At 43.2% G+C, this 50,815-nt stretch overlaps 1 protein-coding gene across 1 annotated transcript; it reads left to right on the forward strand.

The window, feature by feature from the left end:
* Nucleotides 1-3,808: 3,808 nt before the first annotated feature.
* On the forward strand, nucleotides 3,809-50,145 carry GUCY1B1 (guanylate cyclase 1 soluble subunit beta 1). The gene is made up of 14 exons (XM_031463701.2): nucleotides 3,809-3,923; nucleotides 4,394-4,467; nucleotides 19,711-19,811; nucleotides 21,283-21,401; nucleotides 33,448-33,645; nucleotides 36,507-36,737; nucleotides 38,495-38,611; nucleotides 40,339-40,472; nucleotides 43,010-43,207; nucleotides 45,518-45,755; nucleotides 46,771-46,911; nucleotides 47,395-47,549; nucleotides 47,883-48,009; nucleotides 48,987-50,145. The coding sequence occupies exons 1-14, from the start codon at nucleotides 3,921-3,923 to the stop codon at nucleotides 49,008-49,010; spliced, it is 1,860 nt and encodes a 619-aa protein (XP_031319561.1). The 5' UTR covers nucleotides 3,809-3,920; the 3' UTR covers nucleotides 49,011-50,145.
* Nucleotides 50,146-50,815: the final 670 nt, after the last annotated feature.

Below are 50,815 nucleotides of genomic sequence, written 5' to 3' on the forward strand. Positions count from 1 at the left end.
CAGTTTGACTCCAGAAGCATAGCATTAGAGCTGAGTCTGGTTTTCATAAGCTTTTTCTCAGCAATAAAACATATTTTTCCTTAATTGCATATATTCCAATATACATCTTCGTGATGAGTTGATTTATCTTAAAGCTTCTAATTATTATAACATGGCACTAAGTATCATTTTAAATTCTTTTTAATTTCTTTCAATTCACTTATAGAGTCCAAGCATTATACATATATATATGCTTGAACATATATATGTATGTGTATTTTTGGTTTGTTTATAAATTCTGATGGCAAGATAAACATTGAAAGGAATTTGGTACAGAAGAGTAACTTCAGAAAGTGCTTCTCCTAATATTCAGTAATACCTTCTGCATATATACATAGATGTATAGTTGATTTACAACGTTGTGTTAGTTTCTGATGTACAGCATAGGGATTCAGTTATACATACACATATATATTCTTTTTCATTATAGGTTACTACAAGGTATTGAATATAGTTCTCTGTGCTATAAAATAGGACTTTGTTGTTTCAGTAATACCTTTTCCCTGTGACGTAGGGTTAATTTGCAAATTAAAAGGAAATCTGAATGTCACCTCTTTAGGAATCTGAATTATTGAATCTCCTTTGCCATCGATCAGAACCACGTCACGTAACATGACACTTGGAACGTACTCTTCTCCTTGCTCACGGGCACTCGGAATTCTCTGCTGTTGTCAGGACGGAGGGACTGTAGCAGCGACAATCTCACAGGAGGTGTGACTGTCTGTGCTTATCCAGCACTGGCAACAGAAGCTTCACGAAGAAACAATAATCGGGCTCTGAGCCACGCAGATTAAAGAAGCGTATGACTATCGAGCAAAACATTGTATAAGGAACTGCTGAAATTAAAGGACACGATGCTCTGTGACGTGGTCCAAAAATAGAAGCCCTAATTCCGCGGTAGGAAGAATCTGGCAAAACACCAAAGCTTTGAAAAGCAACGTGCAGACCTGAGGACAGTCCCCGAATGTTTCCTCTTTAACCCAACCTTGGGTCTGTTATCTTCCCGTCGCTGGAAGAGCCTTGAAAACAATGCTTACTCTGCGCTTAATGTTTAACGTACCCAACAAATTTCCTCTTATTAGCTGAAAATGTGAGTCATTTCAGCTGGCATTTGGGAAAGCCACATAGTACCTTTCTACTTATTTATTTTTCACACAGTAGGCTGATCTTCAAATAGTTGGCGTTGACTCTGCGGCTGGCTAAGCCCTTCCCCAGGGGCTCTCTTTCCTCTAGCCCTGGTCCTCCTCCTCGGAGAGGCCACCATTATACGGTTTCCAGGAACACCACGTCATCTGCTCATGAACTGGCTGTCCTGCTGATAACAGGTAGGACTCTTGCAGAAGCAAAGAGACGCACTTTGGGGCCCTCAGGGCTGGTGGCATCCTCTCTCCCTAAACATCAAATCCCTTAAAGTATCTGTGGGCCAATGAATGTTGGCAAAGTTTCAGTGAACAGAACTTCCTTTAGATTCAGGGGACGGTCAGGTAATTAACAAACAAAACAGTGTAATATATTGACAAATGCAAACACTCTTGGACAAAATGGACTATGAGAGCAGAAGTTTGAATTTCAGAGAGAGAAACAAAGCTGGCAGGGAAGCCCACCATTTCTTTCCTTGTTTTATTGAAGTTAATTTACAGTGTTGTGTTAGGTCCTTGTGGACAGTGTAGTGATTCAGTCATACTTACACATATATATTCTTTTTCATTATAGGTTATGCAGCTGACAAAGGCTTAATTTCCAGAATATACAAACGGCTCATACAACTCAATAGCAAAAAACCCTGAACAACCCAGTGAAAAACAGGCACAAGACAGAAAATGGACGTTTCTCCAATGAGGAAAAGACATACAGTTGGCCGACGGGCACAGGAAAAGATGCTCAGCATCCTTCCTTTCCTTTCACATCCTTCTCCTGGTGGACTTCCCTCCATTTCCATCACCAGAGAGCAACATTCTCTCCCTTTACTTAGAGAATCTGAGTGTGGGGCACAGTGGCACACTCTGGACTGAGACATACCATGGGTCCTACTGCCGTTCAAAGGAAGACAGGTCGAGATACATCAAAAAGTCTTTTCACAAGTTTAAAAAAAATTACATCTGTGTAGAAAAAAATCAAAAAGTAAAAATGTTGGTTCCTCCAGCCACTTGTTCTAATGAGAGACAGTAGGCATCTCAGAACTCTCCTCTGCATCTTCCCAAAAGCTTACGTTTATAACAACGGGTGTGTTGTTATCCAATTAGCACCTTACTCTACACAAGCACTTTACAGACAAAACACTGGAGGTGATTACATACACATGCCACTTGTCCATTTAACGCTATCTTCCTCATCACTATGCGTCCAGCTTTTTCATGGCTGTTTAGAGTAATGGGCTGTTCTAACAAAATTAATTGTTAACGTTCGAGAATGGCTTAATATTTTAATAATTATACAAAGTGTTTCATTGTATGAAAGCCTCAAATTTATTTAAAAATTCCACCATTAGTAATAGAAATTGTTTTGTTTGTTTGCTATATAATATTTCTGTATCAATCATGTTTCAACAGAAGTGCCTGCGTACAGAAGCCTGTATGGTTTTATTTTACTTTTTTCCAAGTTGCTTATTTTACTCAGCAGTTTTCCCCCTCAACAGACTTGTGATAACCACATCTTTTAAATCTGTACATGTCATCAGAACAACCTAGAGTTTTATTGCTTTGACATTTGATCTGACCCGCCCATCGTGGAAGACCATCGTGGCTTCTCAGTTGCTCTGAGCCGGTGACCTAGAAGCGAAACTTGCCTTTCCGTCCTCACTGTTGACCTACAACAGTCCAGGTATCCACACACCCCAGGCACTGGAGTTTTAGTCAACAGACAGGCCCTGCTCTCCCATCGGGTCCCGGTGGTGGGGCTCAGGGCATTAACCATCCTAAGAGCCTGGTAGAAAGTAGACTGGCAGGTAGAGTAATTAAAGTCTGCTCGTTTTGTATAGGCCTTTTCCAGTTCAGCAGTTACCTCTGAAACACAGCAACAGAGGCCAAATTGTGGACAGTCGGAGATGCCATCCTGCAGCGAGTGGTGGCTCCCAGCCCGGGCGCAGGGTCGGGGTCCCCCCAGGATCAAGCCCAGAACCTCACTAGATCTTGCTGGGCAGGCTGGTCACGGGCAGAGCTGGTTTTGACAGGACCCACACCAAAACTCTACCACTGACAGCTCCAGCTGGCTCACCCACTGGGCTCAGTGACTAAGAGTGGAGCGTGTGGAGCGCTGTATTAATAGCTTTCAGTTTGCCTTAAACTGTGGAGGGACCAAGCCACAAAGGAAATGTTTATCTGCACCACGACTGTGAACATGAGGATGCTGACCACGAGGGAGGGCGGATTCCTTTTAAGGCTTGTGCGTTGCAAAAGACACACACACACACACACACACACACACACACACACACACACACACACACACTCCCCTCCCTGGTTTCGCTACCCAAGGGCACCCTCTGGATAAGAGCACATTGATGGGTCCCCGGCACTGCCTTCTCCTTGCCCCGGGCCGTGCGGGGAGCTCCGCGGTGGCTCCTCCGCGGTCCCTGTCGCGGCCTCCAGCACCAGCCGGGTGGGTCACCGGGGCGGGGGTGGGAAGGCCCGAGCGCGGGCCCCGCGCGCATCCGAATTCACTCCGCTGCGCCGATTGGTGGAAGCCCGGGGGGCGGCGGCCAGGCCTGCGGCTCGCCCGGCGGTTCGCTGCGCGTCGCTGGCAATCAGGGCGCGCGGGGCTGGGCGCCGGGGCCGCTCGACGCTGCGCCGCGGGCTCGTTGCGCGGTCGCCGCCGCAGCCGCCTCCTGGTCCCTCCGCCGAGCCTCGGCGCGGGGCGGCGTCCCCAGCCCGGGGGCGGACACCATGGTGAGTGCTCCCGGATGGGTTCGGAGACGCTCGCCGGGCCTTCCCGCCGTCGGCCTGCATCCGGAGTGGGGAGACGGGGACGTCGGGGGTCGCGGCGGGGGCGGCCGGTGCCTTTGCTTCCGGAGCTGGGGAGGGGACGTGCGGCCGAGGCGCGTGTCTCCCGGTTCAGGGCGGCCGAGCGGCCGGGGAGGCGTCGGGTTCGGTCCCCTCCGCCACGCTTTCCGGATGCCCGGCCGGCCTCCGCGCGGTGACAGGTGAGCGGGTCCTGGGGTGGGGCGGAAGAGACCGGGAGGGTCTGCCCCTGACTGGGGCAGGGGTGGCGCCCCTGGGCTGCCCGGCCTTACCACCGAGGACCCGTCCGCCCGCCGGAACGGAGCGCAAGCAGGGCGCGGGCCCCAGGGTCCAGCGCAGGGCCCCCGCCCCTTCCCACCCGCAGCTGGCCCCTGACACCCGGTTTCCTGCCCCCGCAGTACGGATTCGTGAATCACGCGCTGGAGCTGCTGGTGATCCGCAATTACGGCCCGGAGGTGTGGGAGGACATCAAGTAAGTGACCGGCTGCCCCGGCCTCGCCTGGCCCGCTACAGCCCCTGCGCCTCGCCGCATCCTCCGCTTCCTGCCGGGTGGCGGGCGCGCATCCTTGGCGCTGCTCCGCCCGCCACTCCCGCCGCAGCCGCGCTCCCACGCCCCGGAGCGGACCCGGAGGAGGGGCGGCGGGCGGGGCGGCGAGGGTGGGGGCGGGGGGGGGCCGGGGTCACCGCGGCCTCCAGACCCGGCCCGGGCGTGGGAACGCGCCGCCCGCCCGCCGCTCCCGGGCCTGGGGGCCGGCGGCTCCCACGCGGAGGGACCGGGGGACCAAGAGGCCTCGGCCGTGCTCGGGCTTCCAGAGGCCTTGGAAACCAGCTCGTTTGTCGTTTACACACCTTGCCCACATCAGCAAACACCGTGCGGCCCTTTGGGGATGCTGAAACCCACTTTGCCCGAGACTGTTGGTTGAGTGCATTTATTCATATGAATAAAATGCCCCCCCCTCCTTTTTTGTTTCTGTTGTGGTGAAGCCTGCCACTTGTGGGAGGGCGTCCTGGTTTCAGTCCAGAGCTGTGAGCCGCGTGCTCTGGGTGTGCGCAGAAAAGCCCACCCACCTGAGAGTCCGAACATGCTGCAGGGATGGGCCACTCTCCCTGCGAACACACTGAGCATCTCAATCTTGCAAAGTTAGAGGTTTAACAAAGTTGAAATCTCATAGTTTAAATCTCTTTCTTTCTCTCCCACTCTAGTGAAATTTGCGCGTTAACTTGTTTAGATGACCACAGCGAAGTAGCTACACCAAAACCCTGTACCGTGTGGATTTTCATATTGGGGCAGTGTAACTGCCACCTTCAAAGAGAGGCAGAGGGACTGGTTACCTGGCGGGCAGAGACCACATTGTTATTTACTCTGATTTCCTGTACTCACTGATTTCATTTTCTTATATCAAGTAGGTGATGATCTCATGCTGTTTTTCCTAAATAGACTACAATTATTAGCAGTCAATTCTAGCAGGCTTTATTATGCAGTTACATGACAGTGATTTCTTACACAAATCTGTTTCCATGGAAATGACCAGGGTTAAATATTAAGCAGTGGAATGCAGCTTTTCCTTTCTTTGGGTCTGTATTATTGAGCACTGTTTCTTGTTCCATAAGACGTTTACTTTACCCTCAGGGGCACATCTGCATATTCTAAAGAGAAGTGGAGATTGGGCATTTATGCAGTTCAGTGAAGTGAAAACCTAGGCACTAAAGCTTACTTTGGAATTGGAATTTTCTGTTTATTAGTTAACTTTATTAATTACAGTTTTTATTTTGCTTGGTAGACAGTGTCACAGAGAAAGCAGGCATCAAGAGCAAGATTTTAAACCACTTTTGTTTATCTTTTTTTATTGAAGTGTAGTCAGTTACAATGTCGGTTTCTGGTTACAGCATAATGTCTCAGTCATACATGTACATACATATATTCCTTTTCATAGTCTTTTTCATTACAGATTATATTGAATATAGTTCCCTGTGCTGTACAGAAGACACTTGTTTATCTGTTTTGTATACAGTAGTTAGTATATGCAAATCTCAAACTCCCAGGTTATCCCTTCGCACCGTCTTTCCCACTGGTAACTAAGATTGTTTACTATATCTGTGAGTCTGTTTCTGTTTTGTAGATGAGTTCGCTTTTAAACCACTTTCTTTGTGAATTTATGAAAGCATCATATATATCTCCCACATAATATTTTCTCATTGGTAAGATAGAAATTCCCAGATTTCCTGGTGGATAAGCGATGACAGTGAATATGAGTTTTGAGAGCACAATAAAAGATGGCTGTTATGATTAAACGGTCTTATATATATTACTCGGATTTAGAATGTGTCTTACCCATTATGAGTTTAGATCGTTGTCAGATACAGAGGTGAAAAGTGACATATCATAGAGAAATGTTTCAGAAATGTAAAAAATTAAATTATCAAATGATTTGTTTACATTGGCCAGCTATTCCACGCAGAAGATCAAAATATCTAAAAATTTTACAAATTCCTCTGAGGTGAGAACTTTACCAAACCACACTAAGGATACTGTTGCATTTTACTTTAAAATAATTTATTAATTTTTAATTAAATATCAACATCTTCTAATTCATGAATATATCTTTAAGTAGCCTCAGGCGATGTTCTTAATTCATTTAGGTGCTAATAATTTAAATCATACAACACACTTTTTCTTCCGGTAAAATGAAGCAAATCACATGAATCTTTTTCCTACAGAATTACCACGGGGATTATGTGCTCCTGCAAGGGAAATGCTATTAGTTATAGCAGGGTTTGCAGTCCAGGTGTTGGTCTGATTCGTTTTTGTCTAAGCATCTGTCTTGCTGGAGCCCATCTTGTCTCGGACCCAGTTTATCATCTGGAGGAGAGATGCTCAGCTTTCTGCACTGAGGGTGTTATAACAGCTCCTTGGTTTTCCCCGGTCAGCGTCCCAGAGGGATGCCTGTGTGTTCCCTGGAAGAGCATTTGCTTAGCGTGGCAGAGTCTCAGTGCCTGGGGGCAGGAGGGGAGAAGTTGGAAGGGTCTCATGTTAAAGTGTTCCTGGGGAGATCCTGACCCCTCCTCTGACCTCCCCATCTCCTCTGAGGTGGAGCACAGCGAACACTGCTCCAAGATACTCTCAGTTCTGCCTTTTTATGAAAACTGAATATATAAAAAACATTTTTTTTTGTCTCAGTACATACCAAACTCCTGTTATCTTCCTTTTTGCTCTGTGAGAAACTATCTGAATTGTTGCTGTTTATAAAACATCGTATACTACTGTTTTGGTTTGGGAGGAAACGGCCATCCATGGTTCATGAGAAAGGAAGCCACACATTAGTGACAAAGACAATCCTAAGTAACAGATTCCAGATGGAAGATTCTGACTGGTTAGAGCCAGAAATGCTTCACTGTAAACTCCGTACCCACGTTCCCTCCTACCAATAGTATAACCATTTCCCAAGAGCTTTAAATTCCTCTTTTTAAGAAAAAAAATTGTCAAGAGGGACAGTTTCCTTTAAAGGGTCAGTAAGTATTTTTGGTGCTGCAGGCCAGGATTCAGTATCGAGGATTGTACGCGTACCTGTACAGCAGTCAAATGTCAAAAATGCAGAAGCCATTCTTAGCTCCCAAATAGCAAAAAGAGGTGGTGGGTGGGATCTTCTGACGCCTGGGCTGTCCTCTGTCCCTCTGAACTGATTGTGGCCATAAACATGTATCAAAAAGCCAGAGAGCCGTCTGAATCGACTTCAGATCCTGCCTTGTTGGTTTCCTTTCTGTTTTCAGGTGGCCCTTTCTAGATGTCCTGGGTCCTAAGTGAGGATAAACAGCAACCATTTCAGGAAAAAAAAAATGAGGTCAGGACATACATATTCAGAAAGGTCCTAAATCCTTGGTTTAATCACCTCCTTACCCAGTGGCCCTGACTAAAGCAACTTCACATCAAATTACTGGGCTCAGGTTTAGATTTTCTAACTTCACTAGGACGTTAAGATGGATTCAAAAAATGAAAAAAATCTAAGATGATTAAAAATCTTATTGCAGATACTACCTATTATATATGAAATAGATAAACAGCGAGGTCCTGCTGTACAGCACAGGGAACTATATTCAGTATCTTGGGGTAAACCATATGGGAAAGAATGTGAAAAGGAATATATGTATGTATATATACATGTATAAATGAATCCCTATGCTGTACACCAGAAACTAACACAACATTGTAAGTTGACTATATTTCAGTTAAAAAGAGTCTATTAGAAACAAAAAACACCTTCCTGAAAACTCTCTTGCCTAGAGTTGAGCAGGACAAGGGATGAAATAAAAAGAAGAGTCTAGAGTCCAGAGTGCGACATGGTGTACGGGTTAGCTCTTCTCTGCTTTACAGAGAGAACTGAGAGAAAAATTTGGATCAAAATCTTGGTATGAGATTTGAAGATGAACTAATGACACTGTTAGTTGGTAAATACTGGAGTAAGTTCCTCTAGGAGGCTGTCCGTAATCTCCCCTGTGCAGAGAAGGCATAATTGTTCAGCATGGTTTTATCTGACTTCCTCTAGCAGGGCAGCAAGCTTTTTCACTCATTGACCTAAACATTCTTTCATTCTCTCATTAAGCTTGTTTTTAATGATCAGAGTCCGGTGTTCAGGCACAGAGGATAGGAAAGCATGTAATAACAATACTTGCTTTCAGATAAAGTCTAGAGATGTCGGGCTATTTCTACTCTCACTATGTCTGGGTTTTTCTGCCTGTAGCTTACACATGGGAACATTGGGCTGTTGGGCAGTATACTCTTATTTTCCAGTTTTGAAAGTAACGCATCTGGTTGAGTTTGTTTATCATGAATTAATCATTATATGCAGTACTCCAGAAATTGACACAATGTTGTAAACGGACTATACTTCAATTAAAAAAAGGAATTAATCATTACGGTTCCTATAACGAGGAACCTATAAAAGAGGTTCTTACTCCAGTATTCATCAAATGCTTGGCTGTAATATAAGCTAGATATGTGACCTCCCCAGGATTGTGAGATGGTGGATGATGTCTGTAAAGTGCTTCACACAGGTTGTGAAAGAGAACTGCCTCATAAATGGTAGCTGTTACTAGTTTTACTCCAGAACCAAAGTTTCTCAACTTTTCCTTTTGCCAGCTCCCCTGAAAGATAGGAAAGGCTCCTTTACATGATAGTCACTCTTGGAAGTCTGGGTGCTACACCCATCTAAGTGTGCCCTCATTGCATCCCCCCTTACCCATCCCCATTTGTTATTCGAACGTGCAGCATATGCTTTTTTTTAAAAAAAAATTCATTAGTTTGATTTTTTTCAGATCCCATATATATGTGATAACATACAGTATTTGTCTTTCTCTATCAGACATATTTCACTAAGCTTAATACCCTCCTGGCCATTCTATGTTGTGGCAAATGGCAGAATTTTATTCTTTTTCATGACTGAGTAGTATTCCATTGTGTGGAAAACACACACACACACACACACACACACACACACACACACACACATCACCTCTTCTTTATCTAGTCATATAGATGGACATTTAGGTTGCTCCCATATGCTCTTTTTTTTAAGTTCTTTTTTTGAGGGGTAGGTAATTAGGGTTTTATTTATTTTTTTAGTGGAGGTACTAGGGATTGAACCCAGGACCTCCTGCATGCTAGGCATGTACTCTGCCACTGAGCTATACCATCCCCCCTGCTCCCATATGCTCTTAATATTCATTTTATCAAAACAACTTAAAACCAAATTATGTTCCACATTTTGCCATGTTTTAATCAAATTTTCATATTTATATTCATGAAGCTATATTGTCACATATGTATCATATATATATATATCATTACATTTCTATGCCTTCCTGTATTCTTGCTCAAGTAGGTTTTAAAATATTAACAGCACTTTTTTATTTTAAAAGCTGTCTAAAATTTCCAAAGTCCCTTCCTCTCTGAAATTTCACGAGTGCCACAGCATCCACGTGCAACAGGACAGGCCTTTCCAGCTCATTTTGTCCCAACTTTGTTGAGTTAGAATTGGCACATAACATTGTGTGAGTTTAAGGTGTCTGATGTGTGGATGAGATACTTTTGTACATTGCAAACTGAGTACCATTACATTATCAGCTACCACCTCCGTCCCGTCACACTGTTACAATTTATGTGTGTGTGGTGAGAACACTGAAGACCTGCTCTCCTAGCCACTCTCCTAGTTTTAAGTATGTGGTCCCGTGTTCTCTATAATTGCCGTGCAGAACATTGGTCCCCAAACTTGTTAGTCTTGTAGCTGGTGATCTGTACCCTCCGAGCAACATACTCCCAGCCCCTGGTACCCGCCACTGTCCTGTGGTTCTGAGTTTTTCCTTTTCAGTTTTCATATATAAGGGAGCTCAATGCTTTTTTTTTTCTTTAATGATGAAATTGTGTTCCCGAGAGGCTAAAGGACTGTTCTAAGGAATTATATCAGGAAGTTGAATCAGACCTCCAATTCTGCTCTTTATTTTTTTTTTTTTAATTGAGGTGTAGTTGATTTACAGTGTTACATTGGTTTCAGGTGTACAGCCAAGTGATTCAGTTATACATATGTATTCTTTTTGTGATCCAACCCTGTTCTTCTGATGCCAGGGTTGCTGCTACTTTTGAGAAAGAAATAGGAGCCAATGTAGTTTACATACAAAAATGAAACCGTATTAATTTTCATTCCCAGAAACTTCCTCAGAAAACAAACAAATGAAGACACAGGTTAAAAAAGTCAGTAAATGAGATAATTGTGAGGATCAGGACCTTTTTCTCTAGGAAGACCTGCCAGTTAGCGTGAAGGACGGGAGGCACAGTGTGTGGGCTGACAAGCTCACTGAGGGTCGACGTTACCTGTGCAGGTGGGGCTTGGTGTCCAGGGCAGACCCCTTCCCATGACCCGCGGGGCGCTCTGTGTGCAGAACATAGGACACAGAACGCGGCCGTGTGATGAGCAGTGGCTGAGGTGGGGAGCCAGCTCGCAGCCTTGTCTCAGGGCTTGTTTTGATGATCGAAATATCACCCAGAAGCCAAGCGTGGTCTTTGTTTTAACTGAATTCTGTCATCTTTTGAAGTTAAAAAAAAAAGAGAAAGCTCACAGAAGCATATTATGTAATCAGGTGTCAAAGAAGCTTTGTAGGTTAAAATGGGCACCAGGGATGGAGGAGGAATCAGAAAATCCTCATTCTCCCTCCCTCACTCCCAGACCCCCTTAGGGCGAACGCCGACCGTTCTCTCGTCCTGCTCACAGCGGACAGTGTCCTTCTGACCCTGTCACTTCTCTCCAGGATGGGAAACTCAAGTGCATCCTTCTCTCCTGTGTGTTGGAAAGCCAGTTAGGAGTCGAGACCATGCAGACATCACTGGGAAAGCGCGTTAGGGAAATCTATAGCCCCGCCCGGCTGGGAGGCTGACAGCCAGGACCTGAGTGAGGACTTGCAGCTTTTCTATTCGCTGCTCTGCCTCTCGGCTCATTAACCAGGAAACAGTGGGGGGAACGTGTCTTTGTTTATGTCCAGCAAGTGGGGCATCTTTTCTATATCAAGAGCTATGAGGTTAGCGGTGTCTTCTCCAGGGGACACATAAACGTTCCCATGGATTTATCCTTCCTTTTCGTTACCGTGTCCTTGGTTGTACTGAACACTCTGACCGACTTGCCACTTAGTGTTGGATCGCAAAATAGTAAATTGTTCCTTTGTTGAAATTCTTTGTGGTCAGTCTTCATATCAGCCAGACACAGGAAGCTTTCGTCCACACCCCCACCGGTGCCCAGCACCCAGCCTCGCGGGCAGGTTTTCAGGTCCTGGGCCAGGCTGAGCTTCCCCGTGGGGGTGACACCTGTGCTCAGAAGGGCCTCTCCCCCATGCTCCCCACCCTTCCTCCAGTGGAAACAGTTCTCAGCTTTGAGCTGGCAGGACAGGTCTTACTTCTTAACGGAAGGCTTCTGTCGCCTCCAGAACTATGCTGTTTCCTCACAGTACATGCATGCGTTTATAACTATTTTATTGCGTGATTAATGCCTGTCTTGTCTCCCTTAACTGCAGCTTCTGCAACCAGCACAAAGCCCCCCTCTGCGTATTCATATATGTATAAGTGAATTATCTTTCACATTTTAGTTTCTGGAGAATAGAGCACAGATATATTCACCACACATATTTTTTTTTCTGTAGCCAGGATTTGTTATGTCAGAACGGTGACATCTTCAACTACTATGTAATAAACTAGAAACCCCATTGAAATGGGCATTTCTTACATGAACAAAGGCAGATGATATGGCAATAAGTTACAGCATCTCTTTTTGGAAGGGTCAGAGTGCATACGTAGTTGTAAGAAAAGGATTCAGAATGCTGCTGTCAGACCCCTGATCTCATACACTCAAAGACACTTACTGGATTGGATTCAGGAGAAGACTGGCTCCTTTAGCAGGTGTCTGCAAGGCAGCTATCTGTGGTGCTGTTTAAGGTCAGCGTCACAGACTGCAGATAAAGGTTTGTAAAATGCTGAACTTCAATTTGAAAACTAGATGAGAATGCTCACCTGGCCTCTCTGTTTTGAATGTAGCAGGTTGTAGAAATTGACACTTACCGTGTGGTCCCACAGTCACCAACTCCCCGAGTCCTCAAATCCACTGTAGAAAATAGATTTGTTCATTAAGTAAGGGAACTGAGGCTTCAAGATTTTATTCCACCTCTTTTTGTTTGTTTTGGGGAGGAGGTAATTAGATTTACTTATTTTTTAGTGGAGGTACTGGGGATTGAACCCAGGACCTCGTGCATTGCTGAACACATGCTCTGCCACTGAGCTATACCCTCCTTGGGGCTTCAAGACTTTAAATCCCTGCCTCAAACCACTCATTTATTAATCATCAGAGCAGAGGTTTGGACACGGATGTTATGTGATATCCCCACACGAGAAGGACTTATAACTGTCTCCTTTCCAAAGACAGCGTAGCCTGGAAGCGGGCTTCGTACAGGTGTGTTAGTACCGTGCTCTTTGCTTTGGTTTTCCGGTGCTTTTCAAGCTCTTGTCCAGGTGCTTGTGGCTGTTACGTCTTTAAAGGTGGCTTTATTCAGAAACAGAACGTCTACTAAAGAGAATCAGAGCCTCAGAAATTAAGAGCAGTGTGTTTATTTCTGGAGGCGCTGTGGCCGATGTGCTGGGGAGGCGAGTTAACAGAGGTGGACCCACACCCCAGGCAGAGGGACATCATTTGTCCGATGAAGAGACTGCAAAGGGCTCATTGGAGATGTTTGTGGTGGTTGTGTGTCCAGAACTGGGGCGATTTACTAATGAGACTGTCTCATTAGTAAGACAAGTTGGACACAGTCAGAAAAAAATGCAGTTATGTATCAAGAGTGATACTCTTCATAAATGCAGCTCGCTTGGGAGAGCATTCACTGTCACTGTGTACAGTGCTGGGACGAGTGACGACATGGACCCAGGAAGACGCACCTGAACCACCTGGAAGAGGCTCCTCCCCTCGACGGCTCCCTGCTTCCGGGTTCAGACTTCTGGGGAATCCTTGAGTTGGGATCTTGAAAACTGAGAGCCCATTAATGCTTCCCAACTACTCCAAAAAAAGCAATATACATTTTTAATCTTTAGATGTTACTTATAATTGTTACCTGTGTTCATACTATGTATATGTTCATACTATATACACATTATATATATAATATATATGTTTATATATATTGATACTATGTGTATATGTTACCTGTGTTTAGACTGCAGTTGGAGGTTTTAACTTTAATAGTGGTTGGACACACCCCACGACTGTGCCGTCCTGACCTCACTAAAACGAACCGTCCTAGGATTTATCGTCAAGGCGACATCTGCATCCTGTCTCTGAAACAGCCTGGGCTGTGAGCGCGGTTTTCGCAGGAGCAGCTGTCACTGGTCAGGGTGGTGGTTTGATTTGCGCTGACCTCGTCTGCCTGAGACCAGACATTATTCTGAGGCTCCATTTTCAGGATGCTTGTATTCAGACTCTCCCATCCTAGGATACCGGTTTTCCTACCTCCCCGGGAAGCTTCTTTACCTCACAGCCAGCGCCTTTGCCATGTACCAAGCTTACTTGAGGGGCGCACAGTAGCAGGAGCTCAGTGTCAGAACGTGAATTCAGTTTTTGTACGCTCACATTTTGCAGCTAAGGAAGATATCTCCCCAGTGTGGAGTTATAAAGAATGCTGCCTGGGTATTTCGGACAACTTGTATACCTACTTTAAAATCTAGGTGTAAGTTTAAAAATTCCTAAGTTTGAAAACAAACTATGTTTTTTTTTTTTTTGCCAGTGATGTTTGAGTGTTTGATTTTTAGTGAGGAAATACACTTAATTAATCCATTTATGTCTTTTAAAACTTGCACACATCCACTGAGTGCAGGCTCCATTCCGGGCACCCAGGTGAGGCACCAGTGATTAAAAACACAAATGGCGAAACCACAAAACCAGAAAATCCCACCCTGAGAAAAATGCCAACTGTCCTTTTGGGGAAAGGTAATTAGTGTAAAGAAATGATCAGTTTCAATTCCAGCAAGTAACCATTTCTAAGAGCAAGTGGGAGATGAATTGTCAGTGGGAAAATTGTCCACATCTGCCTCCTCAATTTTTAACACTTATTCTGGCTACAGATATATAGAATAGGATTATTTCTGGTTCTGTCTCCAGGTGAAGGTTTGGACTTTGTTTTTAAAGCTCCCAGGAGGGCTAGAAGTTGTTTGATTTTGGCTATCTGAATGAATCCTATCAGCGAATCCACAAATTGAGAGCAACTTTAGGTTAATTATTCTGATGCTAAGTGAAAGCCGCCAAGGCTGTGTTGTCCCCCTCCCCCTCTTCCTCCACTTGCTTCCTGGTCCTCCCCCCACACCTCCCCCTCGAATCACTGAGTGATGCGCCAAGTAGAAAACTCTAATGCTTAGCCTCCCCCCTGCCAAACCACAGTTATTAAGTATACAGGGGAAGATAACACAAACTACTGTATGTCATACTATCTGGAAATAGTGCAACACTATGTCTGTTTGGGGTTTTCCAAGGGATTTTTATAATAATAATGGGAAACAATGGAATGCAGTCACACCAGCCAAATATATGGTGATGGCTGTTCCATTGGTTACCATTTGGTAGATGAACAGTGTTGAATACACTGTGCTCCGTTTTGCCTATGGCTTGATACGGTATTTTTTGTCACCGAAAAAGTATTGGAAAGAAAACCAAACCTATGTCCAAAGTCGTTTTTTTCTTTTCAGGGAAATTTTAAACTATGTTTCTTGGAGAAGCCTGTGTTCTCCTCCTATGTAAATATAATTTAAATTACAGGAAATTACATAATTTCCTGGTGTAGTACAACAATTTAGACAAAATTGATGCTCAAAAATATGTTCTGAATAATGAATGAGTCTAGAAGACTTGGTTCATGTGCCTGACTGAAGTGGGATGGTCTAAGCACAAAAGGCATTCTACACATCAAGAAAATAAGTCAAGTATTGTTACAAGTGTTATATCTGTATGTTGGATTCATCCTTTACTTTGCTTTTAAGAAGAAAAAGTCCTTGAAAGTTATGGGTTGGGAAGGTGAGGGATGGAGAATTACGCGGTCAGAGTGCGTGAGCTGTGGACATTGTTTATGTAACCAGAATACCAGCTCCCTTCCCAACCTCTCTTACATGTGGTGGTCACCCTCTGTGACTTCAGGTCGCTGGTGAGAGACATTTTTAACACTAAGGAGAGAAGAAATTGTGTCACGTTGGAAGGAAGGCTGTAGAGCTTCCCTGAAAGGATGGAGGCAGATGTATGTTAAAAATATATCCGAGAGATTACTGTCATCACGTGTCCGTGCTCTCTGGAGGCTGAACCAGTGCAAAGTCTGAACAAACCTAAATTTTCCTGGAAGCTGGAAGAAAAGCTGTATTGAGAATCAAGAGACCCCAAGAAAGCGTTTATTAGCTCAAAATGTCTACTGGCATTAATCACAATAATACTGCCTGAAATTAATTTTTTGGCTATTACTTCTCTGCACTGTAAGTTCCCCTGCTCAGCTGAATGGAGTGAGCTGATCATCAATAAAGTGTAATATCTCCAATTAGCTTTCACTCTGAAAAGGGAAGAATTGGAGGAATGGGCTACAGAAAGAAGTGAAGTGGGTCCAGAGAGATTGGGTCATTTTGCCTCCTGGAGTCTTTGCTCAAACATTAACTCCTTCAGGAAGCCGCCGGCTGTCACTGCCTTTAACCTTGTGTCCCGCCTCCTCCTCCAACCCCTTCGTCTCACCGTGTATCCTCCCCTGCTGTCTTTTGTAGCATTTATCATCTTGGAGTAAATTATGCAATTTGCACGTATGTTATGTAAACATAATGATTCATAAATATAATTATATATATATATGCTGTCGCTTATTTCTGCCAGCTGAAGTGTAAGTTCTATGAAGGCAGAGATCTTTATTTTGTTCACTGATACAGTAAAAGTGCTTTGAAAAGTGCTTGGGGCATAATAGCTGTTCAAGTATTTGCGGCAAAACATCCCCCTCCCGCCAGGAGGAAAAGAAGGATAATTAAAAGGTGACTCAAAGTTTCCCAAGACAACTGTAAATAAGGAATTCTAAGTCTTTTGAATAATTCATTGGTTTTCAGTGTGAAATTTTTAAGAGAAGATGGTTATTTCCTTTCATGTAGTGCTGTTTAATTTCTGTTTCAGCCTCCCTCCAGGAGGTATGTTGGGCTGAACACTTCAGGAAGTAAAGCTTAAAAGATAAGGGAGCTTATTTTATTAAAGCAGGAGACAGAAGAGAGGGACGCACTGACTTATGGTTGGGGGGGAGTCCCTAGGGAGATGGCCATTTCTCTATTTCATGCAGAAGAACTGTGTATTCTGTTTGTAGCTCATTGGTGACTGTTTCTGAGAAACTGAGTCTGTTACACAAATTTATGTTGTTTGATTTACCCCAGTTGGAAGAAAAAGGATAGGACACAGTGAGAGCAATGAATTAATTTGTACTTCATTATATCTTTAATTAAGATTGGTTTATGTTTTATGAGAATGCCCTAAATCAGAGGCTTCGAAATCCCAATCTGTAGACCATTGCTGTTTCCTAATAAAATGTTAGTGACAAAAAGGAGAAAAAAATGAAGCCCTCCAAATCCTGCAACTCAACGATTCCATTTCTAGGAATGTATCCTATTTTTTACGTAGAAATATAAATATTAGTTACAGAGGTATTCATCACAACCTTTTGTTTGTGCTTGTGAAAAAGTAAGAGCAATTTAATACCTGTTGAAACTTCAATGTGTGTAACCGAGGCAATTCTATGTAGTCCAGGCATAGAAATCGATTTACTGACATTTACTTCCAATAGGAAGTCAAGAAAGGAGGTTTCATAGGAGTATGATCTGGTGTGTGTAACGTATCCAAGTATTTCAAGTATGAGCAACCTGAATATAACATTAGCAGTGGTCATCTCAGGACACTGGAGGGTTTTGTAAAGGTTTTCTTTTCCCACACTGTATATTTTTATACAGTTAGAAATTAGAACGTGTAAGATACACACTAGCATTTGTCTTAAGGCAAGTCAGTGTTTGTACATTCTGTCTTCATAATTTGGGGCTATTTCACTGACTTTTGGCTTTAAAAAGACTTGAAGTCTTAGAGATGTGTTCCTTTCGTTTAACAGCTGTGTCTGTTCAGCCAGAGCGAGAACCTCACACCTACATGCACCCTTTGCGTTTCTGAGTCTGTGAACATAAGTGCTGTGGGCTTTGGTAATACCCGTCGCGCTTAGAATGTGCTTCACCTCTTTACAGCTGTGGGAGCTGGATTATGCGATTGCTCCCATTTTAGAAAAGAGGGATTTTAACGCTCACAGGCTCTGTGTGACTTGCCCAAGTTCATCGGCTGGTACATTCTGGGCTCTGAAGGTCACATCTCCGTGCCCGCCAAAATCACGCTCCTCTTCCCCCAACGTGCACGCTGGCGCGTCCTGGCAGGCAGACAGGTGGCCTGTCCTGAAGGACACAGGCTGTCTGGGAGAAGTCTCCATCCCGCCTGCACCTAAGCTGTGCTGCCGCCTGGAGTTGTTCCCTCGAGCAGACGCCGGTGTCCCAGCCCCGGGTGTCCCAGCAGCTGTGACAGCAGCGCCTCCGAGGGGAGAAGGTGGTTGTGTCCGCCTGGGTGGCGGGTGGGGGCTGTTCCGTCACTTGTGTTTGTTCTCCTGGAGCCTCCGGGGGCTTGGATGGCTGGGTTTGGAGTCAGAGGTGGAGATGGATGCTCCTGAATTCGTGGGTCTCAAGCTGGACAAGCTCTCTGGGACCCTGCCCGTCAGTGCTCTTCCGAAGCAGACGGTACTTTGAACAACACAGACACTTGTTGGAGAAAAAGAATCCAGATCCCACCAAAGTAAACATACTCATGTAATCCTGGCAGCTACTGAAATGAGAACTGTGATTGCCCCTCTTTAATCCTGTGTGCGTTCTGAGCCTTTAATACGCTGAGGATGTGCTGCAAGATTTTACCAGTCCACTCGCGCCTCACACTTAGGACATGTAAACCACAGCTCTGGGGCTGACCCTCTTTGCCAGTTCAGCTCCCGGTGACAGCATCCTTCAGCTGCTCAGGCCAGAACTGCAGTGTCATCCTTGCGTCCTTCCCTCCTCCCACATCCTGTGTCCAGTTCATCAGCAAACCGTGCTGAACTTGCCTTCAGGAAACATCCGGACCCGGGCCACTCCCTCCCTCCAACTGCCTCCACCCGGAGTCCATCACCGACATTTCTCTCCTGGATGTCGCAGTAGCCTCCCCGCTGGTCTCCCTGCTCTGCCCTCGCTCTGTCCTCGCTCCGTCCCTGCTCCATCCTGTGCGCCTCTGGTCCATTCTCAGCGCAGCCGCAGGTCCGTCCTTCACTGAGGTCGGTTCATCTCACCGCTTGTATCACAAGTGTCAGGACCTTCATCTCTTCCAAGTACATGAAAGCATCACCCCGTTCGCACCAGGCCCTGGTTACCTCTGATCCTTCCTCTTGTGGCTCCTCTGCTTCCTCCTCCGTTCCTCCAACACCCGGGCTGACCTCCTGCACCTGCTCTTCCTCCGCCCGGAACACACCTGCCTGTCCTGCCCGTCCGGGTGGCTCGGGTCCCGCAGAGCGGCTTCAGACTTGACTCAACTGGCAACTTCTCAGTGATGCTTCCTGCTCCTGTACATGAGATCCCTCCCCCTCCCCAGCTTAATTTTTCTCCAGACCACCCACCCTTATATCTGTGTGTATATGACTTAGTTTCATGCCTCTTCAGCCTCCCCTCCTAGAATGCATTTGTTCCAAGAGGTCGGGCACTTAATCTTACTAAAGGCTGGAACCCTCATGCCTAGAAGAGGACCTGGCGCACATAGGGACTCAACAAATGTTTGCTGACTATTCATTTACCAAACGTTATTTCTTGATTACAGCTGTTATCAGGTATTGTGCTGGGCATTAGAGTACCACACACATGTTAGTCTTCCTAAGACATACTTAAATGTATCATTTTAGTTTGGGGACGGGGATGTGAAATAAGATGTTCTTAGTCACCAGACTTTTAGGTACATGTCATTGATGTGAACAAATGTGCCAAAAGCATATTCTGTTTCAGATATAAAACCATTTTTATGTGATCCTTGGAGCTGTAGTCCCTGCTCTTTTATCTCAACTCTTTCCCCTGTCTCTGCTGTTTTTGTTTTTCTAGAAAAGAGGCACAGTTAGACGAAGAAGGACAGTTTCTTGTCCGAATCATATATGATGATTCTAAAACTTATGATTTGGTTGCTGCTGCAAGCAAAGTCCTCAGTAAGTTGAACGTGACTTTCCTTCTCTGGCTGAGCTACAAGTAGGTGTCCAAGACAAAGGGTAATGTTGTATGGTTGTGCAGGCTATGCACTGCACAACCCTGGTTGTGGGGGATATTCACATATAATGTTAGGCCTAGGCTACCCTGAGTTCTATCTTTCCTCTTACAAACTCTTTGGAGAATAGAGGAGCTCTCTGCCCCTCCCTACAAAAAGCCATGTGTTGAGGAAGGAAAAAAATGTTGTTACTTAATGTAATGAGCTAATAATGTGGTAATAACTTAATATTGCAGTGTCAATGGCCTAGGAATTACAAGTGTAGTATACAGAAAATATTTTCTCCAAATCTTTTCTGTAATCACAAGTTTTCTTGGGTATTGGTAAGAAAAACAAGAACAGAGATCTATATCAGTCAAAACTCATGCAAAGAAGGCAAGTCGCCCACCCTGCAAAAAAAAAAAAAAAAGCTTTATGGAAAAAAGTTGTTCTTAAGGTAGTATCTCTTATTCTCATAGTGCTTCATTTATAACTGGGCTACAGTTTGGATAGAATAGAAAGCAGCTTTTCAGCTTTCTCAGATACACTTGGAAGAGCGAACACCACCTTTTGCAGACTAAACTACAAGAATTATGGAAGAGTATGGTAAATTGTTAATAATAAGAAAAACATCCAGCCTCATTAGTACTCAACATTGACACAAATGTAAAATAATTTTATATAAATTTGGCAATTAAAAAATGAAATAGTCAAGGGGAGAGTTAAAGGGGAAACTCACACTTTAAAATCTGATGGCAAAATAAGACAACTTTTTTGGAGAATAATTTTGCGTCATCAGTCAAAATCTTTTTTAAAAATGTTGAAATCCTTTAGAAATTTTTCCTAAAGAAATTATTAGATTTATGTGCATTAAGATGTATGAGTGTTTCCATTTCAGAGTAACTTACATTTTAAAGAATTGGAAAGAGCCTCTATTTTGAGTAAGCTGACATTTGTGAAATAAATTGTTGCATACCTGTGTTGAATAAGATAGTGATTAAAATTGATATTACAGAAAAAAAATTTTAATTTGGGGACATAATAATTGAATATTAAGGAAAAAGCAGGATCTTTGGGTGCTTACTGTATGCAACCAAGTTATTACATATGCATAAGGAAAAGCCATTCTGTACCAAAATAGCATGTGTGTTCTTGATGATTTTCAAGATCTTTATGTAATTTTCAGAAACAATAAGTTCTACCTTAAATATAAGTTTAAAAAAAAGCTCAAAATTTTGTCACAGGAGCTAAGAAACTGATTGCTTTGTTTATAAGTACAAACCTTCATTGGACGTTCTTGGCTAGATGGTCACTCTGCACAAAAACAGGGTATTTAACATTTTTAAATTATATACATACCTTCATTCCTCTCATTAACAATTTTCCACCTCTAATATGTTTTGTTTTTGTTGTTGTCTCTCAAATCTATAAAATAGATCTCAATGCTGGAGAAATCCTCCAAATGTTTGGGAAGATGTTTTTTGTCTTCTGTCAAGAATCTGGTTACGATACAATCCTGCGAGTCCTGGGATCCAATGTCAGAGAGTTTCTCCAGGTGAGCAATTTGAGGTCCTGTGGCTAAAAATTCTGAGTCTTGGATTCTTACCTGTAGATGGTGGAATACTTTTGCCCAGCCAGCTGCATGAGTGTCTTTCTGCTGAAATGGAATCACAGTGACATTTTTTTCTAATTCACATAAAATAATAATAGTTTTTGGATGGTCTTGAATACATTTTGGCATTGTTTCCTTTAATTTTTGGTTCCTGACTCTGAATACGCAAGTTGTCGTGTTCTCTGAAAAACTCGACCTGGCCTGTTGTGATCTGTTCAACTGCCTTTTTCTAAATGCTGCTTTCTGCTGGTCATTGGCTTTTATGTATATAATATGGGCGTACTTTCTATTTGTAAGTCATCTGAATTTGTGTTGTGTAATTAAATCGTGTAGCAGTGTCTGTGATGTCCTGCCCGAAGCTCGTTGTTTTGGCTAAAGCACCTAGAGTTCAGATTTGGAGATCATTGCTCCGAGTTCTGTATTAGTTCATCTACTCAGGAAAGGAAAACAGGAAATTCTCCAAAGTTAGTCTCAGGTGAAGTCAAAGATAAATAATGTTGCCAAAGGCCTTTGTCTTCTTGTCTTGTTAAAATTATCTTGCCTTTTTTTTTTTTTTAACTAGTAAATTGCACATTAGATGGGAGACTATTTTTGGATCGACTGTGCTATTTTAAGCACAGGCATTTGTTAGACCCTCTTCTGGAAACGTGTTCACATTGAACGTTATGTGAAGGGTATTTCTAAACTGGCCACTGAGAAGAACCAAATCTTGCTGGAAAATGATGTCGGAACAATACTAGCTGAACTGGGGCCCAGTTTGGATGGAATGTAAACTACTTTCAGTCCAGCTGCATTATTGATTTAACAGCCAAAATAAGAACTATGGTGTTTAATCAAAATGTCTGTTGTTTACATAGTGACATTTTTTCTTATAAACTTAAAATGGCATTAAATCAAGAGGGAAGCTGGTTTGCAGTCCCCGCTAGCAGTTGACCAAACTCCTGGTCTCCAAAAGAGCGGTCACTTCCAAAGGAAGTAACCCCCAGGAGATATTCAAATTAACCTTTAACTGGTTGCATTTAAATGAATTAAAAAAAAATTTACTGAAGTGTAGTTGATTTACAATGTTAGTTTCAGGTGTACAGCAAAGTGATTCAGTTACACATACACATACATATATACATTTTCTTTTCAGATTCTTTTTCATTATATGTTATTACAAGCTATTGAATATAGTTCCCTGTGCTGTACAGTAGGTCCTTGTTGTTTATCTATTTTATATACCGTAGTGTGTATCTGTTAATCCCAACTCCTAATTTACCCCTCCCTAACCCTTTCCCCTTTGGTAACCATAGCTTGTTTTCTATGTCTGAGTCTGTTTTTGGTTTGTGAATAACATTTATTATTTTTATTCCTTAGATTCCACATGTAAGTGATATCATAGGATATTTGCCTTTCTCTGACATTAGTTATTTTAAATGAATTAAGTTTGAGATTTAAAAGTATTTGGGGATTTGGTTTTTGATTACATGTTCTATTATTAAGTAGCTTTGTTGACTCTTGTCACCTTCTCAGCAACGTGTCAACCCACAGTTCCTCTCTTTTAATTTTAACGTTCTCTTGATGGTCACATCTATGTAACCAAAACAGTCAGTACAAATGCTTTAAAATGTTTTTAACCTTTACTCATTGTGATCATCGGCTAAGTTTGCAAAGACACAGAGGGGTGACCGAGCAGGCAGCCTCCTGGTGTGTGTGGCTCCAGGTTCTAGAGCCGGCTGCCCAGGGGGGTGGCCTCCACATAACAGCCCAACGTTTGAAAGGTGGTGCCGCGGGCATGAAATACACACCAGGTTTCAAACAGAATGCGGGGTTGTTCATGCAGATTCCGTATTGATCATGTGTTGAAAAGATATTATTTTGGAAATACGGAGTTATAGCAAATATATCATTAACAGTAATTTCAGCTGTTTGTTTTTCCTTTTTTAAAACATGACTGCTAGAAAGTTTAACAGTGTGTATGTGACTGACATTTGTGACTTGCTTTAATGCCAGCATTATCTTAAATAGTTCTTAAGTCTGTTTTCCTCAAGGTCAGCAGGCAGTTTTAGCTAATATGGCTTTAAATTATACACGATTTTATTTTATTTGTCTTTTCATGTGAGTGTGAACAATGAGGAAACTGTAAAGTTTTCATCAATACTGTATATTTTTAATCGAGTTTTTTTTTTCCTGGTTTTGAAATTGCATATATTAATGGCAAACTGAATGTATTAAAATACTGCTTTTCTTAAAAGTACATATTTATGTTAGGATTAGGCTAATTACAAATATATTAAATGGACTTTTATCCTGTATAAGTGAGTCTGACTTAAGCAACTGATCTTCATAAATTGTTTTAAGATCCTGGCTCACATTTTAAAATAGACATTTTTCATTCCATACATTAATCAAATACTCTTAATGGTGAACTTCAGCCTTTCATTAAAAAGTAGGATAAACTGGGCCTTATTGTAAAGATGTTTCACTTTTTTTCCTCTCACACCACCTGATTTTACCCAGTCATGAAATCCTTAGAGTCTGTTCCCTAAATACTGAATTTTCAGAATTCTACCATTTTTCTTCATTTTGCCTGCACTTCTGTGGGAGAGTCTTCCAGTATCTACAGAAAGGATGGGTTTCCCCACCTCTCTTCGAATCCCTCCAATGACTTCTTCATTCTAGAACTAGAGATTTTTCTGAAATGTAAATATATCTCATCATATCACTTGCCTAAACCCTTCAGTGATTCCCAATTGCTCACTGAAATTGTAAAAAGTATTTAAAATAATTGAAACTACTTATGTCTCCATCTTTCTCTCCTCCAGCCCAGCCGAACAGAACTGCTTTAGAATCTTTTTTTTTTTCCAGTCTTGCATGCTCTCTCTCTCTCTCCTCTGAGCTTCTGCACCTGCTCTTCCCTTTTTTGGAACACTGTTCCTGCTCCTTTTCATCTAGATCAGTCCTCGTCATCCTGCTGGTCAAATTTCTTCTTCCAGGAAGGCTCCACCCCTCTCTCTGTTCTCAGCCCCGTTTGAGTCTGGGGACTGATACGTCTCGTGTTTTCAGAGGACATCCTATTTCCCCAGACACAGTAGTTCTCACGCTGTGTTCATTGCTTGTTTGTTGGGCTGGGCTGTAAGTTTCAAGAGGGCAGAGATCACATGTCATTTCTTAATGATGCTATCGGCACAGATACAATGTGTGTCTGGAAATGAATGAACATTTTTCTTGTAAATGAAGATTTGCTGTTCATACAAAAATAGGAAGCAAATACTCCAGTAGCTCAAGATTAATCCTTTTATTAAGGCCAACAAAAATCCATTTGGAGTGAGATATATATTTAGAGCTGAGTTATAGGTTGAAATGTAGAATAGACACACACTGGACCAATTTCCTTTTCATGCAGACATGGCAAAGTACTGTTTATTGATTCGTATACAAGTGACAGTACTTGAAACTTTTAAAATGTTTACCCTAATGTTTCCACTTGAAGCTCTCAGGCAGCAACCACATAGCTGCTGAAATGGTGACACAGGAGCCGGAGCCTGGGCGCCTCCCACCGCTCGCCGTCCTTCCAGGGAGGACTTCCTGGGGGAGGGGACATGTGTCTCTCCCAGCCTCTCACTGGATACATGATCAAGAATGGCTCTCTGTTGAAAATACATTTTTCTGTTTTTACTTTTCTTGAAGTAATTTTTGAAAGTTTTTTAAGAACCAGGCGCGGCATGTAACAGGCAATCAATCAATAGTCTTTGAATGATAGAATTAGTTAATTCTGAGTTGTATGTATATATATTTGTTTTGGCCCAAGCTATTTTATCCAGATAATACTTGTGTTTCTTTGTAGACATTTTATATTAAAGAGATGCTGCATAGATCGTACCTGTAGTTTAGTTTCAGAAAAATACTTGTTTCTCAAGTGGATTTTTGTCATTTCCTTTGATTAGTGAATTTAAACAATTTAACAATTCAAACAGCTTAAAAAATGGACAATGTCCCTTTGAAAGGCTTTGCTGCCAGTATTAAATTTCTGGCTCTGAGTAGCCAATCGCTTTCATTTTTTCAAAAGTGGATTTAAAATTGTTTACATCATGCCTATTATTAATCTACCTCTAGACTCCCACAAAAAGTAGCCAAAAATCCTAAGTTGGTGAAGTAACAAAATATAAGAAACATTTTTAGAGGAAGCCTTTTAGAAATATTACTCTCTCTAGATAGTACACAGTTTGGAATTGATTTTTCTTAAATCTCCTGTAAAACCATCAACTTGTGGATTATTGATAAAAGTAGATAATCCTTGAAATTTATTATTATCCTTTAGCTGATTTAGTAAGCAGAAACGTGGTTTATCAAAAAGAGATTTACAAAAAGTAGGAAGACATTTTGATGTAGATTTTTGGATTTTATACATTTTATCTGTATTTATTGTCTTCAAGATAAGACCATATTTCAGTCATTTTCTTACTCTTAAATTAGGGATAAAATGTGGTACCATGCTGCTGCTGTAGCTAATTTCTGTCTGAAGCATCCAGTATAGTGATTAAAACAGAGCAGAGAATGTGTAGGATTTGAAAACTCATTAAAAGTACAGCTGGTGAGGAGCGTGTGGTCTGACGGGATGTCCTCCGTAGACGCCGCTCACCTCTGCTCTCCGGTGTCCTCTTGCGTCCCTGCAGGTGGGTTTTTCCTAGAGTCGCTGCACTTGCGTCCCCCATCTCAACCCTCTTCTGCAGTGTGAGTTTCCCTGTTCTCTGTCGAGGGCTGGAGTCCCCCCTGACCCTTGCATCTGGGATGGCTTTGCTGATTACTTGACCAACAGAGTGTGGCAGGAGTAACATTTTGATCCTTCCTAGGCTGGTTCCTAAGAGGTCTTGAGTTTTCCACCCGAGTATCTGGGAGCACTTACTCTTGGGACGGTCCCTCCAGGCACCCCGTCATGTGGACTGAGGAGCCCATGGTGCCCGGAGAGGTCATGTGCGGGCTCTCAGAAGACTTAGCTGGGCCGGCTGAGCTCTCTGCCGTTAGGGTGACCATCCTGGGAAGTCAGCCTGGGAAGTCAAAGAATGATGGTGACTCCATTCCCAGCTTCTGACTCCAACAGGAGAACCCCCTGCCTGAGTCCAGGCAGCCCCCAAAACCATGCGGAATAGCATTTTGTGTTTTTTTTTAAACATTTTTTGTTGATTTATAATCATTTTACAATGTTGTGTCAAATTCCAGTGTAGAGCACAATTTTTCAGTTATACATGAACATATATATATTCATTGTCACATTCCTTTCTCTGTGAGCTACCATAAGATCTTGTATATATTTCCCTGTGCTATACAGTGTAATCTTGTTTATCTATTCTACAATTTTGAAATCCCAGTCTGTCTCTTCCCACCCAACATTTTGTGTTAAGCCAGTAAGTTTGGGGCACCTTGTTATGCAGCAGTGGATCATGGGAACAGCACTTTGTGTACTGTTTTCCTGTTTTTTGATCTGCGTTAGTATGTGCACATGTGTTCACGTATTTATGGGTGAGTCGGGAGCTTTGAGGAGTCCGTGTTGCAAAGGGGAGATGATATATAACCTTTGCAAATGGAACCCAAATCAGTGCGCAGCAGGGTTCTGAGTTCATTTTCAGCGGTATATGTTATTCTTACACTATATATTTCTTACCTCCCCAGTAATTGTACAAAGGTGAAATAAAACCTGAACGAGCATGGGAGGTATTACTGAAAAATAAAGGAGTAATATGCAACCTTAGAGACCAGTCAGGATTTAATGAGGCACCTGCTTAAATACGCAGAGAAATGTCAGGGCAGTGATCAAACCTGATACTCTCTCAAGTTTGCTGGAAGCTCTGGCTTCTTCCACTGACTTTGGTTTGGTGGAATCTCACTCACCCTGTCAGTTCATGGACTGAGTCCTCTACTGGGGTCCCTGCTCAGCCTGCAATGAGACTTTCTTCAGTTCGTGTTGGCTCCCGGTTTTGGCAGCATTGTAGCTTGGCCAGCCCACCAGGAGCAATCTGGGATTGATGACTGAACTAAAATTCTTCAATGTTTGTGCAAAGTGTTATTTTGGGAAATAATGAGGATTTTCCTGAACAGCTGGGACATTCTAATACTTCTCTAAATTATTTATAATATTTCTTAGAAAAAAATGTACCATTCTTTTCGTGTTTAACTTTTAAATTTCAGAAGGAACTTTTCTCAACCTCTAAAACGCCAATTTCTATAACCTGTGTCTACTTGGGGAAAAAAAAAAACGCACAGCATCAGAGCTATGAGTTGGGTTTATTCAGGATCTTACTGAGGACTGTAGCCGGGGGGTGGGGGTGGGTACAGCCTCTCAGATGACCCTGAGGACTGTTCTGAGGAGGTCAGTTCAGTTGGGGGGGTCAGTGTATGTGTGACACTGACTAAGGGGGTGCGTGCACTCAAGGACACGGCTTGGTTGCTGTCAGCACGAGGAACAGACATCTTAGTTAATGGTTTTATTGCTTTTCTAAGTGTGGGAAGATGCAAGAATCCGGGTTCATGAAACATTTCTCCTGAAAATATCTAACTCCCTGAGGGCCAGCTGTAACAGTTTTCCCTCATTCCTGACCTTCACCCTGAATTCCTTCCTGGGTGTCCTGCAGGTCAAGGGCTCCAGTGGCCAAATGACTAACTTCTTGTAGAACCGGGTGGCAAGAAACGTCCCTTAGTTGGCACCTGCAATTTTAAAATTGACATGTGAGAACTTTTAAAGGAAGATAAGTATTTTAGAATTTAAGACTTTAAAAAAAAATAGCTCGTATATATTTTCACAATTTTTACAAAATATTGGTTGGCACATGTATATAAATGAGATTTTTTAAAACACAAATGTAAAAGCAGTATGACGAGTGAAACTCTTTACACAGGTATTCCTATGACTTTTTTTTAAAATTTCTCTTGAGAGGCTGGTAATAACTATAAGCAGTTTTAAAAATACCACCATTTAAATAATTTTAGTGACTCTTGTACACTTTCTTTTTAAATGAGGCCTTACAGTAGTTCTTTTAAAAGGGACACGCTGTATCTCTTCAGTTGGAAGGCTGTTCCCCAAGGAGCAGCTTGAAGAAGGAAAGGCTGGACAAGCACCGCTAAACACCAGCTCTTACTTCCTCTGAACCCCCAGCTCCTCACGCCCTGGCCCTGGCGTTTCTCGTTAGATGGGGCGGAGTTTTCCACTTTAGGTCTTACTTGTTTAAATTTTTTCATATTCAAATTCTACAGTGACTTCTTTCTTGTAAGACTTAAAAAGGGTTTTCAAATCACATGACTCCATCTGTGAATGCTAGTGTCGGTCTTGCTTTTCAGAAACCTGACCAATAAAAAGAAAGGAAATGTGGCGATTTGTCCTCTTTGCTTAAAAGAGAGAGGTTTACAATGACTGACTTAGGATGTTTTCCTGATCTGAACTTCAGTAACGTTCTCAAATAACACACACAGCTCCCTTCATGCCGTCCACTGCGAAAAGATTCTTGAAGACTGAAAAATCTCTCTCAAAACTTTCGATGCAAGATCTTACTTTTACCTATTTATATGGACCGTTTGGGAATTTTTAATTAGATGCTCTGGGAGCAGAGAAATGAGGTGGTTCATTCCTGGAAACTTTGCCTCTGTAATTTCGTTTAAGCCTTTTTTTGCTACACATCTTAAGAGAGATTCTGCATTTGTTTTGCAGTCTTTCAAGATCTTGAAAAACATGGAACTTCAGAGTATTTCTCACAGGATTAACAAATTCTCTTTTGTTTCCCAAATCTGTGTGTGCTAAATCTCGAACTTTAGTTTCCTGAGATGCCAGCGCTAGTGTTTCTTCTGTGAATGGTAACGCCTGGGGGAAGGGTGAACTGGGCTACAGACAGCAGAATTCCTGAGAAAAAGCACATTCATCTTGCTTGTAGACAAAGTGGTAAAATGACATCAGAACAATGAAAGGAATGAAATGAAAACCTCAGACTAACCTTTTGGCGTCTTGAGGCAAAATGGATGAGTGGACTTGCCTGTGTTCTAGTGTCCGTAAAGCCAAGAAGAATGAAGCGAAAGCATCTCTGAGCTTTGCTTGACTGTTAATTTACTGTTTCCCGGGAATCTACTTGTGTTTAAAAGTGTTCAATCTATATGTGTTTACATGTGTTCTGTTTCTCTGATGTTTGTCATCGTCCATTAGCTCTTCTCTCTGAGTACCAATCTCCAGGGGTCTATTTAGAAACAGAACAGAATACCAGCTTTAACATGAAACTCTTGTTCTCCAGAAGATATTGCTACAACCACGTGGATGAATAATTGATTTTGTATAGATGGTTTTATAAAATGCAGACAAGGTTTTCTCTTGGCTCTTTTGAGAATCTTTTTTGTGGCCTTTGAGGTTGCTGCAAACAGTTCTAGTTCATGAAGAAGGCACCTTTCGAGCAGTCTAAATGTACTCCAATGAAAATAATTTAATTTTCAATCATGAATTCCATGTCTCATGGTAGACAAGCTGTGGTGATCATTTTGATTTTGAGAGTATAAAACCAAGGAGAGAAAGCTGGAACTAAAGAAATCCCAAGAGTGGTTTTTATGGTTAGATACCATCTAAAGAAAATCAATATTACATTAAGTGGTGTTACATCTTTTCTGCTCCAGGAAAACACTTTACTTGTCCACTTAATTAATAGCAGACCCAATAAAACAGTCAGTCTCTGGGGAGCTGATGACCACTAAGACTTAAAGGATTAGCATCTGACTTCGTGTGTTTGGTTTCCCACTCGCCTTGACTTGGTGAATTCAGCAGCACTTTATTACTGTTATCAATACTTATGTACTGGCAATACTTTTATTTAAAGTGGCTCCACGTTTAGGGTGCAGGGCTGTCTCCAGGTGGTGTGTGATGTGGTGGTCTTCGGCATCCTGGCCCGTCTCGTCCTCGTCAGCGTCGGTGGTGCAGATCAGGGGGACGATGCTATTGTCACTGCCTCCCGCCGTCCGTTTAGCTGCTCGTGGAAATGCGCCGATGTAACACCACCCAGGATGGAAAAGACACGTGTGGAAATGACGTTGGCATGCTGACTTACGCCATCCTGCATTTGAACACGTTATAGAAGACAAATAGAAAAAAAAAAACTTTAAAATACATATTTCAAGTTATTGTTAAACTCAGGTTTACATTTTTTCTTGAAAATGAGCCACAACGCAGTACCTGGGTCTGAGCATGTTAGGAAATTTCCTAAATGCAGCACCGAGCTGAATTTTGGCTTCAGGGGAGATGGAGACACATGTGAATCTCTTTTAGTGATTTTTTTTTTCTCACCGGATTTTCTCTTACTCCTTTTGCAACATCAGCAGAAGTGTGAAGGGATCCAGGAGGGCTGGGGAGCCACCTTTGTTGTCTTCCTTTCCCGGGAAAGAGTTCCCGGGAGGAGAACTTGTCATAGGAGAGCCCTTGGCACCCCTTACCCTGGACACTTCTAGGCCTCTGGTTGTTTACAGATTTCTCCGGATGGTCCATTCTCAGTGTCCGCCATGTGGGAGTCCTTGTACCCGCTGACGGCGGCCTCTCGAGACTCTCAGGACCACTTGATATTTTAATAAAGAACTGGCCCGACTTGAGCATAAGAGGTGTAATTCGGGGAAAGAAAACAAAATTTCAGCACCAGGCACGAAGGCATCTCTCAAAGAAGCCACATTCACCTCGTTGAGGAAGCTGTCGAAACATTTATCTAAATCAGTGTCACCTCTTGTGGCCTCGCACAGATCCTGGCTGCACACTGACATCTCCGGACCTGTCTTCCTGTCCCTTTACGTGTCAGAAGCCACTCTGCACGTTCGTTTGTGATTTAAGCTGTGATCAGCTTACAGGCAGGGTCTGTGTCATCAGCCTGTGCCCTGCCCTGTCCCAGCCTGCACCGCACACCGCAGGACATGTCACCCTCCTGCAATGGCTTCACACAGTGTGTGGATGACTGGACGGTGGGACAGAGGATGAAACTGCTGGCTGCAGGGGCCCTAATGGAGCGGTTCCTGAATTTGGGACCCATGCTCCCTCCAGCTCCTTCCCGATGTCTTACTGGATCCTTCTGTTTCCCTAACTGGCCTCCCTGAGACGTTTGAACAAGAACTGTGGTTCCTTTGGGCCCACAGCGCCCCCTGTTAAGGCGGGTTCTTTGAGGCCCACAGCGCTCTGAGACCGGTTTGCCTTCCCCATTCTCTCTGGCAATCATCACCAGGTATCAGTATTGACAGATTACTATTTGATCAATGAATTTTTTTTATTGCTATGGGAACCAGTTACCACAAACATAGGGCTTAAAACAACACAGATTTATTATCCTACAGTTTTGTAGGTTGCAAGTCCATTTCTGGTCTCACTGGACCAGAACCAGCAGGGCTGAACCCCTTTCCTTTGGCTCTGGGGGTGGGTAACCAGACAGGTGTAGGCAGAATTCAGTTCCATGAGGCCATGGGGCTTTGGATCCTGTGTCCTTCCTGGCCGTCAGCTGGGGCTGGGTCATGCCCTAGAGACCTCTTTCCAGGTCCTTCTCATGCTCCTGTCCCTCCAGTCTTCTGTCACTGTACCCCCCTTCCCCTGTAACCAGGAAAGGTTCTTGGCTTTTAAGGACTCAGTCAGTCCTGTGATCAGGGGGTCCGCCACTCCTGCAGGGTAATCTTTCCAACTCGAGAACCATGACCTTAACCCCATCTGCGAATTCTCTTCTGCCATCTGGGCTAACCTAGTCAAAGGGACCGGGGCCTGGGAACCTGGGGGACACCACGATTCTGCTTCCTGCCCCTGAGGTGCTCAGTGCTTGATAGACAGCATTTCACTTATTTCCATCCTATCAGAAGAAATCAAGTCTTGGAAGAGTTGAGCGAATTGGCTACGTGATCATGAAATGACAGTGTCATCATTTATACTCAAGTCTACCTGGTGCTAAAGCCACCTTGTTCTTCATCCCATGGAGGACCCAGTGAAAGTAGAGCTTGCACCATGTCTTCTGGGAATCTTGAAACAAATCTGTTTTTTTCCTTTGTTTTTAATTAAAGTACTGTCAGTTACAATATGTCAGTTTCTGGTGTACAGCACAATATACACGCATACATTCATTTTCATTTTTTTTTAATATTAGTAATACAAGGTGGTGGGGAGTTTGGTATGTTCTAAATTAATAACCAGGCTATAAGAACAGAAAATACTTACTGGCATATTTATTGGTTTTCCAAGACTTCAGTTTCAGAAGTTTCCGTCTCACAGGTGAGTGTGAAGCTGTCCCTTGATGGGAGACTACGAATGATCATGAAGAAATGATGATTATTTAATTCCTGAAGTGATTTTAATTTCTAAAATATTACTTCACTAAAGAAAATGCTTATATTTTCATATGCTTATAGCTCTGATGGAGTCTTTTTTTTCATCAGGAACACACTTTGAGGGTTGCAGTGTAAACACAGGGTAACATGTGTGCACTTTGATCACTCCTCACTGTTTATCGTAACAAACACACAACTGCCCCCAAACTCCCGTAATGATGCACATCTCGGCTTTCCACTCATAACTGCGTGTCTCTTTCTATTTCAGGCAACCATTTTACATCCCACTTGCTCGTTTACCTTCCTTAAAATGTTTCAACTGTTTAAATAGTTACAGATGTTTCTCTTTTTACATTTTACTTTATTTCTATATTTTGGGGGGAGGGTAATTAGGTATTATTGGTTTATCGAATACGGGGGTACCGGGGATTGAACCCAGGACCTCGTGCATGCTGAGCACCACCCTACCACTGAGCTACACCCTCCCCCCAATGTTTTTCTTAATCACATCATTTTTGCTGCAATCTCCCCAAGGTTCTTGCCTTGCAGACGTCTGGGTGCAGCTGGGAAAGGGTGTGCGGTGGGAGTATTGGCCCGTCAGCCCCCGAAGCGCAGGCCGGAGGCTTGTTCCCTGAGCTTGGTCTCCCTAGGTCGGCCCACGTGGCTGCCTCATTCACTCGGCACCGTCTCCTCTTCACTGCAGAATCTCGACGCCCTGCATGACCACCTGGCCACCATCTACCCGGGGATGCGGGCGCCTTCCTTCAGGTGCACTGATGCAGAAAAGGGCAAAGGGCTTATTCTGCACTACTACTCAGAGAGAGAGGGGCTCCAGGACATCGTCATCGGGATCATCAAGACGGTCGCCCAGCAGATACACGGCACTGAAATAGACATGAAGGTAACGGTCCGTCTCGGGGACGCCTGAGCCCAGACCCCCTGCGGAGGGTTAAGGATGCTCGGCGAGTCTACTTCAGCTGTCAGTGCTGCTGCTGGACCTCAGCAGAGGTCCACGTAAGCCGTGACGGCAGCAACACCCTCAGGCTTCTATAGTTGGCCCTGGAATGCAACATACAAGATTTTTTTCCTGGTGGGAGCAGATTTTGCTTTCTAATTATACATTGCTCGAGGCACCGTGAAATTTGGTTTGCACTCCCTGTGAGCACACACTCGCTGGGAAGTGGTGGCCCTCAGAATACAGGAAAACCCGTGACACAGCACATGCTAAAATAATGTGAACCGAGGTATTATCTTACTGTTCATTGTTTCCTTGTGGGTTTTTTTTATTTCTGTCCGTCCCTGAGATGTAGATAGAATATCTCATTTTACGAGCTAAAAGTTTTTCTTTTTAAAAAAAAAAAAATTAGATTGCTTGGTAAAAGAAGCCAAGCCTCATACTTGAAAAAAATGTTAGTTTTGAGTGATGATTTCAAGATATTGATAGCACAGCTGTGCCATGGAGAACCCTCGTTTTTCTGTATTTCTGACCCCGATGGCTTCTCCCCTGAGCTGCTGTTTGTGTGCTCAGGGTATCAGCCCCCCAGAGCCGTTCTCAGTGGCCCTAAATTTAAAAAAAGTGGACAGAGGGATGCCCTATTTCAGTTTTCTTTCCTTATGAGAAAACTAGTGCAGTGCTTTTTTAGATGCCATAGTTACATTCTAACACATACAGGAAGCCCAAACTCGAAGTACAATTTTATAGAAATAAAAACTGTAACATTTAAATTGATTCTATTACAAAAGTATCCCATGTATTTAATCCAGTTGGTCCCATTGGATTTGACGTTTTTGTTTTCTTTCAGGAGTTGGTGTCCATTCTTCCTTGATCCCCAGGCTTATCCTTAGTTTTTCTGTGTAATATGACATTGTCAAATCCAGAGACATTTAAAAATTAAAAACTTGGGTAAAGGATTGAAATTCTTCCATGGTTAGGAGTCTGACTGAATTTCAGTTACAATGATCTGTGCTTTTCACTTCCAATTTTTTACCCTGACACCCAGCTGACACCACAAGTTTAGTGGGGAGCCTGTGTCCAGGGGTCTGTGCATCCTGGCTCGACTCCTGGCCTGCTTTTTACTTAGCCAAGCCGAGCAGGACGCAGGTACATAGAAACTTCGGGAAAGAAGCATAAATGAGGGCTCCCTTGGAAGCTGCAGTTGCCATGGTTACCAGAGCTTTGGTGTGGAAGGTTGACGGCAGTAGCATGGGCTGTGGAAAATTCAAGTTTTTACCTAATTGTGTAGTTCCCTTTATATAATTTGGGTTGTCTCGTGGACTTCACTTACCAGCTATGCCAGTACAGACTTCTGAAATACTTGCATTTGGCAATTATATTTTGTATTTTAATTTTTTTTCAAAGGCCCTATTTTAATTTCCTGAGGAATCCTTATGTTGAAGCCATAAGTTTAATAGGTCCAGAGCTACCAGACAATTTAACTGCGCAAGAACTATCAGACCATGTCAGGAAGTGATTTATGGAGAAGTTAAAAATATGATCAGAAAAGCTGTTCGTTCTGCTAATTTAACCAAAGCAGAAGAGCAGAATTGAGGAGTTAACTAGTAAATTTAGGCTGCATATAATTCTGTTCCTCTAGCTGAAATGGAAGCACAGCAGAATGTCAGACTTCCAGGATGGATTCTGGTTTGATTTGTTCATGAGACTTTAGGGGAAATCAGTCTTCATGAGGCACAATTTTCACATCATAAATAAGAATACTAATCTTTAACCAGTTTAGTAGATGAATGTGACAGTTTTAGTAGTAAGATTCTAATTTCACCATGAAACTGTATCTGGGAGAATACATACAACAGCGGTATTAATTGCAATTTGTTCTTAAGCGTCAGAGAACGCTGCAGTGAACTCCTGAAAAAAAAATGAAAAAGAGGAACATTTTGTCATTTAGCTGTAACTGAAGAAATGTTGTCCCCACTGTTTTGTATTTTGATCTGACTGCAGTTGAAATACAGGTTTTCCCTTTGTAAGAGGACGTGTTGGTTGCATTTCTTAAATTCAGAAGGAAAAAATCTTTTATACCTTAATAATGCATTTGCCTGTGAATATTATCTTAGAAACGTAGTTATTTCTTTCAGTTATAGAACTTCACTCACAATTATGATTACTTCCATGGAATGAATTCCCAGATTTGGAATTAAATCTAAGAATATAATTTGGAAGGGGCAGTTGTGCATTCTGTCACTCTGTCCTTCAGAAAGGTTCATCAGAATGAACCTTTCTGAAGTTAGTGGTAATGTGAAAGGACTCTTTCTGTGTCCTACCCAGTTTGGTGCTGTAATTTTATATACTTGCCAAGTGATGGGTAAAAAATGACATTGCGTATATTTTAAAATTTGCATTTCCCCCATTTCATTTCCCTCTGTCGGTACATGTCAGGTTTGATCATATTATAGAGCCCCACTTTGTACCACGTAGTTCACTTGATGAGTGTGCTGGGCTGGGGGCGCCGAGCCCACCGGGACAAGGGGGTGCTTTTCTCCAAAGTCCACCAAAGAGGCTGCACGGACGACTAGTGAACTCGGACCAGATTTGCAATTTTATTGCAATTTATTATTCGGTCTTTAAATTTCATAGATCAATGTCCAGAAATAGTTTTCCATTTTAGGCTTGTATAGTATTTGCACATATTAAAAATTTGAAGTTAACTTTCTAGAAATGCAACTCTCCTAACCAATTTCTTAGATATTTAAGTGTTTCAACTAAGTGGAAATACAGACATTTAACATCATTTCCCCCTTTGGCATCAGGTTATTCAGCAAAGAAATGAAGAATGTGATCACACTCAATTTTTAATTGAAGAAAAGGAGTCCAAGGAAGAGGATTTTTATGAAGATCTTGACAGATTTGAAGAAAATGGCACCCAGGAGTCACGTATCAGCCCATACACCTTCTGCAAAGCTTTCCCTTTTCACATCATATTTGACCGGAACCTGGTGGTCACCCAGTGTGGCAACGCCATATACCGCGTGCTCCCGCAGGTAGCCCCTCACTCATCTAGCCCCTCGGTTACACGCCAGGCCGTGTGGAGCACACTGGGCACCACACAAGTTGTGTAATGGAAGCTGAGTGCACTTGTGCCCTAAGACAGCTGCTTTTTTTCCTGTTTTAATCCCAAGGAAAAGGACAGTGGGAAAATTATGTGGGAACTGTATACTTGTTTTAGTGAGAAAGTGAGTGACTTTCTAGTAGCAGTCAGCTTTCACTAAATTTATTCACCATTGAGCAAATATTCATTGGATATCTACTATCTGAGTATAGCTTTCAAAGTCAACTAATGACATTTGCAAGGAAAAGGAAATGTAAAATATACCGAAGAGGAAAGGGGAAGAGATTACCATGAAGTTTAGTAGAAAACGCATCAAAGGACAGCACCGGGTGATGCTGAGTGCACATTTGGCTTGGATCATTCAGACCCATTTGCAAACTCCTTTCTTTCCACTTCCTCTTTTCTCTCACTTCTAACGTATGTCTAGAGATACTTTTTGCTTGTAATTAAGGAGACGTAATAGTTCAGGATTAACTGCAATGGAATTTGACATAAACCTGTAAGTCTGGAAGCAGAATAGTGTGTGGGTGGGGCTCTCTCCCCCAGGCATGACCGACAACGTGTTTCTTCCCTCTCTTTGCCTGTTTTCCCTTTGTTTTGAATATTTTTGGTTTTGGAAGGGGTAATTTAATTTGTTTGTTTTGTTTATTTAGGTATGTATGTGTGTATGAATGTATTTACGTATGTACATGCAGGTACTGGGTGTCCAACCCAGGACCTCCTACATGCTAAGCACGTGCTCTACCACGGAGCTCTGCCCTCCCCCCGCTTTTCCCTTTGCTGTGACGTGAGGAGAGAGGGTGCAGGAAGGACATTTAGTCCAGCGCCTGGTCCCGTGAGCAGTTGTTAAGTGTTACCTGTTACTGTTGGATCAGCCATCTCTTGATAAACTGAGTGTTTCTGGGGGATTGTGGTATTTAAGTTTCATGTTAAGCCATACATGTTCAACACTTCATGCTATATTTTGAAAGTCAAATTCTCTTCTTTTTTCTTTAAAAAGTCTTTTCTTATTTAACTTAGCTTTAGATTTGAATATTAGTTGTCTGAAGCCATATTCGGTTTTATGTGTTTTGTTTTTTTAGTTTAGTATATTCATTTTTTTTTTATTGGAGTATAGTTAGTTTACAGTGCTGTGTCAATTTCTGGTGTACAGGATAATGTCTCAGTCATACATAGACATACATATATTTGTTTTCATATTCTTTTTCATTATCACTTACTGTAAGATATTGAATATAGTTCCCTGTGCTATACAGTAGAAACTTGTTTGTTTATGTATTTTATATATAGTATTGTGTGTCTGCAAATCTCAAACTCCCAATTTATCCTCCACCACCACCCCCTTCCCCGTTCCAGCAACCATGCGTTTATTCTCTGTGTCTGTGAGTCTGTTTCTGTTATGTAAATAAGTTCATTTGTGTCATTTTTTTTAGATTCCACGTACGAGTGACAACATACAGTATTTCTCTTTTTCTGTCTGATTTTTTGTTCACACAACCACACGATGTTCGTTTAGTCACTGAGTTGCATAAGTGCAGGTGTGAGTTCATAGTGGAGGTAATTTTTCTGCAAATAATTATGATTTTCTACATTTAAGTATTATTGAGCTGGTTTAATCTAATAATTAATGCCAAATTGCAAGAATTCTTCTGATTCAAAATTGTCTTTTTCTTTTCATCTGCACTTTAGCTCCAGCCGGGGACCTGCAGCCTCCTGTCTGTCTTCTCCCTGGTCCGCCCTCACATTGACACTAGTTTCCATGGCATCCTCTCACACATTAACACGGTCTTCGTCTTGAGAAGCAAGGTAATCAAGATACTGTTTCTCTAAACGTGGAAAGTAAGGTATGTCACAGATGAGACATGTTCCAGAGGGGTAGTTAGTAACATTCTGTGAGATGGTAAGGCAGGGAGATCAGAGCCAGCCCTGAAGGACCCTATTTCAAGGGCAACCTTATTGATTTGGGGTTGCCTGAGGGGCCATGGAGCTCAGTCAGCTGATTAGAATTAACAAAAGTAAATTCTGAGAACATCTTGCCGGAACAGCCCAGTTGCACATATGAAAACCAACATCTTTTACTCCTGGTACAGCCACAGTGTCCTATTTTAGAAATCAGAACTAATAAAGATTTTTTTTTAACTTTACTCAAAGCCACTGGTTTATTGTTCCTTAAATTGTCTTTTATTCTTTCTACCACTTTGAGGGGGGAGGGAATAAAAGTGGTAACATTTTCATTCAATTGATAATGTAGGTAGCACCCAGATCTCATAGTTTCTGTTCTTGGTACTGATACAGCAGAAGTGCCCCTGAGGATGCATTTCATCCTTCCTCCTGCCTCCCAGAGTCATACCCACACGCTTCACGCATTTGGAACTAACTGCTTCCAGCTGCTCTGTGAATGCGGGGGTGGGGAGTGGAGAGGCTTGGTCGGGTCTTTGCTGGAGCCTGCCTGGGATTAGGTGCTGGAGCCAGACTGGAAAATCAGAAGTAAGATTCATAGATGCTTTAAATAAAAATTTGAATGTAGGCATCTGGGATTAGCAGATACACACTACTGTATATAAAATAGATAAACAACAAGGTCCTACTGTACAACACAGGGAACTATATTCAATATCTTATAGTAACATATAACGGAAAATAATCAAAAAAAGATAATACATGTGTAACTAAATCACTTTGCAGTACACCCGAAACTAACACAACCCTGTGAATCAACTAGACTTCAATTAAAAAAATTATAAAACATGTATTGAAGGATACTTGGCTTGCAGTGTTGTGTTAGTTTCAGGTGTGCAGCATAGTGACTCGGTAATTTTGAGATTCCACGCTGTATGGATGATCCCCGTCTTTGATCTCTGTGCCGAGCAGTTTTGTTTTTTAATTTTTTTTACATTTTTTATTGAGTTATAGTCATTTTACAATGTTGTGTCAAATTCCAGTGTAGAGCACAAGTTTTCAGTTATACATGAACATACATATATTCATTGTCACATTTTTGTTTTTGCTATGAGCTGCCATAAGACCTTGTATATATTTCCCTGTGCTGTACAGTGTAATCTTGTCTACCTGTTCTGCATATGCCTGTCAGTATCTACAAATTTGGAAATCCCAGTCTGTCCCTTCCCACCCCTCACCCCGAAGAAAGCTTTTGTATTGTTAAAGAACTACTTCTCAATAAATCGGTCTTGAATTCATTATTTGGTATTTCTGGTTGATGTTACCAGTATTGTAGCTTTCAAATGATGGAGCTGGAATTCTGGAGTAAAAGTGCCCAGGTCCAAACCCTGGCTCTTCCATTTACTCTAAAAACAAGTGTGAAAGTAGCTCTTCTGGGTTCAGAGGAGGAGGTCAGCTGGCCTTTCTCAGTGACATGAGGGTGCCTGCTGCCTGGCAGAATGCTGGTGGCCTGCCTGTCCTGTTCTAACTGGTGCCCTGGGTTTGGTGGGAAGCGGGCTCGGCATGTCCTTCTTTGCTGATCTGTCAGGTGGGGAGAAGGGCAGGAGTTAATGGCTGTGTCTTGCCCTTTCAAGGAAGGATTGCTGGATGTAGAGAAATTAGAGTGTGAGGATGAGCTGACCGGCACCGAGATCAGCTGCTTACGTCTCAAGGGTCAGATGATCTACCTGCCTGAAGCGGACAGCATTCTCTTCCTGTGTTCACCAAGGTAATCCTTTTTAGATTAATTATAATGGTTGCAAGTACCCACTGTTAGCTAACAAAGGAATTCGGTGACATTTTATTCAGTCGGGTGCACAAAGTGTAACTAGATTTTACAGCTCTGTTAAACTTCTCTCCATAATGAAGGTACTTTCATTTAACGTTTGTGATAAACTCGGAAGAAATCGTGAATTCTGTTTTATCTGCCATGTCTTAGCAATTTGCGGAGTGTTTATGCTATTAGATCAGGGGATGCCTGATCTGAAGTTAGTTAATTCTGTGGCTCCGTACCTCCCAGAGAGATGTCACATAGACAACTGATTCTATAAAGCATCTCGTACGATAGGTGAATATGTGGGTATATTTGGCACCCAAGAGATTACTTTTCTAATTATTTCTGGATTTAAACTTTTATATTAAAAATATTTAGCTACTTTAACAGAGATACACTATGCAAAATACACTATTAAGTTGAAATTTATTTAAATTATATTATTTATGGTAAACTCCAGAGGGAAATAAAACTGTAAGTTGGTAGTTTCCCAATTTGACAAAGCGTTTTATTGAAAGATGCATAAGAATTCAGAGTTAGAAACCTGTATCGAAATTCACTTTAGGACAGCAGCAATACATAATTGTAAAACTCAGTGTTAGGTGATATTTTGTGAATTTATTACTTTGTATAACCGAAATCTGGGCACATTGTTCAGTAAACACTCGAGAAAGCATGTTTTGGTGAGCTAGTGATTAAAAATTTAAAGTCCAAATGATCACTTTTTATTTGAAGATACTGTCTTAAAATTTCTGAAAAATCTAATAAATTTTGAAGCAACCTTCTTTAAAATTATAAATATAGTATTAAAGATTAGACTAATGATGGGTTTCTTCCCCCCTGAGAATATATATTATGGAAATAAAAGAGACAAAATTAGGGGACCCAAACTCTTTATGGTTTTTAAGCAATAACCTATGTGGCTGTCACTACATCTTCATCTGCTGTGTTTTTTCCTTCTGCCTCTTTCTTAGTTGAGCATCAGCAGAATGACAGCTTCTCAACAGGGACAATTTCTGTTCATGGAGAAAAATGATTTCTTTAGAAACATAAGCAGGGAATCTGGAGTCTGTCTGCTAATCACCACATGCAGAAATCGATTTCATAGAGACACACTCACAGCTTGATACATGCATGGGGCCTGCTCATGTGTATAGAAAATTTATACTCAAATTAACTAAGACAGCAGCTAAAAGCAGTTTTACTTATAAAATAAATAATTCCAAGGTGATAGTTTAAATATAGGAGAAAAGTTAATAGCTCATTAAAATAATAAATAATACATAAATTTTTAGAACAATGAGACTTATAATTTGATTAAGTTTTCTGTCTCCATATGAGCATATTTAACCATTCATTTTCATTTTAAGCTTATAATCATTTTTCCTCTGCTGCTGTCAGGTCTTGTGTACCATTTGGTGGGTGATCTGGCCTCTTTCCCGAGGGGTGTGTGTCAATTATAAACTCTTGGCTCATTTTATTTTTCTTCATTGGCATGCTAATTTTTGCCTTGATTTATGCACATTCCTGCTGAGAATGCATCACATGGAGACATTTTATTAATCCAAAATTCTTCAGTGAAGTCACAACTCCATTATGTTGCTTTAGAGAAATGATTATTGCTAATGACCAGACGTAATGACTTTGCATTTAACGAATTCAAGCCAATCATGTAACCGGAAGCCATTTTAGCCAAAGAATACATTTTTAGAAAGCAGTTAACTTTTCCCTTGCCAGATCTTCACTGAATCAATAAATACCATGTTCTAAAAATGACATAAGTTGCAAAAACACATACAGCTCAGCCAGAACAAATAATCTTTCCAATAAATGAGAAAAATTAGTCAAAAAAAAAATAAATAAAGAGAGTAGCAGAAGACATCAGAGCCTGAAATGAGAAACACAGAAAAATACATGTTAGGAAGTCCTATGTAACGTCCCGTGGGAGATGGGCCACAGATCGCAACGTTTTAATCACTGTGTCTGAAGGAGAAAAGAGTCACAGAACCCATGAGGCAACAGTGAACGAGTTTCTCAAAACAAACTGTTATTGTCCCTGTTAAAGAGAGTAAAGATGGCTTTTCCTCCATCTCTCTGTAATGAGGGGAAAATGTGGCAACATCAAATGACAGCCTTGTGTTAAATGAAACCTGAGCAGATTCCACAGGGCAGTTTTTCACAGTATCTTTCCTTTTCTTTTTTTCTTTTGGATTGAAGTAGTCAGCTTACAGTCAGTTTCTCACAGCATCTTTCAGTTTCGGCTGAGGGCATCAGAAAGTGCAGCTTGGCCAGGGTGCAGGTCAAGTTCACTGCTCTATTTAGACATTCAAAAGAAGGGCGTCACATTCCTGCTGCTTCCCTCCAGTGTTTGGCTCCCCTTCAGCCCCGCCCTTTGACGGGTGGGGGACAGGGCTAGGCTCCACGGCGGCGGGCAGGGGTCGGTGCTGCCCGGGGACACCAGGGACTGACTCTGCCTGCTTCTCTGCGGACAGCGTGATGAACCTGGACGACCTGACGCGGAGGGGGCTGTACCTGAGCGACATCCCCCTGCACGATGCCACGCGGGACCTCGTGCTGCTGGGGGAGCAGTTCCGAGAGGAGTACAAGCTGACCCAGGAGCTGGAGATCCTCACAGACAGGCTGCAGCTCACCTTGCGGGCCCTGGAGGACGAGAAGAAGAAGACAGACACGTAAGAATGTCCCCTCGTGGGGAGGAAGTGCGTGGCTCTTACCCCCGTAGCCACCGGCTCTGCTGCTGGCGAGCGCAGGGTCAGACTCTTAACCCTGTGGGTCTGGGCAGCAGGGGTCTCTTCCACATCACTTAACAGGGATTTTGTCCACAAGGATAAGTCAGTCTCAGTGATAAAGGGGCAAGGCTTCTAGTGTGACAAACCAAGTGGAAAGAACGTACACCAAAGCATCCCTCTGAAAGCCACTGGGACAGTTCAGATGCATAGATCAAGTCCAGCTCTCCGTGCACTCGCGTCTCACACGAGCGGGGTGGGGTGTCCTGAGCATCCTCTCTGTGCCCGGGGCTGGCCAGTGCTGAGGGGGGCACTGAACACGGAGCTTAGTTCGGATTGGCCGTTATATTATAAAAGATTGATTTTCCTGGACTTGCAGACCATTTTAGGGTTTGGCAGATGTGAATCTGACAGGCTGTAATGTCACCTGGGATGACAACAACTCCATTTGTAATGTGCTAAAGGAACAAAAGTACCAAGATAGAGCTATTGTTTGTCTCTGAATGGTGGAGTCAATTGTGAAATATCGGGCAAGGAACATTTAAGACAACATTTTATTTTCAAGTAACTCATTTAAACAAGTTCACATCCTTGGCCGCCTTGAGTATATTAAGTAAAGGCACTGAATCTCTGACTTTGATGGGAGGATCTTACCTAGGGCCTTGTGTGTTCATTTCTAACATTTCTGTAATAGGAAGTCACCTTGTTGGCGAGGTGAGCAGATGTCTCTTCCTGTAAGAACTGTGTCGCTGCTTGAACACCAGAACTTCGGAACCAGCTTCATTTTCTGCGCTGTTCTTGCTTAGATACGTGTGTTGTTGCCCATGGGTGGGGGAACATATACCTGTCAGCTGTTATCGGGAGCCTGGATGAAACCTTACCTGGCTTGCCCTGCCTTTGTATAATGCAGCTGGAAGCTGTGGTTCTTCTGACGCCACTTGATTTTTCCTCATGACCTGAACCGAACCCCTTCATCTTTCCAGGTGTTTTGCAAATTTCCAAAAGGATATGGGATGGGGGCGGGCAACTCACATTCCTCCTACTTGTGAAAAAACAACACAAAATGTTATATTAGTACGTGGTATAGCTCCATCCGTGAAGAATAACACATATATGGAGCTCATCAGGTAGTGTGTAGGACTAAGGCTCACAGGGCACATGGATTTGGAAGGCTGAGTTACTCAGGGCCCTGCTCGGGCTGTTATATTAAAAACCACCTCGGTTTCATTTTTTGTTCAAGGTGATTTAATTCTAAACACTGACTCATCATTTTTGTTGAAACGGAATTGTTCTACTGCCCACATTTAATATTCAAATACAGCTCCCAAATCTTTCATAAAATGTTCTCTGTTTGAAAGTTAGAAATGGACTGGAGACAAGCCACTGAATCTAGGAACCACAGGCGCTCAGCTCCGTTGGGCACATTGAAAACCGGCACTGGATGCTTGGGCTCAGGGAGGGAGGGGCCTCGGGGAGGGAGGGGCTGCGGCAAGGGAGGGGGCGCAGGGTGGGATGGGACTGGGGGGAGGAGGCGCAGTGAGGGAGAGGTTGTGGGAGGGAGGGGGCTCGAGGAGGGAGAGGCGCGGAGAAGGGAAGAGGCGCAGGGAGGCAGGGGCCCAGGGGTGTCATTTGTCCCTCGGGATCGTCTGGTCCGGGGTCGTCGTCTGAAGCCGGTGGTTTCTGTCCAGCGCCCACCCTTGCCCTGCGGTGCTTCCTCTCTGGTCCCCTTGGCACAGCCCTGGTGCCATCAGTGTGGTCCCGGGTTGTCAGTGGAAACGACTGTCTTGCCTAGACTGTTTGCACCTGCTTTCTCTGTGTCCTGCCTGGGGTTGAGGCACGAGGGAGCCAGGGGGTGGGGAGGGGACCTGCTTCTATTAGTGTTGAATGAAGGACACGTGAAGGATCCTGGCACCTGAGAGGCCGCGTGCTCCGGCTGGTGGTTCCCACAGCCCACAGGGGGCTGTGCGAACAAAGATGCTCTCGCCCGCGAGTGTCGCTGTGGGAGGGCCCAAGTCCGGGACCGCAGATGCAGCTTTGACTTCTGCTGTCCGTCCTTTATCTTGTCTCTCTGCTTGTTGGCTTATTCTGATTCGGCTTGAATGCATTTGGATTTGGGGCCGTTTCCTGTGATTCAAACCAAGTATTCTTTTTTACATTGTCTGTCCCCGACTCACACGTGTGGCTGCTCGGGCGTCCTGGGGGCGCAGGGCGTGGGCCGGCCCTCGGCCCCCTCACGGCCTGTCCTGCCCCCAACAGGCTGCTGTACTCTGTCCTCCCTCCGTCCGTGGCCAACGAGCTGCGACACAAGCGCCCCGTGCCTGCCAAGAGGTACGACAACGTGACCATCCTCTTCAGCGGCATCGTGGGCTTCAACGCCTTCTGCAGCAAGCACGCGTCCGGGGAAGGCGCCATGAAGATCGTCAACCTTCTCAACGACCTCTACACCCGCTTCGACACCCTGACGGATTCCCGGAAAAACCCCTTTGTTTACAAGGCAAGTGGGGTCCCCGCCCGCCCTCCGGGCGCCCTTCTGGATTCTGGGTTTTCAGGCCCGGCTCCCAGGCGCTGCCCGGAGCCCCGCAGTCTCGCTGCAGTCAGCTCGCAGGCCGTGGCTATTTACCATTTTCTTAAATAATTACCTCTTGTTCTAAAACACTCCCTTCCTCGTAACCAAGACGGATGGCGCAGACGCTTCCCTAGTTAAAATAAAATGTTCAGCAGCTTACGTGCGATGACACGAGTAAGTCCATGCAGGTGGTTTATCCCGCGTAACGTAAACATAGCACTGGCTTCGGTGCTCTGCGAGAGACGTTTTTACTGAAATCTATAAATGATTTGGACGGTAAAAAAGTCGGGGAGCCTGAGGAGGGTCCTGGGGACTCAGACCTGCTTTCACGTAGCATCAGCTTGAAGACAAACAGTTCTAAGGCCTCTCTGCCCTTTGTTTCAATTGGAAACAAATATGATCTTGGAAAAATGAAGTCAGTGGAATATTGCCTCATAAAGGCAAGAGTGCACGCTGCAACACCCCCAGGCATCTGGAGGCATGTGAGCGCCGCGGGGCGTATTTATTTCATAGACCTCTTCTGAGCTCCAGTGTCACACTTGGTGAGCACATCATATAAATAAACGGCTAATGACCAGGATAAATCACTGAACTTCAGGCAGTGCCTCTTGGGCCCTTCAAACCATCCCTGTTTTAGGGGGAAATAGGATCATAAATTGTTCTACTGGATTGGAAGGGTATCTGAGGTGAGAAACCAGGGCTTCCTGGAGGAGAAGTAATGCTGCGTCTGCACCTGCCTGTAATCAAGGATCTCGAGTGCCAGGTGTGAAATTTCAAATAAGGACGAGGTTGCTTCCTGTTGGAGCTGAATGTATCAGATTCACGGGAGGGGAGTTTATAAAGTTACGGATAGCATTGGAAAGATGCTCTGTGTATCAGGATAGCAAATGAAGCTGTCCTGTTGATAACTACCTGATGCACGTGTAAGTGTCTGTGCTCTTAGGTGGAGACCGTTGGTGACAAGTACATGACGGTGAGTGGTTTACCAGAGCCCTGCATACACCACGCTAGGTCCATCTGCCACCTGGCCTTGGACATGATGGAAATCGCTGGCCAGGTTCAAGTAGATGGTGAATCTGTTCAGGTTAGTACAAAATAGACATCATAACGGTGGTGGTAGACCTTGTCAGACAACTGATTTATATCCTTGATCAGATAATCGTTAATGATGTACAAGGAAGAGCATCTTGCCAATGAAGACTGATGTTTTATTGAAGCCACTGTATTGTGTTCTTCCATAGAAATGGAAAATCTTTCCGCCTATCTGAAATTACCTAGTTTATTTCATGTGCTGAAAGTCATGAGGATGAGATAAAACCTCCTATCGCTTCTGTTTTTTTTTTTTTAATTTCTTCTCTGTATCTCATATTAAGTTACCAGATTCTTATCTTTGAAAGCTTCAAACTTTACAGAAAGTCTTGAAAGACAGATTTCGTGAGGGTCTTTGATTCTGTCTAATATATGTGGAATTCTTGCGGTTTTCATATGATGACATTGTTCCATAATATAAAGTAAGCAAAGAATTTGTGTCGCTGGCGTCACTGAAGCAAAGCTTTGGTCTCGACAGATAACAATCGGGATTCATACGGGGGAGGTGGTTACTGGTGTCATCGGGCAGAGGATGCCACGGTACTGTCTTTTCGGAAATACTGTCAACCTCACGAGCAGAACAGAAACCACTGGAGAAAAAGGAAAAATAAATGTGTCTGAATATACATACAGGTAAGAGAACACATCCTCGGATTTACTGACTTGAGAAATGCCCCGTTGCCCATGGTTTGACTCCCTGAGGGGTTTTATTTCCTCTAACAGTGATCACCTCTGCTCCTAGGATGACATTTCTTATTTGAGAAGATTGTGCCATTACTTCCATTTTAAATGGTTCTACATTGTCTTAGGAATCTCTGATATGATCATTGTTACTCAAAACTTGAGGTCCCTTCAGATAACTTCAGTGGGTGTCCTGACCGTCTCAGTTTATAACTTCGGTAGATGTCACTTCCCCATAAGCCACACTCCACCCACCTCTCCCTGCCCCTGTCCCCTGTCTTTCAGATGTCTTATGACACCAGAGAATTCAGACCCACAGTTCCACTTGGAGCACAGAGGCCCAGTGTCCATGAAGGGCAAAAAGGAGCCAATGCAAGTTTGGTTTCTTTCGAGAAAAAACACAGGACCAAAGGTATGACTAATCAGAGGGTAATTCCTTCTTTGAGGGCAGAGTATAAATATGGGTGGCTAAATCTTAATCATTGAAAATATGTTGCCTTTGAAAAGAGTTCTTGCTTCCACGAACCCTTAAGTGAAGCAGCGGAAGCACTGATTCATTAACGAGCTGGTGAGAACAATGCAGAGATCCCAGGGGATTCTTGGTGGTTGCCGGCTTTTGTCCGCTAATGAATTAGAACCCAGAGCGCTAGATGGAGAAGACCTGTCTTCTGTTCTGAAGACTCAGATCCTTCCAAGGGCCATGCTGTCCCCCGGTGGAATGTTTGGGGGTCTTGGACATGCTAGTCCCTCGTGTGTTTTTCCTCGAGAGACAAGTGATGTGTACTGTTCCAGAGTCCATGTGATTTCCGTAGGGAAGCTCTCGGTTCATGCTAGAGCTGACCCCAGCCAGAACGCGTGTGCTCGAGGGGCTGGGAACACTGGGGCTCCCCCTGGAGTCCTGGGACCACAGTGGGTGGCTCCGGACCCTGAGGTCCTGCCCCGCCTGGTTCCCATCACCCTGGGTTGGGTCAGAAACAAGTTTGATACTTTGTCCCCGGATTGATGTATTGGTTCCGTAGAGGCAGGGGGGCTGCTTGGTTTTCTCTCTTTTCCTGGATATATGCATTCCCTCAGAATGCTTTCAGGGTAGAAGTCCTAAAAGGAATGGAATGCCAAGTTTTAAAATATTTATCTTTATCTTCTTTGCACTGTTTTCCCTTTAAATAGCAGTCCTGGCATGCTTACTGGTGTCCTTCTAGGTTAAACCCTACCTCAAGTGCCGCTCCTTCACTTGGTGCCTGTTTCCTCCAGCATCAGGGTGGGAATGACCTAGAAGAACCGTAGATAGGAATGCAGATCGCGCTTGTTTAGAAAGGAAATATTTTGGGGGAGTTCGAGAAGCTTTATCATCACTAGAAATTAATCGCGTATTTCTTCCACTTTTTAAAGGAGACAGAGCAGGATGACGACTGAATCTTGGACCACGGGGCGAAGAGGACGGAGGTGGGGTTATCCCCACATGACACACGCCAGTCCTAGGGACAGCCGTCCCCTCTGTCCTTCTCAGTTTTCCCAAGCCTTTCTCCTGGGTGTATCTTTCACTGTTCATTATTCAATTTCAGCTCTGCTTTTGATAATTTTCAAGGTTTAGTATATTACGCCTTTAGATGTGGACGATGTGAGCTTCACGTGTCTTAAAATCTACTACAGGCATCACCTGCCGTGGTGATTTGCAAGTCGTAGGCACCCAATAGATACTCGATGAATTTAATGACGTGAAACTGAACAGTATTTGGCCATGAGCAGTTACACCGTGGTTTTTCCAAATCTGTTGAGTGCTGTCTCTAGATATGTGTATGTAAATTTTAATGACAATAACATATAAAAAAGTTCTATCGTGTCGGTGTATATCATTAGAGAAGTCATTTTCTAAAAGAATGAATTCACAATTTTAGAGAAAAAAAGTGGTTTATTTTCAGACTCCTCAAATAAGAATGAATGTAACCGTGCTGAGAACATGGGGACTGTTTTGAATTGTGCAGACTTTGCTTCAGACAGAGACAGCACACTTCTCTGGGACTAAGATGTTTGGTTACTCACTCAGATCACGTGGTGATTATCATCGCTCTAGAATGCTGTCATTTGCATCGTGTTCCTTGTATTACGACTCTCAGTAAACCACACACAGCTGTTACAGGGAGCGGTGCTGTTTCACAATGAGCTGTTATGGCAGTTTGGGATACGTTTTAGGGCTCCAACCACAGCCAGGGATAGCTCTGGGAAGAATGCTGGGTTTCCCTGGCCTTTTATTTCCAGAAATGAGCTCCTTTCCCTTCGCTTACAAGAATGTGATTATATCCAGGGCATCAGGTTCAGAAAAGTGACTTTAATTTTGACATAGAATGCATTCCTGTTGGAATCATTGGCCCATTGTCCTTTCTCTCTCTGATAATTTATTCATAGCCATCCTTCTGAAATCAAGTACAGCTACTTTTGTGTAAAGATGTCTGTCTTGAATTTGAGTATCTCCCATCAGCACACTGACATGTGTGTACATGTTCCGTGTTCATGCGTAAGAGAACCTGCAATAAATTATTTTTTCCACTTGTCTCTGGATGGTTTTTAATTCAATACAAATGATATTCAAGTTCTCATTGAGCATTTGATCAGTGCCATTTTTGTAAGTCCACTTTATAATTTTAACAAGTGTCAACTTGAATGTTGCTTCCCCGCTGCTGTTGATACAGTTGAACGCCGCCTCTTCACCGAGCATCTTCTGAAGCGTTTTTCTTTGGTACCAACAAAGTGACAGGAGGAGACTGGACCTGGAGGGATGGACACGCGGATAAACGTAAAGTGATGCCAGCTCCTGAAAAGTGCCTAGTCTTTTAGGGGTGGAAGACCTGTATAGAGATAACTAAAGTGTCTGATATGGTGATAAAACATTCTCCAGACACAGAAAAAAGATGTAGAGAATGAGAACCAGGTGGGATGGGAAGGAGGCGGCAGGGGTCCCCTGGATTTTATGATGGTTTAGTTTAAAGGTGAATTAATGGAGCGGAAGCAGTCTAGAAGCCTGCACTCCGTGTCTGGGGAGTGTGCATCGCTCTAAATAAACTTGCTTTCCCTTTCCTGTGCCTGACTCTTGAATTCGTTCCGTCAAGAAGCTACTCTCTGGCAACATTTCTGCCAATGGGGCAGGTTTAGTGGTGCCTAATGTGGATACACGGTGCTCATTGCCGGGAGAGGAGGCCAAAGGGCAGAGAAAGCTTTTCACG

Source organism: Camelus dromedarius, chromosome 1 (genome assembly GCF_036321535.1).
Source record: "Camelus dromedarius isolate mCamDro1 chromosome 1, mCamDro1.pat, whole genome shotgun sequence".
In the NCBI taxonomy this organism is placed as follows: domain Eukaryota; kingdom Metazoa; phylum Chordata; class Mammalia; order Artiodactyla; family Camelidae; genus Camelus; species Camelus dromedarius.

What these genes read in the sequence shown, in the direction of transcription:
- GUCY1B1 (XM_031463701.2), top strand. An exon ending in GAGGTGTGGGAGGACATCAA is followed by an intron (nt 4,468 to 19,710) that starts GTAAGTGACCGG and finishes TTGTTTTTCTAG; the next exon opens with AAAAGAGGCACAGTTAGACG. An exon ending in GAGAAGAAGAAGACAGACAC is followed by an intron (nt 43,208 to 45,517) that starts GTAAGAATGTCC and finishes TGCCCCCAACAG; the next exon opens with GCTGCTGTACTCTGTCCTCC.